The sequence below is a fragment of the Cryptotermes secundus genome, unplaced genomic scaffold (assembly GCF_002891405.2).
Source record: "Cryptotermes secundus unplaced genomic scaffold, Csec_1.0 scaffold537, whole genome shotgun sequence".
Taxonomy (NCBI): domain Eukaryota; kingdom Metazoa; phylum Arthropoda; class Insecta; order Blattodea; family Kalotermitidae; genus Cryptotermes; species Cryptotermes secundus.
The window spans coordinates 1,053,865-1,125,953 of NW_019740661.1; the positions used below are offsets into that span (position 1 = coordinate 1,053,865).

The window sequence follows — 72,089 nt, forward strand, 5'->3', positions numbered from 1 at the left end:
GCCATTTGAGTTGTCTGTTATACATGAAAGTGACCGACTCAATTGAGGTTATGTTGTTACTTGAAAGGTCCAGAGAGTACAATTTCTTTAAGGACGAGAATGCTTGTGAATCGACATTGGTGATTTTGTTATGAGAGAGGTTCAAGTGGGTTAGCAATGGGATGTCTTTCAGAGAGTTCTTACTCAGCATAGTGATACTGTTGAAGGGTGCATTCAGTTTGGTAATATACTTGTTGAATTGTGACAGAGGAAGTTCGGTCAATGACGATTTGATGCAGTCTGTGCCATGCACAACTGAGCAAGAACACTGCTGGGGGCATTGTCCCAATACAGAGATTGTCATTATACAAAAATAAGTAGTTAGCAAGGCAACCAACAGAAAACCTGACATAATGGTATATTCAGTTGTCACATATCCTTGACCACTTTGATTCGATCTTGGAGAAACCAGAAGAGTGTTGTTATATATTTGGTACTTTTAGAATAAGACTGAAGACTTTGCAATGTCGAAACAGACCCTTATGTTTTACATTGAAGTTCCACCCCTTTATTCTGCAGATGCCTGAAAGAGTAGGGAACTATGTGGCTCTAGATACGAGACTGAAATTCTGAAAATTCTGACCGTAAGACAGTGCCCCACATTGTAGTATCATTTTGCTTTTGGTTACACCATTTTATTTTGTTGTTTGCATTGATATTACATTTAACTTTTCTGATAACTTCTACGATTCCTTCAAGTTTCGTTGGTTACTTAACGACATTTTTCAGTATCGAGAATATGCAGAGTAATGTATCCTTCAAATTAAATACTCTGCATTGTACTCCTGCACAACAGTTTTCGCTTCTCTTCAAAAATAACGCACACTGAGTTTGTTGCTGTCTAAGTTAATATACGTTTCAGGAACATGCATTTAAAGACATGAGTTTTACTGAGATGGTAAAGCAAACTGTTTTGTGATTAATTATATGATAATAAGATGGCGTTACAATTTTGACTTCTGAAATCACTGGAAATAACACACTAATATGTCCTATACAAATCAAATACGTGTATGTTGATCGTTAAGATGGTTTATAGTAGTTCAAATATCTGAAAAGACTTCAATTGCTATAAGAACACGGGATATATGCTTCTTGTTGAAGTCTTCTGGATAATCTTTCTTCTTATTGCTCTGATCCATCATTCTTATTTCTTAACGTTGAATGCTTGGATGTTTGTCACTAAATGCAAAAGTTAACAATCCGCTTTGGTGCTCGAAACTTGTGTAACCTTACACGTCACCGACCGAGGCTCGACTGAAACGAAAGCTACTATCCAGATAAGTACAAATTAAACAAGGGTGTGTGAGTCTATACTGTCACTCATCCATTTGCTTCCATTTACGTGTATAATGCAACACAACTTTTTTATTTTCAAAATGTGGATATATACAACCACCCCCCATACACCTTCATGACGTAGTGCTTAATTAGTTAAACACAAGGGCAACTTTACTTTTGCCATTTACAATCACATCTAAAATTCGTAAAATATCATTAAAATCACATCTTTACTTAACTGTTGCAACAGGTTTCGGCCCTACAAGTCCATCTTCAGGCAACTGTTGATTGATTGAAATCGCTGCACTGCATCAGCTCATGCGTCAATATATTTACATGCTGAAGAAAGCAGTTTTCTGTGATTTGGCACCGTGTATATGTGGTGTTAACCGACGTTTCGGAGGAACGTATCGCCTCCATCTTCAGGGTAGAAGAAAAAAATATAAGAAATCCGCAAGCGAAGAGACCGTGAGAACCGCCGGTTCTTTCTTCATAGTCACCGCCATGAAAGCCTCAAATCTTACATATTTACATGCTGTTATTGCACAAAGTCGTTATTCCAGAATATATGCCCACACTTCACTCACGCTATGTTCATGTTGCGGCTTCCACGCTGTGTTCCTTTGTGCGTAGTTTACCTTAATGGGGCGTGTATCCTTTGTATTGTTTGAATCAATTTCCATAAAACTTGACCCGTCGAGAAGGCCGTTTTTCCTTCATCGTCGGGTGTAGAATCACCTACCAATAGCCCCTCTTCAGACCCAGAGCGGACAACCATTTGGCTCAGGCAAGAGTGTCCACTATGTCGCCAGTCCTAGTTAGTGAGAAAGAGTATTTTTTGTAACGTTATTCAGCTTCCTGTAATTACGCAAAACGGCAGTCTTCGTTATTATTCCGGAGGAGAACAACAGGAGATGACCAGGGGCTGTTTTTCTCTTCGATAAACCTGCGTCATTATATATCTTCAAGTATTTTACTCACTTCTGCCTTTTTCACTATGGAGAGCCCTCTCAGGGGTTGTCGAATAAGTTGGGCCTCTCCAGCATCGACACGATGGTACACTCTATCGTTTTGCCTGTAGTCACTGTTCTCCGGTGCGAAGACATCATTGTACCTATCAATCAGTTCTTCCCATTCTTTGACTCCTTCATCGCTTAAGTCTGCTCTGTAGGTACGTTCGCAGACGACACAGCAATTTTCGCTACGTCAGAAGGCCCGGTAATTGCTTCATCTAATTTACAAGAACATCTGAATCTAACGGAGAAATGGCTACACCGATGGAAAATCAAAGCGAATGAAAGCAAATCGGCGCATGTGACTTTTACTCTCAGGAAAGGCAACTGCCCCTCAGTACATTTAAATCATGTAAACATTCAACAACAGGATGTAGTAAAATACTTAGAACTACGAGTACACCTGGACTCAACATTAAACTGGAAACACCATATAGCGAAGAAGAGAAAACAAATCGAAATTAAGTTCAAGGAAATAAATTGGCTAATAGGTCGGAAATCTCACCTAACAATAGATAATAAACTACTGATCTACAAAACAATAATTAAACCCATATGGACATACGGCATTGAGCTCTGGGGATGCGCCAGCGGGTCAATCATCCAGCGAAGTCAATCCAAAATACTTAGAGCCATAGTTGACGCACCTTGGTACGTGTCAAACCAAACTCTTCACACCGACCTCAAGATCCCATATGTAAGAACCGTAATCACAGACAGAATCCAAAAACATTATCAGAAACTGGAATCTCAGCCCAACAACGCAATAGAAGTTCTCCTTCAACCTACACAATACAGAAGACTAAGACGAACTTGGTCAAACGATCTCCAGGAAAACTGAGGCGTAATCGATGGATTACAGCTCTTCAAGCCAACTTAGTACAATAGAATAATTATTGTACATGACAGCAAATTAGCTTATAGAATGTAAATTCAGATTGCTAATAAATGATAAATAAAAAAAAAGTCTGCTTTGGCGGTAGCAACCATGTCTTGTAACTGTGGGACGGTCTCTTGGGTCTAAGGCTCCGCTGCATCTGATGGGGTCACCAGCGTGGCTGGTCCACAGAGCGCCAGGAGGGATCCTTTCTTTAGTGACTGGTCTCGACAGGTAGCCTTCTGGATTCTGACGTCTACCTTCTGTATATTCCTTCTTCTGAACTTCTGCCGAAGTACACGGCGATACATATCAAAATATAGTACCCTTTATTCCAATGAAGATTCAGGATTCCTGTGTGCAGACCCATGATTGTTGGGAGTTTTGATTTAACCAGAAAACGATCATTAGAAGAATAGTTGTGAATGACGGATTGGAAAGGGGTACTGAAAGAGGCCCCGCCCTCTTTTAAGGGACCATGCCACGATCACAGCTTCAGCTCTGAAGAGACTCAGGATAACCATAAATAACCTCAATCATTTTAGCCTGTATGCAGATTCAGCTTCGAACATGGGACCCACCTAAGTATACAGCAGAAGCACTGAAGGTACTTTCAGTTATGAATTATATTTCGCGGAACCAATTTTAACAATATCCTCCTAAGTAGACTCCGTCCTTTTGTTGGTCCCTTCCCTTGACAATTTCTTACTAGATTGCCGTATCTATGATCGTCCGCCTATGGGATTGGGAAAATCACGGATAGCGACAAAATAAACTTTTGGAATGAGACGTCCATGGCCTATTCGCAGTGTTATTAGAGTATTCGCCTCAAGAGAATGAAAAACCCATGAAAGCTCCCTGTCAGGGCAGACTATATCCCCGCCAAAATTGGAGACGTGTATCTCCACAAAACACGTGTGCAACGTTGAAGCCAGACCGAGCTGTTCGATGTCTCCAGGAAACACCGTGTTGCTGAAAGTTTGAACGAAATCTCGCCCTAAACGTTTAGTGCTTTGTTGAAATTACGGCTCTAAAATTTTTGTAGCTGTAGCGTGATTTTAGCGTGATTCTCACTCCTCTGTATCTTGCGTCTTAGCTGTTACTCGCCGTAATAAAAATGAAGTTTGCCTTTATCCAAGAAGCATATTTTTACGGTTATTTACATATATGTATTATATTAACCATTAATAAAGTTTCTTAAAGTCTTAAAAATTTTAACAACTTCTATGTTTTGTGAATATCATTATGTAAAACAACACATTTCTGTTAGTAGAAATTCGATTATTGTGCAGTACTATTGAGAAGTTTAGTGCTTACAATGCAAGAGAGTTTTTGTGTAGGGAAATTTTTGTGTGACTGAATTAATTCTTATTTTCGATACTTCAAGTTTCATTACTGAGCCGACCGTCAAGTTCAAACAGCTCGACGTGATCCAGAGCTCGAGAAAATACACTGCAAATTATTTAGTTAGCTTATGTTATAAATGTACCGGTTACTGTTGAGTTCGAAACATTTTTGTGTTTTCTCTGTTATCAACGCTCCTTATCTGACCAGTTGATAAATAGAGACCCATGAACTTTCCTGTGAAATGTTAGACATTTTAGCGCTAGTTGCTACCCAGAGAAGAGAGTGTCCTTTGCAGCATATTATTATGTTACGTTTCATGGAGTTATTTGTACTTCTGGTGGCCGTCATCTTAAGGGTCAGAGGGCAGTGTCCGACTCTTTGCACGTGCCCTAGTTCCTACGTGGCAAACTGTGCTTCTGCAGCCCTCACAAAGATTCCAACTGACAGGTTCGTATAATGACAAACAGGAGGTGTTTCGATGATTAGTTAAGCCAGGGGCACATGCCCTTTCTGTCGACAAACATATAAATACGCTCTCATCCATACTCAGCCATGTGAGTTTCTAAGTTAGTACAAGTGAACAGAGAATGCTGCCAGCCATCACATATTGTACAGATAAGAACATTTTTCTAAAGTATATGGGGTAAATAATGTGCTCAAGATAAGGCACTTGAGTCATGAGTTTCCTAATGTCAAATTCCCGGGTCAACAAACCACGCCTATTGATTACGCAGACCTATTCTGGGTTCGCCCTCTTTTCTTATGCCACAATCATGCCACATCTGTATTATTACAGCCTATCTCAGGGGCCGCGCCGTCTAACGCATTAACTGTCTTCGATCGCTCGAACGCTGGGATAGTGTGTTCGAATCCTACTCACGGAATGGATGTCTGTGTACGTTTCTTTCTGTGTTTATGTTGTTCTGTGTGCAGGTAGCTACCTTGCGACGGTCTGATCCTCCGTCCAAGGAGTCATACCGACTGTGTATAAGATTAAGAAACTGAAAAAAAAAAAGCGGTCTAGTTCAAACGAAAGGACTATAGAGACATAGATAGATAGGCAGTATATTATTATAGTCCAAATATTATTTCGCGGTACCCTGTTCCACAACACTTATTATTCAAGTCACTAATTCAACCGTCTTTCACTCGCCCAAGGAGTCCTAACATATGTGTAAGATCTAGAAAAACCGAAGTGAACGGAGTTCATGGAGGTAGGCCTAGGTCCACTGAGGCTGTAGTGCCAAGGAAAAAAAAAATTCAACCGTCTTAACGTGCAACACGTCTTCCTCAAAACTTATTTAAAGGTTTATCCACAACACAATACATGTTTCAACCGACATTGATCAACAGGCGTTTAAAATTGTTGATGAAAACTGTTCTGCTTCTGTTTTATAGTTTCAATGTATCTGTAACATGTATACATATTTTATGTTAGTATTTTTGTGTATAATGTGTGTTAATGTTCCATATAATTATTTGTTTATATACTTACCCCATGTGTTTATTTTTTGAAATGTTATTTTTAGTTCCGTTTCACTAAAGAGTTTTGTAATTTTCCTTGTTGCTTTCACACTGTATATAAAAATGGCACATTTATTTGTCTGGTCTTGTCGGTCTCTGTTTTATGTTGTTTGCATTGATTTGGATGTCTTGTGCTTAAGTTTCTATTATATTTATTGTAATATAATATGTCTAGTATAGTATTTATTTTCTTTTAATTTGGGTCTTCTGTTATTGGATATGTGTGCATTCTGTTCGTTAGGCAATTAATACTTGATCCTATATGTTCATATGAGTGGCAGGAATCGTTCTCAATATGATATCTGTTAAGTTTTCTATATATCGCTAACTCTAATTTTGTTCTCTTACGGTGTATTGTGACCGCCTCTGTGGGCTAGTGGTCAGAGATCCTGGCTACAGAGCCAGAGGTCCCGGGCTCCATTTCCGGCGCTACCAGATTTTCTGAGAAGTAGTGGGTCTGGAACGTGGTCCCCTCAGCCTTATGAGGATAATTGAAGAGCTATTTCAAAGAAATAATATCTCCGGTCTAGAAAACTGAGATTAACGCCCGTGGGGATCCATTACGCTGACCACGCGACACTTTCTATCCGCAGAAGTTGGCACTAACTTCGCTGACAAACGGCGATCACTCGGTCGGTCAGTATAGTTCGCTTGCAGAATACAGGCCACGGAGTTTGTTTTTGTTTGTTTTTACGGCGTATTGTAAGATTCAGAAAATTAATTGACTTACGTTGTTTCTCGATAGCGAATTTTATATTTGTCTTTTTTATTGAATTCGGCTAAAATTTTATCTATATTTGTTTTCGTTTGATTATAGATTGTGAAAGTGTGTCGTCATATCTAAAATATCCCATTATTTGATATTTCGTTAAAATTGAAAGCAGTTGTTTATGTTCCACATATTGAATGTACACTTCGGCCAGTATTGCTGATGTAGGAGCACCCATTGCTAATCCCTCAGTTTACTTGTAATACTGTTGGTCAAACTGGAAATACAGTAAAACTTGGTTATAGCAACATCGGTTTCTGCGACACCTTGTCTATTGCGTCAAATATTCAATGGTACGAACTAATTCCTCATAAAGCAACTGTTTTTATACCTTGCTTAGTACGACATGCACAAATGCATCAACCTCGTATGTAACGTCATTTTCATTCCTGAATTTCTCTGATATCGTGGGAAAGTTCAATGTGTCTGCCCACCCTCACTTTCTCTACTTGCTGACGTGACTGTCCTGGAAGAATACGACCGCGGGCTGCAAGAGGAGCGTGGGTTTTATGCGAAAACAAGGGTGTGGGGTGGGACTGCGTGAATAGTGCAAGAGGACGCGGCAGGTTGTTAACTGCATTCCTTTCCTAGAATCTCGTCTAACAGGACCTCACATTGTCTACTTACCCTATAGTGTTCCTGCCTAAACCCAGAGAAGTGCAGTAGCGAAAACATGGCAATGAAAAGGAAAGTTTTAAGCATTGAAGAGAAAGTTAAAGTGATTCGTGAAATATTGTGTGTATTGTCAGTGAAAAGCGCTGTAATATGTCTTTGATATTACACATTTGGGCAATTCCACGTTAATGTTACGTTAGTCTGTACTTAACTACGTATTTCACTAAAAAATGCAACATTTTAACTCGGTTTTTGGTAGATTTTTACGTGACTAACATAAGGCTACTGTGGAAGTGCCCATTTCGGTTACAACGACATTCGTTTATAACGACACTATTTTTAGGTCCCTTTGATGACGTTATAACCAAGTTCTACTGTAGTTTTATTCCATCACTCTTTTAATATGTTTATTATTTCTCTTTGATTAGTTTTTATAATTTTTTAGGTATTTTCTATTATATATATGAACTCTAATTTAGTATTGTAATGTGTATAGCTAGGCAACGGCGCGATAAACATTTCCTCGCGTAAGAGCACTCACCAATAGGAAGAATGTTTATAGCTCGTTGCTAGGAAACAGTCAGCGCGCCAATGGGCTGACGAATAGCGATCACGTGACTAGATTTCTTTTGGGTCCGTGCCGCGGCCGTTGCTATGCAACGACAAGGTAAACACGCCTCTACGACAATAGAGGCTGTCTTCTGCGTGGTCGGTGCGGAGGCTGTATGACGACAGTTACAGATATAACAGGTTTCAAACCCAGGTGAAGGCGAGGTCGAATACTTCCACCGTGACCCTGCGAGTAGTAGGAGGCGACAAAAAGAGAAGTCTCAAATCTGAAACAGTAAAATATGGTCACAAGTCCCAAGGGACTCGAACCAGAGAAAGACTGCACAGGCAAGAGCCAGCAGCATATAAAAAAGACAGACCCGCCCTCTCTTCAGAGAGTGCGCCCCACAGAAACAAAACCGCAACTGTCAAACAGTAAAAAATATCTGGTCACGAGCCCCAGATGGAGCTCGACACCAAGACTTACTGACTGAATGACTGACTGACCGTCAGTCGCAATGTTACTTTGACTTAACAGGTTTCGGTTTTTTTGTCCTCTCCTCAGAAATGACAGTGACAAAGTGAAGAGTCCAGAAGGATTTGAGAGGAGCAGTTGAGAATGGAGAGCGAAGTGGAACCAGGAGTACAGAAGAATACAGGAGGTCGGCCTGTGAGGTATTAGAGTGTGATTTGAAGACTTTGTTTTTGTGTAATACTTGGAGTGTATAATCTAGTGAGACTGTTATAGGTTATCTGTTGAAATCCGTTTCAAGAAGAAGATTTATGAAGGTTGAGGATCCTAGTGCGTGTGTAACGGTGAACTGTAATTTGTGGAAATCAGCAATAGAACTGTATTTAAATGTAATTAAAGGAACTTGTAACCTAAGTGTCAATAAATCCAATCATCCGAACTAGAACCCGTCATTCTCGTCACGCGTACCATACTATACACGACACACATATTCTTTATGTCGAACACATTCTCATATCTTCATTAATTTCCTTGGACTTAAAGTCTGTAGTTAGATGTATGGAGTTCTGAATGTTGTATACGTTTGGCAGGTGTAAGTGATTGCGTAAATTTTTTGTTAAATATTTCTCTAGTTCATATGCGGGCGCGTACTTCCAGTTAATTATTGATCTGATATGCGTGTTTTGTTTATTTATTTTTATTGTGACGTGGAGATTTGGGGTCGTGAGATTCATATTTATGAAATTCGAATTGTCTTGTTTTGGCATTATGTTTTTACATTGTGCTAACATTACTTTTATAGTTTTTTTTTCATATTTTTGAGTGAGATTGTTATTAAACATTGTGGGCTGGTTCTCTTGTATAAAGTTGTTCACTTCTGTTTGTAGTTTTCTCTTGTGGGTATAACTATACGTACTTCTCCCTTTATCTTCTTTTTTTTTCATTTTCTGCTAATCTCTTTTTATATTGGTTATTAATTTCTATTCTTTTTTGCTTTTTGTATTGTTTTATTGTCTTCCTGGTTAATGTTTTTAAACTATGTGTCTGTAATAGTGTTGTTCTATTGTGTCGAGTTGACTTTTTGCGCTTTCCACTTCTAATGCTAATGTTTGTAGCCAGTCTTTCTGCTTACATTGTAATTATACATCGAAAAGCACCTGAAGATGGCACTTTAGTGCTGAAACATGTAGTGCAAGAGAGAAGAGTAAGATGAATAAATGTATGCACTGTAAGACGGTCAGAATAAATCATGGACATAAATCAGTGCAACAGGACGCTAAAATATAACATTATTAAAATATAACACTGTAAGTTGTATTTCAATCCTTTACATAGCAATTAAATATTTTCTTGTGCAGATTGTGTGTCTATGGTGTTCAATACACTAGGGTAATTCTTGTTTCTTGAAATACTAACTTCAGACAGGGGATCACTCGGCATAAGACTTCTAGCGGTGGAACTTCTGGTCCTAAATTTCCCAAAACAGCACTGTTCACTTGTATTCTCATCTAGTTATTTAAACATTCAAGAATTTACAAAAGGGGGTCATATACGAGTCCCTATATTCCTTCATGGCCTGAGACTTCTTCACTAGGCTGAATTTACCTTCTAACTGATCTTATAATTTTCTAATATTTGTACCCGAAGATTATGAACTTTTAACAGCATCAGGTAACAAGTTCATGAACCAGTTCAATCAAATTCACATCCTTATCCTAGTTCCATAATATCCACCATGTTCATATTACTTTTCCATTTTCTTTTATATTTACTCATTTACAACTACCCAGAATTTCCCCTTATCAATATTCTTTAAACTACTCACATTTCCTACGCTCCTGCTCCAACATTCATTACGGTATTAAATTGCATTTGAAACTTTCACCTTGTAGTCGTATAAAGTTTAAGCTTTCACGGCCAAGAAATGAGCTAAAATCTTCTGGGTCTGTCAGCTTTATCAATCTTGAGCTAACAATCGACTTTTCCGAGATGGGAGAGGGAGAATTTCTCTAAAATGTTGGTTTTCAACATTGACAAAGCGGATCGCCTTAGAAATTTTAGCTCATTCTTATGGTACTTCCTGAATAAAACCACTTTATCTTTTCTGCTTTTAACATATATTTGTAGGGATAAAAACTTATCCTATAAATATGACTAGATGAATTTGATTTGTTTCATTCTGTTTCGTCACACTATTATTATGAAAAAGCTAAATAGTCCCGTTCAGTGTGATTGGTTAAGATTGGAATAAGAAAATCTTAACAAATCACACTGAACGGAATTATTTAGCCTTTTCATTTTATCACTACATGGTTTAATTATCCATTCCACATTCTGCGTGCGACAGAATATGATTTACTTGTCTTCACATCATAACACGCGGACGTTTCAAACGTAACACGGAGACGTAGTTAGCTGCCAGTTTTGTTTCCACTTTTCCCACCGTAATGTCAAATAATGGTTAAGAAAATGGAAACAAAAAGCTAGCGATGTTACGACACCGACTTAATTAAAAGCGTTCAAGATGCCATATAACCAGCCAACTACAAAACGAAGTAATAACTACCCATTGACCATCTTATTGAAGAAAAGCCACCAATGGAAACTGTCCTAAGCCAGTTGAATTCAGTCCACATCCCCATAAATTATTTCTTTGAAGCTTATTTAACTATACGTGTATATCCCCATAAAGCGTAGTCTGTTGCGTGGTCTATTCCCTAGAGATTTACCAACCATTACGTTCCGTACATCCTAAATTACGTCTTAATTACTTACTCACTCATGGAGCTGAGCCCTTCTTGAGGAGCCGCCAAATCTGCAGCTACTCAAGCATTTCCCAGAATTTTATGGAACTCAAGGTTAATTTCCGTGTCCACAAGATCCCTCCACTGGTCCCTATCCTGAACCAGACCAATCCAATCCATACCATCTCATCTTATCACTCTAAGATCCATTTTAATATTATCCACCCACCTACGCCTTAGTCGTCCCAGTGGTCTCTTTCCTTCTGACTTTCCCACCAATAACCTAGACGCAATCTTCTTCTCCCCCATTAGTGCTTAACTTGACTTGATAATTCTAATTTTACTTGGAGAAGAGTACAAGTTATGAATGACATCGCTTACTAAAATTGGTTCATCCCTTGTAAGTGGCGTCCGAAGATGAAGTGAAGATTTGCAAACGAAGCGAAGTGCATACAACCAGTTCTACCATTAGTTACTGTAGTTAGCTATATATGGAAATATTGAAATGTCAATTGCAGATTTGACCTCTACATGGAGAACCTGGATGTTTCCGACAACAGTCTGGCGTCCTTAAATAAGACGTCGCTGAGTGGCATACTAGTGATCTCGCTTATACAACTCAACGTTTCGAGGAACCACATCAGAGACATCCACGAAGAAACTTTCGTGGGACAGAGCAGGCTGCAGACCGTGGACCTCTCCAGTAACAATATCACCTACATAGAACCCAAGACCTTCACATACAATCCTTCCCTTGAGATGCTATCAGTTTCCAGTAACAAGTTTCTCGTACTTCCTGAAGAAGGCCCATTCATTCACTCTGGTTCTCTCAGAGTTCTTTATCTCTCAGCTTGTGATCTCAGCCACATTCCACCACAAACTTTCAAGAGCGTACCAAACCTTGAAGAACTATACATTTCTCATAATAGAATCGAAACTCTACGTCCTTTACAAGGCAATGGGCGCTTAACCTTGATAGATGTAAGTAATAATTATTTGATATCTTTGGATCCTGGCGTCTTCACCGTTTTCCCAAAATTACATCGTCTAAATCTGAGCTACAATAGGCTCACTGATTTGGACATCATACCACAACTGCCCAACAAAACTTGCTCCGAGGAGTTAAATGGCAATCCTTGGGTGTGCAATTGCAGTACGTTTCACACGGCTTACTCCTGGTGTCATGATAAAGGTGTGGACCTCAGGCTTTTATGCTCAAGTCCTCCGAAATATAAAGGTGTGCAGTGGACAGTTTATGGTAAAGAGTTCTGTGGTGATGATAATGAATATGTGGAGCAAATGGAAGGATTTGTGATTAGCGCTGACCGATTGCAATCAATTAGAATGTATGAAAATTATGAAATTCAGCAGGCGTCTATGTACATTCCCACTGAAATTCAAGAACTAGACACAAACGTTAGTCATAATTATTATTTATATTTCTTTCTTGTCATTATCATTTTATGTCTGTGTTGTATAGCAGTGATTGGGGGAATGGCGGTTTTCTTGAGCTGCGTTCCATCAGTACGTAGGGTTCCTGTCCACAGTGATGTGCAGGAGAGCCACATATGAAGCGTGAGCACCTGAACTCTATCTGCTCGTACAACTGTGAAACTGATCCCGCACCTGGCATGCCAATGGTGACAATGAAGATGGATCCTCCCACAAAAGTTTCCCATTTGTGATCTAGCTTATTGTGTGGTGCAGAGTGTTCAATAATGTTCGTACGTCCCAAACACTGGATACAGCTCTTCACCAAATTCTCCAACGCTTTATAGAACTACATTGTAAAGAGCATAGCCGAATAACCAATTCAGACCCATCAAATGAGAAATTTATCTTAAAAAGTTGTCATAATGTTTCATTAAAATGGCGATCTAGTTCGGAATATGATATTATATGCATATTACTTATAAGCGATAGTAGCTATTATAAAAGATTTAGAATGGACGCGCCATAGCTCAAGCGGTCAGTTGCTGGTTTCCCACCGCGTCGGCCGGGGTTCGATCCCGGGTCTGGTCAAGTGGGATTTGTGGTGGAAAAAGTGGCGGTGGGGCGGGTTTTCTCCGAATACTTTGGTTTCCCCTGCAAATCTTCATTCCACCAAATTCTCCATCATCATAATCACCCGGGGCAGGCTACAGTAGGCCAATCAGTGGCCGCCGTGCCGAGTGGACACAGTTGGACTCCACCCCCCCCCACCCACTAAGCGAAAGTTCACGTCCTATGAAATATTCTGATATAAATCTTGCCCTTCATAAGCTACTATTTTCCTTAGCCAGGCTGCATCCCAAATTCATTTTACTACAGAATTATGCGCAAAAATTTCACATGCCTTTTCACTTTATGAAGGATAGTGGTGCACTAACGGGTGTCATTCAGTCTTCTTTTCCTTCTTCTTCTTCTTCTTCTTCTTCTCCTCCTTTCTCGGCGGATTAAGCCCTCCTATCTATTCCCATTCACGATTAATCAAATCTGTAATGTGAATATTGTAAATAATTCGTAGGACTTCTTGAACGGGGGATCAGCCTGTTGCAAGGCCTGTACCCACACAGGACAACTCAACACAGAATAAACGCAGACGTCCGTACCTCGAGTAGGATTCGAACCCCCGATCCCAGTGTTCGAGCATAAGAAAACCTTTCATGCGTTAGGCAGCACGGCCATTGTGATCGAATTTCGCTCTCAGAATAAATAGCTTTAGTTTACCTGACTAATATTGACTGAATGACAGTTACATTGGAGACGCACGTATATTGCTGAAGACTTGAATTGAACTTGTGAAAATGATTTGGATGAATTCCGCACTCTAAAAGTTGCAAAGAAAATGCGAATTCCGTTACTAGATACAGAAAAAAAGAATGAATATATAGAAATAAATAGAAAAATTATCTAGAAGTGTAACAAAAATGAAGGGAAGGGTTCATAGAGGACATTAATTTGGGCATAACACGTCTACTTGTATGCTGTAGTACACGGTTCGAAACCCTGAAAATGCCTATCGTTTCGTAGTAATTTTTCCGTGCTTTGAAACGAATGCTGATATGATATCTTCGAACTTGACGGCATTGCTTCCTCTTTAATCTTTAGTAATTCTGACTGACTAACATTAGTTATAAGAAACGCCATGGAAAATACGTGGTGCGTTCCGTATATAATGCCTCCTATTTTTTGTGTTAATATGTAACGTCTGAGCTGGATGTTGGTGGTGCTGTAGTAAAGGTTGAACCTTCCCGCCAATGTGCTGTTAATTTGGTTGTCGTGCGACAGATAGCGACAGCAGAGCAGTCTACTAAAATGGCGTCTGACATAGAAGTGCGTATGAAAGAGAAATGTGTTATTGAATTTCTCACTGCCGAACAAATTGTACCCATTGACATCCATCGACACTTGCTAAAGGTGTACGGAGACAATACAGTGGATGTCAGCACAGTGATTCGGTGGGTAGTGCGTTTCAACAGTGGCGAAAGTGAAGTGCACGACAAGCCACGCCATGGGCGTCCCTGCTCAGCTGCCACTCCTCACAATGAACAGCGCCTCATCCGAACAGATCAGCAGAAAACGACCAAGAATTGTCAATTCTGAACGCTACAAGACGACGCTGACTAAGCTGAAAGCCCGTATTTCCCGAGTCAGGTGAGAGAAGCAGACAACCTTTCGCCTGCAACACGATAACGCTAAACCCCATACCAGTTTGGCGACCACCGCGCACATTGCAAAGTTTTGCTGGACTGTCATACCACATCCACCTTATAGCCCCGATTTAGCACCTTCAGACTTCCATCTCTTTGGGCCTATGAAAGATGGACTACGTGGGCAACATTTTCCAGACAACGATGCTGTCATTGCAGCTGTAAGAAAGTGGCTAGCCTCTGCTGACGCAGACTTTTACGGGCGCGGCATACAGGCTCTTGTTCATCGATGACAAAAGTGCATAAAGAATGGTGGTGATTATGTGGAAAAATAGCTGTAAGTAGCTGAAATCTTGCTCTATTTAACTGCGTTATTATGGTTTCTGTATCTGTTGTAGTTTTCTTTAAAAAAATGGGAGGCATTATATACGGAACGCCCTTAGTACATAATTGCGAATCACTTCTACCCATTTCCAAATTTCAGCAATTATTTCCATACGATAGATGCTAATATTACAATCTTTCAACTCAATATGACCTCTTGCTTGGGTGGCGCTAGCTGAGGTGTGGATGGCTGACTCGGATTAATATTTCAGGGTAGATTATTCTGCTCGTGAGACTGGCTAGGTTAGGTAACTGAGCTATTAAATATTTAACTCTGTCTCGAAGGTCACATTAACGGGGAAACACCGGTCATGCACCACACGGTGATGCACGGTGTGCCTCGCAGTCTGAGGCATGAAATATGTACCTACGCTCGCTCCAACGCTGGGATCGTGGGTTCGAATCCCACTCAATGCATCGACGTTTGTCTTCGTTTATTCTGTTTAATCAAAGTGGGAGCAACAGGAATGGAAGGAGAACATATCCCAGAAGCTAAAGCTATTAAGTGAAATGTTTATTGAATTAAAAGTTAGAGAAACACCAGATGTTTGCGATAAAATTCCTTCTTAATTTGTGTTAAATTCGGATTAAAATAAAATTGGTGATATAAGGAATTTGTTCCTCTTAGATTATATGAGATCCGAGTGATATGTATTGAAATGTCATCTCTTTCTTCGCGAAACTATCTGACATTATAATCCCCCCCACGCACAAACGCACAAACACGCACACATCATGTGCACTGGTTATATGATAGGAAATTGGTTTTTATTGTCTGCCTAGCAGATAAAGAATTTCACAGCAGAATGACGATAATACGTAGGTCGTACCGAAAGTCATGAGCAACTCTTTTTGCATGCAACCTGGGAACAGCAGATGAAAGAGAATACGGTGGTAGGTGGAACCAGCTGTTGTGTTAACCTTGAGTGTCTTGTGACGTCAATAGCTTGCGTCACGTGACCAGTATCACTCCTAACAAAATTGCCGAAAACCATATGTCGTTTCGCCAGCATGCTGTCATTGAATTTCTTGTGAAAGAGGAAATCCCTGCTGCAGAAATTCACCAGAGATTTCAGCGTGCTTATGGAAGTGTGTGCATGGGTGCGAGCAGTGTTCGAAGATGGGTGAAACATTTTAAAGATGGGAACACCAGCATCGAAGATGAGCCTCGGAGCGGTCGTCCTCGAACAGCCTTAACTGAACGCAACAAGGAAAGAGTGGATGAGATCATTCAAGAAGACAGGCGTGTGACTGTGGACACAATAGCCCGAAAACTTGGAACAGGTCACACTGCAGTACAGGAGATGATTGAAAGCTTGACCTATAGGAAAGTTTGTGCTCGTTGGATCCCGCGGTTATTGACCGAAGACCACAAAGGTCAGCGAAAAGCCATCACCTCAGAACTGCTGCAGAGATATCGACACGAAAGCGATGATTTTTTTCTCTGTATTGTGACAGGTGACGAAAGCTGGTTTCACTATTTCGGGCCTGAAACGAAACGGCAGAGTATGGAATGGCACCATTTGCATTCTCAATCAAAAAAGAAGGCAAAGACAGTGCCATCAGCAGCGAAGGTGATGGGCACAGTCTTCTTAGATTGCATTGCGCGATAAACGTCCGGGACGAAACATCATCATCCTGCATGACAACGCTCGACCCCACGCCGCTCGCCTCACATTGGAAGCATTTGCAAAGATGGGGTGGAAGGTTCTTCCACGCCCCTCCCATAGCCCTGATCTGGCACCCTCCGACTACCATATTTTCAGATTTGTGAAGGATCAGTTTTGTGGACAACGTTTTGAGACAAGGGAGGCAGTTCAGAAAGCAGTGCGTCAGTGTCTTCGGATGGCTGGAACGGAATTTTACAGAAGGAGAATTTTCAAACTCCCAGAGGTAGAAATGCGTACAGAGAAGTGGCGATTATGTGGAAAAATAAAGAAAGGTCTGTAGATTGATGTGGTATATTTGGTTTGTCAATAATAAAGCATGTTACTTTAAAAAAACTGTTGCTCATGACTTTCAGTACGACACTCAGTATTGGGATTTTGTATGATTTCATATAATCTATATCTTGTAGCAAGAATTTGCTCTGCCAAAGTTCATGAAAATCATTTCGACATTATTACATACTCGTACGTACATGGACAAAATCAGTGAAGCTTCCAAGAGCTAAGACGTAAATATTAAAGGATCAAAAATATGTTTCATATTTCAGCCGAACAGAAGGATAATGTGGTACAGCTATATACATATCATCCCCACATTCCATAATATGCAAATTACGAATACATTACACGTGTAATACATATAAGGATGTAGTAACTTATGAAAGCATTAATTGTAAATATATTTATTTACTATTATATATATATTTCAATAATAAATATATGATCATTTCATTAAGCTTATTTTATAGAGGAACACAATGAACATGTGCGTGACTCTTTAGTCCCCTATAATCACCATCCAACTGACAGCCTTCATGAAGTGTCCTATGGTTCCTTCTAACCGTTCTCCTGACTGACTGCATGCTTCCCACGGGGAAGCCCCTTTCCGTGAGGTTCACGAATTGTGGTGCGAAGGTACGTAACGGTGATGCAAGGTATGCCTTTTATTTTATCGTTCTTCTGATCGTCAAGAAATGATCTCCAAATATTGCAATTATTGCGTTTCTGGACATCATCCATCATCCTGTTTATATAACTGAAGAAAGGCTGAAGAATACGGCCTACTTATTTGTTACGTTTGTTATGGTAAAAATGGATCCGCTTAATGTAGCTTCACATACACGTGTACGGGTACATCTCGGGATACGAGTTCATATGCACGACGTGAGAACTTACCGTGTATTTTGCGATATCGTCATGTTCTTATTTACTTTGGACATTGATCTATTCGTGTCAAGAGGGTCATCAACTTTCCTTCTTTTATCGATTTTTGCACACGGTACCTCCCACTAATCTTATCAGTCTGTTCAGAGTTTCAGTGATACCAACTGGAATTACTGATTACATGAAAATTGAGATCAGCCGGTCGTAAACGACACATGGGAGGAGATGAGAAATTCATTCAAGCCTTTCGTTGCAGATCCTGAAGTGAAGAGAAAACGCAGAAGACCTCAAACAAACAAACAAACAAACAAACAAAAAAAACTCCCTGGACTGTAGCCCGCAAGCGAACTATAGCGACCGAGCGACTGCCACTTGTCCGCGAAGTTAGTGTCAACTCTTGCAGATAGAGAATGTCACTTGGTCAGGGCAACGGATCCCTACGGCCGTTAATCTCGGTTTTCTACACCGGAGCAGCTGTTTCCTTGAAATAGCTCCTCAGTTATCATCACGAGGCTGAGTGGACCCCGTTCCTGACCCACTACTTCTCAGAGAATCTGACAGTGCCGAGAATCAAACCCGGGACCTCTGAATCTGTAGCCAGGAACTCTGACGACTAGATCACACCTAAGGATGGATAATAAAATTTTCACAATAAAATGGGTGACATAGGGCGCAGAGTTGTGGGCTGAAATGGTCTGCCTCATGATAGGGCTCAGTGACGGCCTTTTGTCGCTATGATCTTGAAATTTATCATCAAATAAATAACTACGAGTAGATAGGGCCGGAGGCTCTCACAGCGGTTATGAAGAGTTCTGTCTTGTGGGTTATTCAGGCCGTGGAAAGTCAACCAACGCTTCGGAGGAAAATAAACAAAGCTTGCTAACCGCTTCATGCTGGTTTCCTGATCGTCTTATTCTTCGACACTGAAGATGGAGGCGACGTTTTCCTCCGAATCGTCGGTTGATTGTCAACATGCTACACGGCGTTATATCCCAGAAGATATAACTTCCACAATAATTATCAGTTATCAAATGCTCTTAAGGCTCCCACACACAGACGCGATACGATTCGGGACGATATAGCACTCGGGACGAAAGCGGTTGTTTACCGAGTGGGCCGCGCACACCGCCGCGACACTCGGGAACCTCGGGAATCTTTGACACCCGATAACCAGTTGGCCATGACTCACACTCAATCAGTATCTATACGTACGTGAAACGACATGGGTAGCCAAATGGAATAAATAATAGAGTTCGTCAAAGAAAATGCTTTATTGTACGATACTCATCATCCGATGTACAAGGATTCACGTGCTAAGGATAGAAAGTGGAAGGAATTAGCTGTTACAATGAACAGAGACAGCAAGTAGAAAAATCTGTGTATATTTTATAGGGTTAAGTATACAGTAACTGTGGACATTCTTAATGAGTGCGCTCGGTAGACCGAAATACCGAGGCGATATACCGACTGCGATAATATCGCGTTCCTCGGAGTACCGCGCCAGTGCGCGGGCCTCCATTTACCGCAATGTAATTAGATATCGTCCCGTACCGTACCGAGCTGAGTATCGCGTCTGTGTGTGGGAGCCTTTAAGGTCTGTTCCGCTGAATTCAACAATGCAGGTTTCAGGAACTGAAACGCATATTCCTGTTGGTGTACGTAGAAATTGTGTTCAGGTATCTCATGGAGCTTTCTTTCATTTCTTCGATAACTGCCTCAGACAAACGTTAATTTTTCTATGATATGAAATTAATCGAAGTCCATTAACCGAGAGCTGACATATTTTGTGCTGACGCGTGAACGCGCGATCGAGAGAGCAAACCAAACATAATATGAAGAAAGCAGTCTTCTGGGATGTGGCACCGTGTAGATGTGGTGTTAACCGACGTTCCTCCGAAACGACGGAGGAACGTCGGTTAACACCACATCTACACGGTGCCACATCCCAGAAGACTGCTTTCTTCGTAGTCACCGCCGTGAAAACCTCAAATCTTACAAAGATAACATGCTTTGACATATGTTTGAAAACGATCGTAGAAATGTCAACGTAAGCTGCAGTTAGATTCATTTATTTATAGAAGTTGTTAGAAAAATATCTTAATTATCTGTTAAATTTTATCTCATTAAAGCCTGTCATATCGCCTTCCAGAAACCATTTGCCTTATCAATTTTAAAATTTGGCAATGCTGTGAATTTCAGTTTACCTGGATGGGTGCAGAGAGGAGCTTTAGGAGAGCAATAAAAATAGGCTGTATATGTTTTGCAAAATTTATCTTAAAATAGCGCTGCCTCCATGGGATATTTTGTTTCCATTTGTTGTCTTTTTTTGGCGTGACATTTCTTCTGCATGGAGGCAGTTAGACCAATGCATAGTTTTAGTGTTCGGATTGAAAGTTCAAACTTGTTTCGATAAGCGAATGATAATAACGGCACTTTATGACCAGCAATCCGTTACGGATGTCTGCGCATGTTCATGAAGTATTTTATGGCAAAAGGGCGAAGGAAGGAAGCAAATGACACTGATCTTTCTCCATCAAATGTTTAGTTGGCATGAATCAGCGTGGAAAACGTCCTAATTTCTAATGTAAGGTATGTCTGATTACCTCATTAGATAAAAAATTCTAGAAACATAAAAATTTCTGTATTTTCTCCATATTTGATTCATTTGCTTCAAGTTCATGCACACGCAACAAAGCAGATCATCACAATTTTGTGACAACGGAGGAAGACGCAAATAATACCGCGCCTTTAGGGAAATGGCTACACCATTTGTTAGAAACCTCAGATTAAAAAGATCCAGCATCCCCGAGTGAGTCAGTGTTTAAGATATTGTGGCATGTAGGCCCGTTGCTAGGCAACGGCCGAAATATAAGCAACTATACAACAGCCGTTGTTAAGTAATGGCCCGTAAACAGCAAACGATGAATGGTGTCTTATGTGCGGTCCGTGCGGATGAATGCGAAATCAGCAATGGAATAAGTATGCCACCCTCTAAGCAATAATCACACTATAGCAGCGGAACGGTGTTTTCTACGCCGTCCATACTGGTCTGTTATAAACGTCACTCACCAGCAACTGCCTCCACTCCATTGACTGACTCACTCATTCCTCAATTGGGGTTCAGTTGTTGTGATTTGTTGCTGTGAGAAACTGGTAGCTGAGGCCGGGAACAGTTCTGGAACCCAGAGGAAGGGGAACGTCTGCCGTTTGAAACCGCTACTGAGCAACAGCTGGTGAAGACACAGCAGGCTGAGAAGACTTGAGTGTGTGCTCTAGTGAGCTGTGAAGTGTGTGAATTAGTGAAAGGGTTATAATTACTTAGAGTCACGGATCTGTAAATTTCAATAAATCTAATTACCAATCCCAACGCTGTCTATAGTCACTAAAATCGAGACAACTATTTAATGCAAGTTACACTGCTCAGTGTTAATGGTAAAGTAGTTGATGTTTTTCCACATGTCACAGAAGTCTTCACTCCAACTAGAAATAAAAAGAAAATATTCGAATTAGCACCTGGACACAAAGATAAATAAATATTTTCAGATTAACTTATGGACACTACACATGGCCCGACTAGCACCAGTGATGCGTGGGCCACAAACAGCACATACACGTACGTGTGGTGATTACGAGGAGCGTGCAATAGATCCCAGAACTTCATTTCGCATTATACGTTCTACGAGATCTAACAACCCTGTCTCATTAGAAATCACTATCGAATTCTGCACATTTCCAATCGCTGTATCAGCTCCATAGAACCGAGCTGTAAACAAAATTCTCGAACCTTCTGCAGCAAGTGACGGACATAAGGTTCCACTTATAGTCAATCTTCGAATTTTGGTTTCCCGGTGTCCCGAGGGAGACTGTAACCGTAGGGATGTAAGTGGACTATATGAAGGATGTTTAAACACCAAAGAGCTTTAATTGTTACAGATCTAAATGCTGCAAACGTCTTCATCTATGAGATTAATGTGTAACTCACCTCACCTGAAAAATGTGAGAAAGGATTTCTAGCATTCTCAAAATAGCCGAAATGTTCACGCAACGTGGATCGCCGTGGATGATGACGAAAATTTTCCCCTTAATCGTTGCAGGCAGCTGCTAGTGAATTTTAGAACCGGATACTCACTCAGCAACAAGAAACTTCATGACGTAGCGTTATCAAATAATAACATAAATATTTTCAGTGTGATAGGTCTCGCTTTCGCTCGAAGCGCAACAGTACAAAAACAGGCAGTTATGGAATATATTCTACGCTCCCCGTAGAGCAGACTCACGGCTGAGCGTAAGCTCAGGTCCAGGTCAGCGATGATATCGTCAGGATCTTCCAGCCCCACGGAAAGCCTCACAAGGTTGTCTGTGATTCCCATCCGCACCCTCTCCTCAGCCGGATAGGTGGCGTGACTCAGCACCGACCTGAAACGGTCCACAGTGAATGCCACGACGTGGTGAGCCTAGATTACACAGATGTGACGCTGGAAACAAAATAACTTTACATCTGGGAGAAGGACGTCGTACTGCTTAACTACAGAAGACAAAGCAATGGCAGTGGGATTCCCCGGAGACCACACGTAGCACTAATAGTTGCATTGTCACGACTCTATTGCAAGGGCGTTGCTTCTTCGTTCTGATGCACCACATCACGGTAAGGGCAGCATTCAGACAGAGAAGGTTTATGTCGTGCTTTGTATTACTTCATATCTCTGTGTGCTACATTCAAACAACCTTCAGAGTTAATGGGTTTTTGGACTTTTCCCATCGTCCGGAATTCTAGGAAATATAAAACACGACGTTTCGGAAACTGGATTTGTTTCCGTCTTCAGGTGAGGAAGGAAGACACATACTCAGTTTGGCCCCTTAGAAAGAGTTAATCCGAAACGTCGTCTTTTCTATCTCCTAGAATTCCGGACGATGGAAAACGTCCAAAAACACAGTAATTCTCTGTGTTATCCACCATCGTCAGAACCCTTTAGAATCTAGTCAAACAACCTTCTTAGCACACATCTACTGCGTTGCCGTTGCCAGTTTTTTTAGGTGTGCCCTCGCCCTAAATCAGCATCCTTCGAGGGGGATAATATTAATATAATATAATAATATTATCAGACTGAGTTGAACACATGTTACTGAATGGAGCAGCGCAAATTGAGGAAACTGCTTTGCCGTAACATATGTTCAACTCAGGCTGATAAAATTCTCGGAAATTGCGTTTGCGTTGAGGCTGCCAGTTTTTTTTTTTTTGTGCCCTCGCCCTAAATCAGCATCCTTCGAGGGGGAAAATATTAAATGGGAAGCAAGGAACATTAAGATTAAAGTCCTGTAAACTTACTTCAGAGAAGGGCTTTAACATGCGACACTTGAGAGCTAGACCATATGGTTCAACAGAGAATGAAACTTATTGTGTGTCTGCTGGATAGTTCGTGCAAACCATATGAAGATGGGAAAGAGTTTCTCAAGATCCACCTTTGGGAACGACTAAATAATACGAAGTGTGTAACACTTACGGAATCTCCGCCAGGCTCTCGACACCGCCAAGACTACCGGCCATGTTGATAACGCGGAACTTCTTAAGCAGCGCGCTGGTTTCCTGTAGGCCGCCCTTGACGTAGAAGGAAATCATGCTCGTATATCCTGAGGTCTGGCGCTTAGCGAGTTCGTGCTGAGGATGGCTCGGGAGCCACGGACACAGAACCTTCGTAACCAAAGGGTGGGACTCCAGGAACTGCGCCACCTTGAGGCCACTCTTCATGTGGCGTCTGAGGCGGACTGGCAGCGTCTTGAGGCTACGATGAACCAGGTAGCAGTCGAACGGCGAGGAGCCAATACCGGCATCTAAGACGGGTGGAGCGTTACGCTATTAAGATTCTATGGGCTGTTAAAGTATGTGGTCAGTTTGAGGCTCCAGAGGAAAGACCACTGTTCCTGGTAAAGAGTATTTGCCAGAATAGGTATGGGTGTGGTTGCGCTGGCGTGGAGGACATCACTGTCCTGAAGCGTACGATCTTCTGGGTTGTTAAATTCGTGTAGTCCGGCAAAAGTGTACCAACTTTTCGGATGAGTATAGCGCCTTCATCATCAGGGTCAAACAGTAAGCCAAGCATGCTGCTTGCTTATGGCTTACCTTGAAGATGGAGATGATACGCTCCTCCGAAATGTCGGTTGGCGTCTACGGAAATACACTGCGTTACGACTCAGAAGGTCAGTGACTCACAGTCACCGCTGCGGCAACATCAAATCCGACTTACATACAATAGAGTCTTATACCAGGATTCGAACACGAAAAGGCATGGGACATCCTCACAAACATCCATATAATAATATTATTAAACTGAAGCGGGTGACGACGACGACCAGCAACCGTCGTGGTTACTGGCTACGCATGCTTCGTAATCAGGGTGTCTTGGATTCTATTTCTGGGCCGGATGTTGGCACTGTTACCTCGGTTTTTTGTTGGTTTCTTCAATCCTTCTAGGAAACTGCATGCAATAAAGTAAACCCCATCTTTCACATTCGGCCTCGCATTCGACTATATATATATATATATATATATATATAGAGAGAGAGAGAGAGAGAGAGAGAGAGAGAGACAGGATAGCGCAGGCGGTATAGCGAATGAGTGGTCGGAGTTCGAGTCCCGGTAGGGTCAAGAATTTTCTCTTCTCCACGTCGCCCAAGACCAGCTCTGGGACCCACTCGGTCTCCTATCCAATGGATACTGTTAGCCCTTCCCCGGAGATAGAGCGGCTGTGTAGGTTATAAATCGTCCTTAAATAGAGGTGCAAGCAAAGAAGGAACACGGACCGTATTTAAAAAAGATGGACGGTATTGGAGTTGCACTCAATGACTATGAACTGTAAATTTCATCATCGCAGTATTTGGTGCCACGGAGCTGCAAAATTCAATTAAACGAACAGGAGTTAGAGAACAGGGTTCAGTTAATTTTCTTCTTGTAGGATTTCGGGTTCTCACAGCTGTGGTTATGAACAATACTGTCTTGTGGGATATATGACTCTATAGTCCGTTGAAAGTCAACCGACGTTTCGGAGGAACATGCTAGCGTGAAATCAGGTGGCAAACAGAGTTCTGATGGCCATCTACTTTCACGCTACTTATTCTTCGACCCTGTAAATGGAGGCGATATGTTCCCGAAACGTCGGTTGCCTCTCAACTGACTGCACGCCGTTCTATCCCAGAAGATAGTACTCGTTTTTTATCTCTTGTTGTTGTGATTTTAAGATCGCTGAACCGAATCCGCTAGAATACAAAAAAGGATTACCACACGACAGTAACGCACCCTCAATACCAGATGCTATCTACAACACGTATTATGCCCTCCTTCACACAAGTAGGCGATGGGTGAATATGGACGGAACGGGAAAGTGACTATGCGCATGAGCACAGTGTTATTCCACCATACTGTCTCGCACACATAGATGCATTTATGGAGGACGTTATAGATAACTTCGTAATTAACGTGGCGACACTAATAGCAGTGGTGGTGGCAAAGAGCGTGGTATTGATACTGAAGGCGTGAAAACTCATTTTGTTACGCTAGAGTGCAGGTAAGTGGACTGATGTTTTCAGGCTAGCGTGTAGCGTCAACAAGTTCAGACCGCTCAATCTATACATATTTCTTAAGTCTCTTACTTACTCACAAAATTGCAGCGGCCTTCGTAGTCTAGGGGTAACGTTCCCACCTCATGACTCAAGGTACGCGGGTTCAAACCCGGCAGAGGTCGTGGAATTTTTAAGGGCGGAAAAATTCAGGGAACAAGTCCTCCGGGAGGGATTTTAAGCCGTGTGTTCAGTGTCGTAGATTTACGGCACGTAAAAGAACCTCATGTCTCTAGGAGACCTCTGAGCTAAATTACAGGCCCTTTCCAGCCGAAGTAGTCTCCAATGCCTCTGGTGGATGGGGGAAGCATCAAGGTACCGGGGGCCGACCTCGTTGGCTCTACGGGGGGCTGATGGCACGCGCCATTACCGGTAGGGTATGGTGACAGTAGAAATTAAAGGGGGACGCACAATGGACCAATAACTGGTCTCAGTCATGGGGAAACCCACCCCCTCTCATAATACATACATACAATACATACTCACAAAATTACTTGGTTTTTGGACTTTTTCCATCGTCCGGAATTCTAAGTAATAGAGGACACTCTAGGTAATAAAGGACATGACGTTTCGGAAACTGGATCTCTTTCCGTCTTCAGGTGAGAAAGGAAGACACCTTCTCAGTTGGGCCCCTTAGAAAGGGCTAATCTCAATCAGTGATTGATTCTAAGGGGCCCAACTCAGTAGGTGTCTTCCTTCCTCACTTGAAGACGGAAACAGATCCAGTCTCCGAAACGTCGTGTCCTCTATTACCTAGAATTCCAGACGATGAAAAATGTCCGAAAACCCAGTAATTCTGTGTCATCCATCAACGGCAGAACCCTTTAGAATCTACTCTTACTTACTGTTCTACGAGTCCCATCACATCTCCTGCGAAATAAAAAAGCTAATAGCACAAAAGAGAAGAGCACGATCAATCTGGCAGAGAACTCACACCCCAAATAGCAAAATAAGATACAACCAACTAAGTAACGAGCTAAAATCAAAACTAAGAGAAACAAGATAAATTCATTTACACAATATGTTTCAAACCTCTCCAGATATGACAACTCCATATGGTAACCGATAAAAAGCAGAAATAAACCAACAACATCCACACCTCCACTGAGAAAAAACACAAACCCTCCTGGACCCTGGGCAAAAAATGACCAAGAAAAAGCCGAACTGTTTGCAGAACATCTAACTGAAGTTTTCACACCACTAAATAATAACAGAGACGTAAACGTTGACCAGATTCTCAACTCACCCATCCAGGACCAAGAACACCCAAAACGTCTCAACCCGAAAGAAATAAGGGAAGAAATTCACAGGCTAAATACAAAAAAGACGCCAGGAGTTGATCTCATCACAGCCACACTACTAAAGGAACTTCCAAAAAAGGGAATACTCAAACTCATGTACATATTCAACTCCATCTTAAGGAATGGCTACTGGCCCAAACCATTAAAAATCGCACAAATAATAATGATTCCAAAGCCTGGGAAAAATCACACTGACGTAACAAGCTACCGTCCAATTAGCTTGTTACCCATAATATCGAAACTTCTTGAAAAGCTTATCCTCAATAGAATTAATCACGACGCCAATCCAAATGACTGGATCCCTAATCACCAATTTGGCTTTCGACAGGCACACTCCACAGTACAACAATGCCACCGAATAGCTAATATAATCAACCAAGCTATGGAAAACAAACAATACTGCACTGCTGCCTTCCTCGACGTAAGCCAGGCATTTGACAAAGTTTGGCATCCAGGCCTGCTTTATAAAATCAGAAGAATTCTACCGGCCAAATATTTCGCAATACTGCAGTCGTACCTAACAGACAGAGAATTCGAAATAAAAATCAACGCTGAAGTATCCAACCGAAGAAACATACAATCAGGAGTTCCTCAGGGCAGTATCTTGGGTCCACTCCTCTACGTGCTATACACCTCAGATATACCGACCACCGAATTAACAAAAATAGGTACGTTCGCAGACGACACAGCAATTTTCGCTACGTCAGAAGACCCGGTAATTGCTTCATCTAATTTACAAGAACATCTGAATCTAATGGAGAAATGGCTACACCGATGGAAAATCAAAGTGAATGAAAGCAAATCGGCGCATGTGACTTTTACTCTCAGGAAAGGAAACTGCCCCTCAGTACACCTAAATCATGTTAACATTCAACAGCAGGATGTAGTAAAATACTTAGGACTACACCTGGACTCAACATTAAACTGGAAACACCATATAGCGAAGAAGAGAAAACAAATCGAAATTAAGTTCAAGGAAATAAATTGGCTAATAGGTCGGAAATCTCACCTAACAATAGATAATAAACTACTGATCTACAAAACAATAATTAAACCCATATGGACATACGGCATTGAGCTCTGGGGATGCGCCAGCAAATCCAACATATCAAACATCCAGCGAAGTCAATCCAAAATACTTAGAGCCATAGTTGACGCACCTTGGTACGTGTCAAACCAAACTCTTCACACCGACCTCAAGATCCCATATGTAAGAACCGTAATCACAGACAGAATCCAAAAACATTATCAGAAACTGGAATCTCACCCCAACAACGCAATAGAAGCTCTCCTTCAACCTACACAATACAGAAGACTAAGACGAACTTGGCCAAACGATCTCCAGGAAAACTGAGGTGTAATCGATGGATTACAGCTCTTCAAGCCAACTTAGTACAATAGAATAATTATTGTACATGACAGCAAATTAGCTCATAGAATGTAAATTCAGATTGCTAATAAATTATTAAAAAAAAAACTTACTGTTCTGCAGATATCGCAGTCGAGGGTAGAGTGAGTCGTCGTTGAAGCACATGGCGCCCATGCAGACATCTGTGTGTCCGTTCAGATACTTGGTCACCGAGTACACCGAGATGTCAGCGCCCAGTTCAAGCGGCCTCTATAAACGATGAAACGTATAGAACCATTTTCCTAAGCGACGGTCTGTCTTATGTAATATTATGGTTTGTAGGTTATTTAAACATTGTCACGGTTACTGAACATAAAGTCGTCCTGGCCACAAAGCCGCCAGCAAAAAGTGCAATAAAACTCAGTTACCACGTCATCCAAGGGACCGGAGATAGTACGTCGTTATAAATGGGAGTCGTATTACCCGACGGAGAGATCAAAGCAGACTCCAAAGAGAAATCTATAGTATTATTTTGTACAGCTCAACACCTATTTCCGTATACCGTATTGAGGGGGTGGGTTTTCCCATGCACTTAGACCGATTAGTGGTCCATTGTGCGTTCCCCTTTAATTTCTACTGTCTCCATATCCTACCGGTACTGGTGCTTACTACCAGCCCCTGTCTGCCAGCAAGGTTCCAACCTCCTCTGGCAGTGGTATCTAATAGTTAGTCCCTTTCTGTCAGAGAGGTCCCCCCTTCCTCTGGCTGTGGTACCTAATACTTCCCCCATCTACCGGAGGAATTGGAAACTACTTGGGCGGGAAATGTTGCCTAATTTTGCTCAGAGGTCTCCTAGAGACATGAGGTTCTTTTACGTGCCGTAAATCTACGACACGGGACCCACGGCTTAAAGTCCCTCCAGCTCAACACCTAAGTCAAGGTCATGTTTGTTATAATACGGGTGATCAAGGTTTTAGCTCTGAAATTCTAAAATTGCACCTAAGTGTTTTTCATGAAGGTAAATATAAGGCAGTTCAAGGTAATCGTTAATTGAGACTGTAATTTATTCTGACGAAAGAAGGACGAGGATAGTCGTAAATAACATTAGCTTTAAAGACAAAAAATAAGAAAGGGGATCACCAAATTAGAAGATTAAGAACTACTCTTCTAGCCACAAATCCAATAAGAATGACAGTAAAATGTACCTAATAATATAGAACACAAACAAAATCCGTGGCCTGTAGTCCGCAAGCGAACTATACTGACCGAGCGACCGCCGCTTGTCGGCGAAGTTAGTGCCAAATTTAGCGGATAGAGTTCATTGCGTGGTCAGCGCAATGGATTCCCACGGCCGTTAATCTCGGTTTACTAGACCGGAGCCGCTATTTCCTTGAAATAGCTCCTCAATTATCTCTAATAATATAGGCGATGAAAATGTTATTCCCACGCCATACCCACAGGGTGAAGGAGTACCTGTCTCCACATTCAAGTTACCTGAAAGTAGGGAGTGAGGAATGTATTGTCCACAGCAAACAAAATGTCTTTCCTCCTGTGCACGATTTCTGCAATCTTGGCAATGTCGCACAGACTCAACAGAGGGTTGGATGGAGTTTCCAGGAACACGAGGCGCGTGTTGTCCTGCAACGCACGTTCCACGTTCTTCGGATCCGTGGCATCTACGTATGTGGTGCTGATGCCCACTCTTCCGGCTATCTGTAAGCATCACGAGTTAGTACAGAGAACTAGCGTATAGTGATTGAATGGTAGTGTCATAACATCTGCTTGCAAGGCCTGATGAAAAGTGTAGCACCAGCCAGTATTACTGCTTATTGCTTGTACGAATAATGGGGATGGACCAATCACCAAAATGGCTGGCTGCATGGCGATGGTTCGGTTTCCGGCACTCAGCACCAATGCGCCCAGACCGTATCCGACATGTATCGAGGGTTCTCTTCGTAGAATGAAAGCAGTCGGAGAACGAACCTGCCCGCTGTCTTCCTTTATTTTAATGCGTTCGTGAGGCGGGGCTTGAGCACTTGAATAGCTGCACTTGTCACAAACTTTTAGACCTTATTTGTCCTTGTACTGCTTATTGTTTTAGTCGCTTTCGTACACATTGGAATTCGGAGTGACTTCCGAAATCGGTTCTTGTTTATTTTTTTCTTTCGCTCGTCGACATATATCACTGCCGATAAAATTCATTATTCATTCATTAGAATATGTAGTATATAGTATTTCATATGGGTGTGATCTATTCCAGTGATTTGTTAATTATGTGCAATTGCATGAACGTGTAAACAAATAAGTAAATAAGTAGGATTTTTAATCATATAGATGACAGCTGAGTTCGACATGTCGTGCGGGTTGCCACATAACCTTAATTATTGGGTTTTCGGACTTTATCCATCGTCCTGGTTTTTTAAGATAACTAAGAAAGTGTTTTTCTTAGTTATCTTAAAAAACCAGGACGATGGATAAAGTCCGAAAACTCAATATCTCTGTGTGTTATAATCCTATAGTAAAACCTTAATTAGGTTTACGGCAATTTCCCTGGGAGCTTCTTGTACTGTGCAGTGACTGGACGGAGTTTCAGTAACAGCCTACTACTTTCGGAAGCAAATACTTCATCCCTGGGCAAAACTTTTCCATTTAGCAGTCATTTGAGCTGCAGTTTGGCTTCGCTTCGGAAACAGTTCTTTTCGAATTTGCAATTCAGTTGAAGATGTTTTTGACAACTTGTGGTTACAAACACGAAATCTTGAGTATGACATTATGAAATGAAAAGTTTGGTTGGGGAAGCCTAAGGGCGAGTCACTTTTAACAGTTATAAACCCAAAATTTGTTTTTTTTTTTACCTTCCGCTTGGTGCAGGATCATAAACATAAAAGACAGGACATTCCGCTGCTTTGTCGAGTCCAGGAGAAAACTTAAACAGTGTACAAAGTGAGGTTAAAACCAAGAGGTTCGAGTTAATGGTTTTGTAATCCCTCGAAGGGTAATGGGAATATTATGCAGCTTTTCGTAATACTTTAGGAAATAATAGAAAATCTCACAAGGTTAATCCTGTATTTAAGCATCCTGTTGCATTACTATATCTAAACCGACTTATTTACTAAACAGTCCGTCAACAATGCAACAAATTGTATCTTCTTTCTTTCATTTTCACTTTCGATACAAGTTTGGGCCCTAAATGGCCATCTTCAGGTGTCTTACTATGCCAAAACTGTTGCACTGCACTAATATTATCCATTAATCGCATATGCAACTGCACTCTTCTCACAAGGTTAGCTTTACTACCTAATGCTTGAATTGTAATCAGTAAGATATACAAGAAGCACTTCTTGGATTCTACGGGGAGAAGAGGGGCAGATGCGAGGTAATAAATGAATAATAGCTGGCACACAACGTCCCCTAGCAGTTACTAAGAGTACCACATAAATTCTATGCGTTTATTTTTTTTTTCCCTTGGCACTACAGCCCCAGCTGGCCTAGACATACCTCCATGAACTCCGTTCACTTCGGTTTTTCTAGATCTTACACATTCGGTAGGACTCCTTGGGCGGGTGATTAGCTCGTCGCAAGGCCTCTACCTGTACACAAACACAGAAAATCGCACGCACACAAACTAAACATCCATGCCCTGAGTGGGATTCGAACCCATGATCCCGGTTTCCAAGCGAACGAAGACAGTACATGCCTTAGACCGCTCGGATACCGTGACCGGCATGCGTTTATTAGTGCTGCATATTAACTACACAATGCAGGCAAGGAGACACGGGCCGGAAAATGTTTGCCTGCCGAAGTAATTTCAAATTTCTAACCTTACCCGGCGTTGCTGTTTGGACTGCGCAAAACTGGGCTTCCAACCATGATAAATGAAAACTGAACACATCAAATATTCCTCGGCTTTCCTAAGCCAGTTTCTGGCTGTCTGAAAACAGACTCAGAATCGAAAGATTTTAAACCGATATCGTATTGAGCCCAATCTGAATATTGAGAACATCAGTGGGAAGGGAAAGCTGACGCGCGCTCAGCAGACAGTGATGGCCTCTCCACCGGTGTTGTCCGCATTGTCCATATTGCACAGAGGGCTGTAATGTGGCACCCGAATGCAGAAGCAATGCTTTACTGGATCTCAGCTCCCAATTTAAACAATATATATATATTTTTAGAGCTGTAGTTTGTGTTGTACTTATTTGTAAACCATGAATTTTTAGCGGCGGCACTTTCAATCTTTAATGAAGTGTGGAATAATTTTCTGGGGTAATTCATCTGACAGTAAAAAGATATCTACATTGTAAATGAAAATTGTTAGAATCATGATGGGTGTCAAAGCCCGTAATTCCTGTAGAGATCTATTTAAGAGACTACAGATTTTAACATTTCTTTGCGAATATACATATTCATTAATAAACTTAATTTTGAAATAACGAAAAACATTTTTAGACGAATGCGGATGCACCCGGTTTTAACACAAGACACAAACACTGTCTTCATAAACCAACTGCCAACCTCTCATGCTTTCAGAAAAGCGCATATTATGCTGGGATCAACATTTTTAATAACCTGCCACTTGATCTCAAAGGTCTTATGAATGAGAAGGCACGATTTAAAATAGCACTGAAACGATACTTAAATACACACACTCATTCTACTCTGTTGATGAATGCCTATTGTCTAGAAATTACTTATATGTCTTTAAATAGCCTTGTGTGTAGTCACTGTGTATTCTTGGTTTCTCTTGTGTGAGAACTCCATTGGGACTGTACGTATATTTTGTATTTATATGACATATTCCAAGTAAGTAAGGCTGACCTTAAGCGGCCTCCGTAGTCTAGCGGTAACGTTCCCACTTCATGGCTCGTGGTACGCGGGTTCAAACCCGGCGGAGGTCGTGGAATTTTTAAGGGCGGAAAAATTCATGGAACAAGTCCTCCGGGAGGGACTTTAAGCCATGGGTCCCGTGTCGTAGCTTTACGGCACGTAAAAGTACCTCATATCTCCTAAGGAGGTCACTGAGCCAAAGTCAAGGACATTTCCCGCCAAACAGTAGTCTCTAACACCTCTGATAGATGGGGGAAGCATAGATACCGCCATCTGTGAGCCAACTGTCTAGAGAAAATGTGGGAGCCTCGACGTCTCAGAACCCTATGGGCCGACACGGCCAGTTACAGGGATATATTTATTAGTAGGTTTCACGAAAAGACGCACCCTGTCAAAGTAGCGGTATGTACCCCCGAAAATGATCTCAGACGACACGATGTGCTCTCCGGTGTTCAACAGCTGCACAACGGCGCTGATGGCGCTGGTGCCCGAGGAGAAGCAGAGGCCGTATTTGGCGTCCTCCAGCAAGGCAAAGCCCTTCTCAAGTATCTGCCGCGAAGGATTATTTTGGCGCACGTACAGGAACCCCTGTAACACAGTAAAGTGGTAGTAACTGCGTACACACATCAGCCAATAATTCTTATCCTAAGCCAGACGGATCCAATTCACAAACACGAATCAATTCTTCAGACGTTCATTCTAATATCATCTTATCTTAATGCCGGATGCCTAAGTGGTTGCTTTTTAAAAAGTTCTCCTTCACGATTTTGCATACACACACACACACACACAAAACGAATGTCATCCGGAAAGTAAAAATACAAAGTCCAGAAAATATTTCTAAAGCATTTGTTTTCTCTTTTGGAGGGATTCACTTGTAGCACTTTTACAAACACCTTTATTTACTTTTCAACATAGCGGCCTCCGTAGTCTAGAGGTAACGTTCCCACCCCATGACTCGGTGTACGCGGGTTCAAACCCGGCGGAGGTCGTGGAATTTTTAAAGGCGGAAAAATTTAGGGAACAAGTCCTCCGGGAGGGACTTTAAGCCGTGGGTCCCGTGTCGTAGCTTTACGGCACGTAAAAGAACCTCATATTTCCAAAGGAGGTCACTGAGCCAAATTCAAGGTCATTTCCCGCCCAACAGTAGTCTCTAACGCCTCTGATAGATGGGGGAAGCATTATAGATACCGCCAAGCCAGTAGAGGCCGAACTCGCTGGCTCGGTCGGGACTGAAGGTACGCACCAATATCGGTAGGGTATAGAGACTGGTAGAATATCATAGAGGGAAGCACAATGGACCAATACTGGTCTAAGTGCAAGGGGAAACCCACCCTCTCCAATAACTAACTAACTATCTAACTACTTTTCAACATAGTCACTATGGATCGCAATGCACTTAGAGAGCCTGGGATTGTTTTCTTTATTTCAGCGTCGTAGAAACCTTCCGTCTGCTCTCTTAGATACAGAAAACAATTCTTGACACTTCTGGACATTGTTGGTGAAGTTCATCGATGGTTAAACGTCTGTCAGCACGAATGTTTTCATCAGTTTTTTTAATGATTTCATTAGTGACAATGGCTGGCCTTCCACTTCTTATTTCATCATTAACGTCACTTCTTCCCGCTTCAAATTCAGGTCACAGTTTTGCCACGTTCTGCCTGTTCATGACATCTTCGCCGTAAACAGAAACAAGTTGGCGATGAATTTCAGCAGCAGTTTCTCCTTTCACGTGAAGAAATCGAATTACTGCACGAACCTCACATTTTGTGGGATTTTGAAATGACACGGACATTTTAAACACACACTGCGATTATAACGTTGCCGTGACTGTGGCCGTCGAACTCAGCCCTGTCATGCGGTTCATGTCTCACACGACAGCACTGCCACTTCTGAAGAAAAAAATATCCCTTTCATATTTACTGGATCAGTATCTTTACTTTCCGGATATTCCTCTACATTTTTCCGGCTTAGTTAAATACCTGAATTGAGGATTATAAATTGAAAAATTCCCTTAATGCATATATCGTAGTTCTGTATGGACTTTGTGGTATGGCAGGAGAATATCTCCCCCTGAAGATGTTCCTTACCGCTCGCCTACGCTCATGGCATTGATGTAGCATCATTGGGCTAAAAGAAGCCTTTCATAATTCCCCTGTAAACAGAAGTGTTACGAATAATTTCCCTAGACGAGTACCTCCTTCATCTGATAGCTCTTTGACCCGAATAACAACGACATTAATACGAATCTGAAGACAGTATTCTTTCCTCCGTCATGTGAGATTGGTAAGAAAACTGACCCTGTGTGAAGATGGGTCGTCCTGCTCGAAGGTAGTGGACAGACCAATGGGAGGCACCAGGCTGTAGTCGTTAGACACTTCCGGTTTGTATCCTAACTTGACTGCCTTGGTGTCGAACCCCAACTTCCGCCACTCTTCAGACATTTTCTCAGCTGAAACAAACAGGCTATGTCTTACAAAACTTTACGGATTAGTCTTCTTTACAAGCTAAAAGTCTCTTAACTGGTCAAGGAAATCCTCGATTTGTATGGAAACTAAACGTTCATTAGCGTGTTCACGAAAGATCGCCAATGGTTCCTCTCCTGACTACTACGAGTACATCGCTGTTGGCCCTCACCAGCACAGTGATCCTTGGTTTTGAGTCCCACGGGACTCATGATCATATTTTACTATCTGACGGCTCCCTTCAGACCACCCACCTCCCGCCTTCCATTTAGCTGTCGGGTCGGATCTCCCATCTTGAGCATGTATTTCGGTTGTTTCATAAAGACCTGTAGAGACCTGACTAATTTCAAGTATTTCTATCCCTGAACATAATTTGACGTTCACCCAATACTGTTAAAAGACAAGCTTAAATAAAACATGAAATTCAGAACTCATGAACTCTGCTTTCCTACTGTACGCAGTTCCACTCCTACAAATCTTGTGTTGTTCATTTCGTATATTTTGCAACGTCATTTAATAATCCAACAAAGAAAATTATATTTAGCTGCTGGGTTGGAATACTAAGCTTGTGACTATCGAATTGTGTGTGTGTTACATGCAGAGTAATGAGTACATTGTCGGTATTATTATGTTTGTTAAATAAAAAATATTGCGATAGGCTCGACAATAAGATCGGATTGTGAAAACATTGTGAATGTGGCATAGGTCACATTTTGGGAAGTCATCACTTAGGGCTATAGAGTCTGCTAAAATTGAAATACGTTAAAAGGTATATTGTAGAAAGAAATTTCAAGATAAATTATGAAGATAGTATTAAAACAAATCTTTTTTTAATGCTAGTGGGGTGGAACTAAGTCCATTGTACTGCGGCCACTTCTGGCCTATTGTACCAGCTCCAGATGATAGGTGAGGGTGGGTGACTGTGGAGCAATTGATGGAATGAAGATTGGCAGAGGAAACCGAAGTACTCGGAGAAAACCTGCCCCAGCGCCACTTTGTCAACCATAAATCCCACTTGACCAGAACCTGGATCGAACCCGGGCCGCCGAGGTGGGAAGCCAGCGACTAACCGCTTGAGCTATCGCGCGGCCCCCAAAACAGATCTTAATGTGCTTCTATCGAGAACGTTGGTTCAATCGGGATAACAATAATTTCCCCCAGTCTCTCCAGAAAATTCCGGGATAAAACCTCAAATTAGGCCACGTGTGCTTCCTTCCACATAATTTCTAAGGAACTATTCTTTAATCATCTCGTCATTCGATGTCATACGAATGCTCGAAGCTACTAGCAGTGTCGATAAATAAACCGTAGAAGGTAAAGTTGTCCCTGTGCTTAACTAATTAAGCATTACGCCATGAAATGTATGGGGGAGTTGATGTATGGTTCCACATTTTTTTGACCTCGGCACTAGCTCGAGGTGAGTGGTCATTTCCACTCCCCGGCCACTTTACAAGCAGGGAAATAACCGGTACCATTGGATAGGAGATTAGGTGAACCCCAGAGCCGGTGTGGACGACATGGAGAAGAGAGAATTTTTTATTCTACCAGGACTCCAACTCAGACCTCTCGATCGTCCAGTCCGTAGCCTGTCTCAGTACCGACCAAGCTAAATAAATAAATTAATATGTATATTATTAATATCGCTCAGGATAGGTTTTAGATATGTGCTTTGGCCTACGGGGTGTTACACAAAGGTCTTGTGTAAAGGGAGTTTAGGACTTTTAAGGTCAGTGTCCAGAAATGCATAAAAGCATATGCAAAAGATGCCTTTCTTCTGACAAAATTTAGTTAGAAGATGAGCATTTTTTCTTGAAGAGACTAACTGAATATGGCCATAAAGCACAGTCCTCACGTTGATTATAGAAGTTGTCGTCTTTATGAAACGCGAACTTTCACATACGTATTCACAAGAGCAAGCCATTCGTTCTAAAATCTTATTTTTTTAGGGTAACGTTAATCTGATCTCTCCTTATGCGCCTAAGTCTCTCAGTGTAGTTCATCCCTTCATTCTTTTCCAAAGGAATTTCCCATTTCTTCCACGCAATAAATGTTCTTCCCTTGTCATTTCCGTAGATCTGATTATTCTTATAAAATTTGGTGAAGAAGTAAAGTTATGAAGCTTTTCATTATGCAAATTTCTTAAATTCCTTCTTCAATTTCTCTATCTTGTTGTGTGTTCGTATTAGCAGGGAATTAAAGTAGCCATCAACACAACATTTATATACATAGGTTACTTCAACATAGAGTGTGTATTGTTTCCTCTCATTGAAGTCAAAACATTTGCCTCAGTATTAAACTAAACTCCGTGGCTTGAGTCCGCAAGCGAACTATACCGACCGAGCGACCGCCGCTTTTCGGCGAAGTTAGTGCCAAATTTAGCGGGTAGAGGGTGTCGCGTGGTCAGCGCAACGAATCCCCACGATAGTTAATTTCTTTTTTCTAGACCGGAGCCGTTATTTAGTTTCAAGTAGCTTTTCAATTATAATCAAGAGGCTGAGTGGACCCCGTTCCACACCCATTACTTCTCAGAAAAACTGGTAACGGCGGGAATCGAACCCGGGATCTCTGGATCTGTAGCCAGGAACTCTGACCACTAGACCACAGAGGCTGCCCAAATAAACCACCGCGGACAGCTAAGCACATGTCGCTGAAGGACTCTTATGGTTGATTTGTGTATGTGATACAATGAGGTTCCTTTTAACTGTTTTAGAGAGAAATATCTTAAATAAGATCCTGTATCCTCTAATGTGCATAAGCTTTGGATATGCCTACAAGGTAGATTTCTCTGACCTAAGCCCTACCTTGCCGGTCACGGTAGCCGAGCGGTCTAAGGCATGCACTGTCTTCGCTCGCTCGGAAGCCGGGATCGTGGGTTCGAATCCCACTCAGGGCATGGATGTTTGTGTGCGTTTTTCTGTGTTTGTCTACAGATAGAGGCCTTGCGACGAGCTGATCAGCCGCCCAAGGAGTTTTACCGTATGTGTAAGATCTAGAAAACCGAAGTGAACGGAGTTCATGGAGGTAGGCCTAGGCCCACTGGGGCTGTAGTGCCAAGAAAAAGAAAAAGCCCTACCTTGCTTATTGCTGGTTGCAGAGTCGTTCTTATGTGTCACTGCTTGTGTTTGCAGCAGGATGATAACTGCTTCATTATCTGTTCCTCAGTCTGTAGATGTTACTGTAAATGACCTTGAATCGTCTACCGCCATAATAAAAATCATACAAGTCACATATTAGAATTATATAATAAACATCGAAAGCCCGATTCAGGGTCAGGAACTATAAACGAGTTCAAATTCGTCAAAAGAGCTTCATGCGTTCTTTGCTTCCAGTGCGCGAGACTTATGTAACGGTCTTGCTCATTCGCCGAGCTGCATGTTTTACTCAGAAACTATTTGGCGAAATTTGATTGGAATTCGCATAATATGTTGTTTAGCGTATTTGAGTTCCATTGGTCCATTATGTATATAACGTCACAGGAAGTTCAAAACGAAATTTTATCTGATTCTTTTAAAAAGTCTCATAAATTGTACAGAATATACTGCCCATTAAGGTTCAGAACTTTCCTTCACAACTTTTCTTCATATGTCGAAAACAACCCGCCCACTGGTGCAAGGTTATGGGTGGTGGCTTGATGATGAATTGTGTTAGTAGAAAGTCTGAGTTTGATTTATGGCGGAAAGTTCAATTACTTCTGCTCAGGTACGACCAAGAATTAATGAAAGCGGTTTGCTGGGCTCCAGCAGGGATTCCTGAATGGAATAACCCTACAGATATTTGGGAACTATTTCTCCTTATCAGTTGGGTTTGATGTGACTTAGCTGAGGGAGATTAGTGAGTCGTCTCAGATCGTGATTCGGTGATCAGAGTTGCTCAAGCACGCTGAGTCATGTACTTCTTCACAACAGGTTAGAGTACGGATATTTGTCCATACTGTTTCATTCATTTACTCAGGTTCAACATTTAGCATTATGTAGAAAAATACCTCCTGAGACCCTGAGAGCTATGCCGGCGGTAGCTAGCTACTGGTAGGGTCACCCATGCCGGACAGGTCAAGGGGTAGGAGCCAGACGAAGATAGATAACTTGGTCCTCCAGGCTGGGGGTTGTGCGTGAGGCTAACAACCTCACACCGTAAAAACTAAATTGTTTAGAAACCAGTAAATCAGCCTTGGATGGATGGATGGAGGATAGAGAAAAATGGAGGCAGATTGTTCAGGAGGCGAAAGCTTACCCCGAACTGTAGCGCCGAGGGGAAGAAAGGAACAATAATAACTAATAATTTACGCTTTCTATATTAATGACCTCAGATGTGTCTACACATTTAGTTTGTTTATATTTCCAAATAATTGGCTTCTGCAGCTCTGATCAGAAAAAATATGCACTGATTGTATAAATTTTTATATGGAAATGATTTAGGATTTTACCCAAACGGCAATAGGGTATATCCGGCCTCGATAAACATATTACAGAGTCTCATCAAAGAGTCTTCACCCCCATCACAAAAATCTCTGTTCATTTTTTTCAAGTTTCTGAATGGAAGACGCCCCTTTTCCGATTCTAATTGACTATTTTTGAAAGATTTGAAATGTTATTAAAATCTGTATCCTCCAATTAAGAAGGAAGAGCAAATAATTCTAGTGTCAAAATTCCTAATTGAAAGTCCTTGCCTTGCAGATTGGGGGGAGGGGGGAAATTGCTAGCATCTGCTTAGGAAACTTCCACTGAATAAATTATATTCTCGGCTAACTTCAGATAATGATATTCTATGAGGAGCCGACATGGCACCAAGAGTCTGCTCTTTTCCATTTAATTGGGACCTGTTTTTCTGTCCTACAACTTACTGCAAGACTTCGCATAAGGCTCCTCTTTAAATAAAGAATGGGACGAGCTCCCTCACTACTCCAACTGATTGCTATCATAACGTAATTTATTTAAAAGAATCTTACCACTTAATTAAGCCATACCCTAATTTAAGCCGCTACAAAAATTTCAACAAAAGAAAGGCTAAATATTTTGTGACTCGTGACGCTACATATCTGTACGTGAAATAAATGAACATCGTGGCCAGCGAGGTATGCAATAATACAAAGAACGCATTCCATGTAGCCAAATTATTGCATTTCTGGCCCTGAGGGGTATGCTAAGTATGTGGTGGCATCAGGCAAGCTTAACAGAAATATAAATTTGTGATTATTGTGGTGTAATTAATTCATTATCTCAGAGAACATGCGGCAAATGTTTTTGCGTTTAATTCAACAGTGCCCCACTTCCACACAATTCTAGTCAGAATTTAGCTTATCTACCCTCTCCGAGATAGCGTAGTCAGTATAGTGACTAGCTATTAGATGGAAGACCGAGGGGTCCGAGTTCAAGTCCCGGTAGGGTCAAGAATTTTCTTTTCTCCAAGTCGTTCAGACTGGCTCTGGCCTCCACCCAGTCTCCTATCCATTGGTTACCGGGGGCTCTTTCTCCAGGGGTAAAGCGGCCGAGACTTGAATCTGACCACTCACCTCTAGCTAGTGCCGAGGTCAAGAAAATATGGATCAATACATCCACTCCCCCATGCACCTTCATGGTGTAGTGCTTAATTAGTTAAGCACAGGGACAACTTTACCTTTACCCCTTCCCTCCTTTTCCCAACTCGTACAGGCGGAGAAATAATAAGCAGACAGTGTACGTCCATGTGTACTCCAGATTAGAGTACACGTCCCAACGACTGCAGACCCGTGTCTGATCCAAAGTGGTGTTTTGCTGTATAGATTAACAAACTAACAAAGTTAAGATTATTGTAACGTGTTTACGTTACTGAAGACGCCGTAGAGATGGTTAATTGGTTTATTTAACAATCTGCAAATAACGGCTACAATTACTTATTACACAGTTGCGGGGTTTCACACTTTATAACCCTAATCGCATTAATCTGTCGACACTGTTGCGGGGTTTCACGACTTATAACCCTATGCGCAAATCAGTTCACTCTGTCTTCAGTAGTCTACACGTTGACAGTAGGGGAGCTTTGTATCACTGTATCACACGCTCCCAATTACACAATCGCACTCACGTCCGGATCTTCTTTCCGCGACGGCTGCTATACTCCAACTTGTAGTCGGCTGGCTGTTACTTTATAACTCGGCGGCTGTCACCGTACAACTGTATTCGGCGGCTGCTACAGTAGAACTCTTGGTACCCACATTAGAACTCACTAGTCCAACTCAGTACAACTCTGCGGTAGCCACACTAGAACTCGAACTCGAACTCGAACTCGAACTCGAACTCGAACTGCTCGATACGCACTGTGCATCCACTTATATAGCTGCAGTGCTTGCCTGTGGCGTAATGAGTGCCACGTCACAGTAGGACGTTGATTACGGTTACGTTAGCGTTGCGCGTTACGTCACCGCGNGAGAAATGAAGAAGTGTTAATTAGAGTCAGTGAGCAGAGGAATATCCTACATGAAATAATAAAATGGAAGGCTAATTGGATTGGTCATGTTTTACGCAGAAACTGCCGTCTAAAAGAATTTATTGAAGGAAAGATAGAGGGGCGGATAGAAGTGACAAGAAGACGAGGAAGAAGACGTAAGAAGATTCTGGATGACCTTGGGGAGAGAAGAGGATACTGTCATTTGAAGGAGAAAGCTCTAGATCGCATTAAGTGGAGGAATTGTTTTGGAAGAGACTGTGGACCTGTCGTCTGACAGATTACTGACGATGATGATGATGATGATGATGATGATAGTAACGAGAAACATATTTTTGGGTTTCTCCCGTATTCTAATAGCAGAAGATGTTTTATGGTTTCTCCCGTATCCAAACAGCAGAAGATGTTTTGTGGTTTCTCCCTTATCCGAACAGCAGAAGATGTGGTTTCTCCCTTATCCGAACAGCAGAAGATATTTTGGGGTTTCTCCCTTATCCGAACAGCAGAAGATATTTTGGGGTTTCCCCCTTTTCAGAACAGCAGAAGATATTTTGTGGTTTCTCCCTTACCCGAACAGCAGAAGAAATTTTGGGGTTTCTCCCTTATCAGAACAGCAGAAAATATTTGGGGTTTCTCCCGTATCCGAACAGCAGGAGGAGACAATTTGAGGGTCCCCCCCCCCTTATCCTGTCAATAAGAGAAGGTAATATTGTTTTTCCACAATATCCTAGCAACGATCCTATTGCTCTCTTGCCCCAAACGCGCCTCTTAGAGAGAAAAATAATGGGGGGAAATTATCTTGCACTCGAACCCATGCACGTTTTCAACTCTCTAAAATTTACCCATGGAAGTCCTCTTCCATGCTGCAAAATCTGTTATTAATATATGTAAAGATGTGGAAATGCATAAACATGTTTTCGTCTTGTTTTTTAATGCATGTAAGGTATAAGAGATATTTCAGTCAATGGTAACTTTGAAGACAATTTTTATACACAATATTAATGCCGTTTAAGTCCCATTCATAGTATTTCCATGCATCGTGTTGGTTGATTTTGTATCATCACTCGACATCGCAAGAAGGCCTTCACTCGGCTGTGGAGAATAATCTTGATGCCCGCACGTGTCGACCCGAAGGTCATGCGGGAAGTGATCATGTCCAAGGTGGCAAGCAGAAATCGATTATGCCAGATATCGCTGCCCGCTCATGGCGACAGACTCACATTATGTTATTAATAGCAGCTAGCAGCAGCTTTTATGTAGGAAACATTAACAAGTTTAAGCCTCTTTGTCTTTATTTAATATTGTTATGTAAACCCGTTAGTAGGCTACGGACCGTATACAGTAACAGAGGAATAGTGTTTTTGCGCGGTCCGTGCCGATGATTGCTCACGCAACAGTGGATACAACAACCAGGGAACAATGTCTTCTACGCTGTCCATGCCGAGATGTTATAAGCAGGACAATTAATAAGAGTTAGTAGGGTGGAGTGAGTTGGTTAGTGAGTGAGTTAGTTCGAGAACTGCTGTGGTTCAGTCCTTGAGAGCTGTTGCTGTTAGAAACTGGTAGCTGAGGCACGGGGACAGTTCGGGAGTCCAGAGGAAGGGGAACATCCGCCGTTGGAAGCCATTACCAGAAGACTGGTGAAGACAAAACAGGCTGAGAAGACTTAAGTGTGTGCTGTACTGAATTGCAATGTGTGAATTAGCAAAGCGCTACAGTTATTTGAAGTTACGAGCTGTGTGCATAAGAGTTCAATAAACTCAATTAACAATCAAAACTTCGTCTATGTTCACACTCATACACGCGACAATATCAAAACGGAAACTTACACGATAAAATGATCACTTTGAGCATTACGGATAGAGTAACCAAGTTGTGACCATAAGCGATATTTGTAACCGATTACATTTAATTTTCATGGAGCACAGAGGCTTGGGCGTACATTAAGTAATAGGAAATATCTGAAAGATCAAATGTCCGTAAGTGAATCACGCGCACAATCAGGACATAATATTTAAATTCCAGTATAATAAGGTCTGTCTTAGGAGGAATATAACAGTTACGCTGAGTGGAGAACTAAAATTTGGAGCAGAATGTGTGGATCGCTTGAATATGACAAATAAATTCATAAATGTGTAGTGAATAGCAAGAAAAAACATAAGTCATTATCTACGGAGTGTCAGGAACATGGTAAATATAGGTTGTAAGACTGTGCCTGTGACCTTATGATTTCTATAGGCAGGTTTCGAAAAGTGTTTACGATGGACCAACCTTGAATTAATCCGTTCCATATTTTACTTATACTGAATATTTCTTTTAAATATTGTAACGTTTGAGTCAATTTATATATTCGAAACGCTTATTTCTTTGTTTCTTTATTATATCTATATTATCACCCAGTAGATTCATATCATCGGCGTAGACCAACAGCTAATGTGTCCCGTTTAATTTCAGTCCCACTAGGGTTTCCTGGACATTCCTAATGGCGTAATGTAATGCAAAGTTGAAAAGAAGTGGCGATAAAGCATGTCCTTGTTTTAGACCATTCTGGATAGGAAATTTATCAGACAAATATTGACCTATACAGACTTTACTATAAGTTTCGTTTAAACACATTTAAATCAGCCTAACTAGTTTCATGGGCACCCCAAACTCTATCAGAATATTGTACAATACTTCCCTCCTAACTGAATCATAGGCTTTCTTCAAGTCTACAAATAGCTGATGTACTGTATTTTTGCCTGTGGTTTTGTATGGGAGCGAAACTTGGCCTCTGACATTAAGGGAGGAACATAGACTGAGGGTGTTTGAGAACAGGGTGTTGAGAATATTTGGACCGAAGAGAGATGAAGTGACGGGAGGTTGGAGAAAACTGCATAATGAGGAGCTTCATAACTTGTACTCTTCTCCAAGTACTCCTATAATTAGAATGATCAAGTCAAAGAGAATGAAGTGGGCAGGGCGTGTAGCACGAATGGGACAGAAGAGAACTGCATATAGGACATTGGTGGGAAAGCCAGAAGGAAACAGACCACTGGGAACCCCAAGGCGTAGATGGATGGACAGTGTTAAAATGGATCTTAGAGAGACAGGCTGGGATGGTATGGATTGGATTGGTCTGGGTCAGAATAGAGACCAGTGGAGGGCTCTTGTGAACACGGTAATGGACCTCTAGGTTTCATAAAATGCTGGAAGTTCTTGAGTAGCTGCACAATTGGCGTGTTCTCAAGAAGGGCTCACCTCCATGAGTAAGTAAGTAAGTATTTGTTTGTTAGTTTTGTTTCCGCCCTGCATACGCATTCATTCCTTTTATAACAAAACAAAACTAGAAATAGAAAATTTGAAGCTCCGCATCAGGCTTTAAGATTTCTGCATTTGCATGCTACAGTACATGTAGCATGTACAGTGCTAGTACTTAGAGCTGACAGTCCAGGAAAAGCTGCGCAGTGGATGGGTAGGTCCTTTCGTGAAAGTTGAGGGGTGTTGTGATTAGTCATTCGTCTCCATTCAGTGCGAGCAGACGTCCCAAGAGCCTTCTTCATTGTACAGTCAAGTTAAAAAGGTTTTGACTCTTGGAGTCTTATTTGAGTGTATTATTCTCTAATTACTGTATTAATATTGTGACGCGTTACCTTACGTCCATCGCCGCGAAACAGATACAATGGAAATTGTTGAGTTCCAACAGCGACAAATCGCATACAAACAGACCGTTGCGAAGGAGTGTTCCCGAACACGTGAGTTTGGAATAGGCACTTCCATGGTGACGCAAAGAACAGGGAGCCGTTGCGTAGACAATGCAGAAGCAACGAACGCGTCTCCCCAGAAATGGATGGATGACATCATTAAACTGGCAGACCAAAAATTGGCTTCCATAACTGCAGAAGAATGGCAACGTAAGTGCCAACATGTAAGGAACATTGAGCAATAATTAATTGCACGGGAAGGCCTTTTGAATGCAGGACGGGAGTTCGTCTTCCATGTTGGCGGTGATAGTGATGACAGTTCTGATGGTAGCTCCGATTCATCTGGTTGTGACGAGGAAGGACAGACATGTGGAGATGATATCTATGCGGACATTGCCGGTGTTGCCCCTTTAGAATAGACCCGTGTAATATGTAAATAAACTCTTCATGTATATAACAGTGAAAAGTGTATAATAGTGTATAGTGCATAATAGTCTGGGATTCGGCACTTAAAACTTAACATCGGATGTGTGAACATCAACGAGAATAAACCATCACTATGCAACACAATGAGGTAAGAAGTCATTTCCTTTTGAGAACGCATGTACTGCATTCCCCGCCACACTTGTCGGCATGCTGGTGCTCCCCCCACCACTACCAATACTTCTCCTACTCCGCGTCGGAGGACTGTCAGCTCTAAGTACTAGAGCTGTACTTCCCCTGTTTGAGTTCTAAGTATCATCCCCAATATTCCATCGCTTGGGACGGCATTTATGCTTGTGCCGGGCGTGCGCCTTGAAGAATAGAGTATGCATTCCTCTTGGCGTCAAAAGTATCGACGACGTATTTAACCATTTCTGAATACTGAAACAATTGTGATAGGGTATACACCACAGGGCCAGTTGCGTAACTCGTTAAGGCCCAAATTCGGTCACATTTAACACCTCTACCTGGGATCAGGATGGCGCAGGTATCTAAAATTTCGTTACTTTTCAATAAGAAATTACTTATGATTAGTTCTGCAATTATAATATCCGTTGCAACTTATTTTAGGAGAGGATTTTACGAGCAATGTTATTGGCATCCAAATAATCCATCCATTGTTATTATACTGTATTTCAGGAAGATCCATCTGCATATTGAGAATCCCGGGATCCCAAGTATTATCTCGGCTAATACTTAGTTCTATATTCATCATTATCACATGCATAATTATGATGCGCCATGTATCAAGTTTAGCATATACAGGGGTTGGACAGTATAACGTGAAATGACACAGTATATGTATAAAGAATGTCCCAGGAGGAATGTGCCAAACTTTGGGAGGGTGTTCCTTATGCTAAAGTATGCCGATATAACCCAAAACACCTATGTCCAAAGTTGAACGGTTACGGAGATAATGGCCAGAGGAGTGTGAAAATTTGACAGGTGTTACACACTTGTTGATTACCAAATAAATATTACAACTGGCAGGAATGTGTGGTTTATGTAATGTTAATAATGTACGTAACATCAAACTAACTTGTGAATGACATGAAGCCATTAAATTGAACTACAAAAAACTCGCACGCCATGTCAAAGTTGTCCTTATGGTTCCAAGCACTATACATGACACATGAATGGCATGCACTCACGTAACATGGCTGACTGCGTATTCTGGTATAAGCCGAGTACATAACTGTACTAAAATACAGTACCTGCTTTATAGTAATTGTTCAAAGTGTCCTCCGCAAGCTGCAATGCAATTTTCGGCACGCATCATGAGGGAATGGGTGCATCATGAGGGATTGGGTAGCAGAAGCACTGTTGCCTGGGTGGTGACGTATGTGTTCTGCCGCTGCAGAAATACAATCCCGCAGTGCTTCTCGTGTGCTAGTGTGAGCCGTCATCTCCACACTCAAGGACAAACATCGATAAGACTTGTCAGCTGGTAGGTACAGTGCGTGGACCCGCCAGAAGACCACACTTTTCTCTGGTCATTATCTCCGTAACCGATCAACTTTGGTCATAGGTGTTTTGGGTTATATCGGCATACTTTAACATAAGGAACACCCTCCCTAAGTCTGGCACATTCCTCCTGGGACACTCTGTATACTGTGACACTATCCGTGACGCATGTGCAGACATTACTCCAGTTATATTGTGACGTGTGCGCACTAGTATAAGGCACCGTACTTCCATGTGTGAACAACATGGAAACCAGTCTGAACATTTACCGTAGCGAATATATACACAATTGTGCCATGTGTAGTTCTGTGAACTCACAACGATTTGCCACAATGCCAGCATGTAACGTTGTTTCAGCACGAGTACATTAAAATACACTGGTTTCACTCACTATTTCTGTTTCATATTATACCTGTCTCCTTCACTACCGCTTTTCCCTACTCTGGAAACACTTCCCCTTTCGCCATCTTGTCACCTTCAACATCTCTCTAAAATTTTACTGCTGATGTATAAAAAAAGTAGAAACGCAACGGCAAATCGTATGTAAACATATTCCAACATTCCTCACTGGAAGTACGTGGTTTACAATAACTTCCTTCTTTGCGATTTTCTGTATTGTGCCAAATTGAAGTTGCTTACGGCACGCGACTTCTGGGATGTTCCTTATATAAGGAATTTAGATGTTAATGTAATATACTATCACAATCAGTCAGCTGTGTCTTGATGAATTCATCAATCCCTTTCTCCGATAATAGAGACAGTGACAGTTTCCGAAACGTTGGGAATCCATTCCCATCTTGACGCGGATGACTTTCCGTGAAAGCTCCGAAAATCTTAGAAATTACTTGACTTTAGTGATTCCACTGTCAAGAGATCCCTCTTATTTAGTAAAATACGCACTTGTACGGGGAAAACATATGTTAAAATCTCCATATTAATTTAAAGAAAATATTCGAAAGGGAAAATTTAAAAATAATTTTATTAATGCTTTTACATACAATGGAATCACAAGAATTTCGATCTTTGGAAGTCTGCCCTTTTCGTAAGTTATATGTCGTTTCATTTTGTATTTAAAATGAAATGTCAATAAATTACGAGAACAACCTAATACCATTTATTCCCGGTTTTTCAGTCTAGAAATGGGTGCGATACAAGACCGCACTGGTCTTCTTAGTTCTATGTCTACACCCCTGGGTGGCTCTGCAGTGCACAAAAAATATAATGCTGTTTTTACCTTCCATGCGTGTTAGTTCTATGCTCAAGATAGAAACGTGTACCAACATTTGAAATGCAACCAGGGCAATAGCAGTTCAAGTAGTCGTAGAATGACTAATCGTTCGTTGTATTGGTCACATGTAACATTTCTTTCCTGTATATAAGGGCGAAGGTCAATCGAAGCCGGTCTATAAATGCAGCAGGTTAGCGCTGTTCGTAGCGTGCAGAGTGTTGTGTCACGTGTCAAGAGGTTGTTTTTCACGTCCCATTTAAGAATGGTTATTCAGGTAAGAAGTGAAATATTTGTGATATAAATATTCGTCTTTTACGTAGTTTTTGCTCAAGGCCATTTCAAATATATATAGATACGTGTGTATCATGTTTCAGAAGATTGTTTCTGTGGTGTGATCTTAACCTTCGGAGATGTCAATTTGAAATGGTCGAGTTATGCAGTCTTAAATGGATGATACATACATAGGGAACATTGCGAGTAATTTTGTTTCTTGCAGGGAAGTGTGTCATGAGACGAAGTTAATCAGGCCTTCAGTATCTGGGTTAACTGCGACAGGTTATGTTGAATGGAGCCCAAACAAAACCATAAATTTACCGGTTGGTTTTGCATGTGTTGGGTTAGATTTAGTGGTGGGGACCGAAGTCTGGCCCCTATCGCGGAAGCTAATTCAGCACTTGTAGGCTAGTACACTGCTACTAATACTGTGTCTCAAGTAATTTTGTACGTGAGTCAAACTTCGCCAGTAGTGCAGACATGTAATTACATATAATAGAAAGTGGAAGTTGTAAATGCAGTAATCAGTGTCATCAGTATCATCAAAATCCCTGTATTTCAATGTTTCCTTTATCTTCAGGAGCAGTAAAAAGTCACTGGTGGCTAGATCCGGTGAATAGGGAGGGTGTTCCAGCAAAGTTATTTGTTTACTAGCTAATAACTCCCTCACAGACAGTGCTCTAATTCAAGCTTCAACATATTCTCAAGAGGCACACCAACATACAGTCAGACAATAATAGACACCATTCAGAGACTGCCATAGATCAGCAACACCGCTGTGAAAAGCTAATATGCCAGCATCATAAAACCACACTGAGGTTTCTGTCCAATACTGCCTCGGCAAGCACACGGTGGCCAGTTTGCGAACTTTATTGTCAGACCTTGTACACTCCTAATATAAAAGCAGGTGGTTGGCAAACCTAATTGTACTCTTTGACTCTCTGTCTCCTCCCATGATTTAGTTTTGCAGAAAATAAAATAGTTTAAGCGTGTCTTTTCATGGGGAATATTGTCCTGTATACGAGTGACTATAAATGGGGTTTGGATTGGTAATTGCATTTATTGAGCACTTTAACACATGGCTGGTGACTAGACTCTACAGTTCACTGTTACACACACACACACACACACACACACAGACTAATGAACTCAGTCTCTTACAGTCTTCAGTAATCGCTGCCTGGTAATGGATCCTACCAATGGAGATTCTTCATCTTCTGTGCTCATGTACTCACTAGCTGGGAAATGCCCCACAATTGACTTATTGCTTGAACTGATTAATTTCCAGGCCGGTGGCCATCTCACACCGACCTCCTGGTCTTCTCTTCAGAGGCTGAGTAACTGAACTCTCAACAGACTGTCCTCGTCATAACAGCTTGGCAGAGACCAACTGAAAGCACTGTTCCTCTGTTGTTGCATGCATTTTGTGGGCATTACCTAGCAACTCTGCTATTTATAGTCACCGCTTAGTAACGGGTCCATACGCCACAATATTTATATTGCAGCCAAGCTGCAAAATGTGGAGTTTTACCTTTACTTCTGCACACCTTCATGGCTTGGTGTTAAGGGAAGGTAAAGTGTGTACAGCTGCAGAGGTGACCACTGATTTCCATCTTTACCTCCATTTTCTCTATATAACTCTATGCTGTGGTGCTAAGCACACTTTTGACAACATTATTTCTGTGCATGAAATGTGTCTGTTGCAGGCTGGTGACAAGCTTCCGAGCGTGGAGCTGTATGAGAACAATCCCACCATCAAGGTTAACCTTTCAGACATTACTAAGGGAAAGAAGGTTGTGATTTTTGCAGTGCCTGGGGCCTTCACACCTGGCTGCTCCAAGGTGAGTGGCTTTAGTTCCTGTTGCATTTCCTGGTTTCTTGCTGTTCCATAGTTGTATGAAGATGTGGGATGTGTTTACCAGTGTTTTGGAGAAAACTGCTGCCTCCATCTTCAGGGTAGAATCTTCCAAAACATTGGTACCTATCTACCAAAGTTCATAGTCACACCCTATAAGACTGTAGGTCTTAATACTTAACCAGCATGGGAATCTAAATCTCATAAAGTAAACAGTCAAGCAAAAAATACTGAAATTCCAGTGCACTGATATACTTACTGGGGGTCAAGAAAATAATGGAAACACTAAGGAATTGAGGAATGGAATTTGTGTTGGCTAATTTGAAAGAACTTCATTTGGCAAAACTGAATGTTCTTCCATTTGTTTACGATCTGTAGTACTTGTATCAGTGCATTAATGGTTGTGTTGAGTGACAGTCTGTGTGAAAGAATCGGAAAATGGGAGACTTGTCCAGTTTTGAAAGAGGACAGATTGTTAGTGCATGTTTAGCTGGAGCATCTGCAACAAAAACTGTCACATTATTAGGTATATCAAGAGCAACAGTTTCTAAGGTTATGTCAGCATACACGTATCATGGGAAGATGACGTCTGCAAAGAGGAACAGTGGGTGAAAATGAACATTGACAGAAATAAGTTTTCATAAATTGAGAAGGATTGTGTAAAAAAATCACACAACTACTGCAGCACAGATGACAGGACAGCAGAACTGAATACTGATCTTCAAGACCCTGTTTCCACAAAAACTGTCCAGTGTGAGCTTCATAAATCCAACATCCATGGTAGGGCTGAAACTGTTTAACCTCTGATTACTGAAATTAATGCACAGATGCGTAAACGATGGTGTCACAACTATAAACCCTGATATAAGAAAACTGGAAATGTGTGATACAATCAGGTGAGTTGTCCTTCACGCTGTTCCCTACACCAGGAAGGGTTTACGTTTGGAGAACCCTCAAAGAAGCCTACAATCCAGAATGCCTGGTTGCAACAGTGAAACATGGGGAACAGTCTGTGATGGTTTGGGCAGTGATGTCATGGTATTTTGTTGGTCCCATTATTACCCTCCATGGCCGAATTACTACAAGGGAATATGTGGACAGGTTGGGTAATCAGGTATATCCCATAATCCAGATGTTGCTTCCAAACAATGTTGCAGTTTTCCAAGATTATAGTGTCCCCATTCACACAGCTGGAACTGTTCAGCCATGGTTTGAAGAACATGAAGGTGAACTTCAGCATCTTCCCTGGCCAACACAGTCACCAGATTTGAACATCATTGAACCATTCTGGTCGGTTTTGGAGACTAGAATGAGGAACAGATTGCTGTCTCCAACATCTCTAAAGCAACGTGAAGATGTTCTTCAAGAAGAGTTGTATAAAATTCTGCTAAGGACTGTTCAAAACTTGTACGAGTCCATTCAAAGGACTGCTGCTGTATTGAAGGCAGAAGGTGGTCTAACACCATAGTAATAAAGAAATGTGCACAGTATCTGTAGTGTTTCCATTATTTTGTTCAACCGCTGTGTATTTGCAACTAATTTTTATGGTTCCTTAGATGTGGAATCCCATGTAACCATGAATTATGACCCTCCTTACATTTCTGATGTGTCTTGCCACTACATCAGATACCCATTAGTACTTATTTTAGTGTTATAATGTGCTATTGGGGACACACAGCAGTGTAGTTCATTGAGGCACTATTCTACAAGCTGGAAGGTCGCGGTTCCAATTCCTGATGAGGACATTGGATTTTTCAGTTGACTTAATCCTTACAGCTGCACTATGGTCCCGGGGTCAACTCAGTCTCTAACACAAATGAGTACCATGACTGGAGGCAAAGGGCACTCTGTGCATAAGCCTGACACCCTTACCATTATCAGTGTGCAGACTGCCTAGAAAATGTTGAAACCTTGATGTCTCACAATCGTATGGGTCTCCATGATCTGTTAACAATGATATCTTTTTCTTATGTCTGTGTCTTATTTGGTGTGTTTCATTCCTTTTTGTAGACTCACCTCCCAGGTTATGTAAGCAAGGCGGATGAACTGAAACAAAAAGGCGTGAAAGAAATCATCTGTATTTCTGTCAATGATCCATTTGTTATGGAAGCCTGGGGTAAAGAACATAAAGTGGAAGGGAAAGTAAGTCTATGTAAAATTTATTGCAGGATTACAGAAGAATGCATGATTTTGCTGTGGCCTGTAACTAATTTTCCTTCATTCCTGGGTGCACGTTGATCATCCATGAGGTTATTGGTATCATTCTACACCACAGCTTCAGCAGAGATAGTGGACATGAGCTTAGTCCAGCCTCAAAGACATTAATACAGATATAAAAGTAGCAGAATTATGCTATGAGACACCACTGATTCAGGAAAAAAATGGCTTTGATATAGCTTCTTTCACTGTCTTAACATGTCTTATTACCCCATAAAAAAATAAAACAGTTCTGTCCAATGTGACTGGTTTTCTTATTTCAATTCTTCATGCCCTTACATGTTTTGGTCCTTAGAGACCATCATCAGAGGGACATCAATACAGTTTTGGAAACCACTATTACAATAGGTGTTTTGGGTGTTAAGATATACAGGGTGTCCCAGGAGGAATGTGCCAAACTTCGGGAGGGTGTTCCTTATGTTAAAGTATGCCGATATAACCCAAAACACCTATGTCCAAAGTTGAACGGTTACGGAGATAATGGCCAGAGAAGTGTCAAACTTTGACCGGGGTTACACACTTGTTGATTACAAAATAGATATTAAAACTGGCAGGAATATGTGGATTCTGTAATGTTAATAATGTACGTAACATCAAACCAACTTGTGAGTGACGGAAAGCCATAAAATTGAAGTACAAAATACTCGCTCGCCATGTCATAATTGTCCTTAGGTTTCCAAGCAGTATACATAACACATGACTGGCGAGCGATGACGTAACGTGCTGACTGCGCGTTCTGGTATGAGCCAACTACATAAGCACGGCTAGGGAGTATCATCGCACTCAAGGACAAACATAGATAAGGGCTCTCAGCTGAGAGGTACAGCGAGGTACAGTGCTTGGACCTGCCAGAAGACCACACTTTTCTTGGGCCATTATCTCCGTAACCGTTCAACTTTGGACATAGGTGTTTTGGGTTATATCGGCATACTTTAACATAAGGAACGCCCTCCCGAAGTTTGGCACATTCCTCCTGGGACACCCTGTATATATATCTTAACACTCGGAACACATATTGTAATAGTGGTTTCCAAACTGTATCGATGTCCCTCTGATGATGGTCTCTAAGGGCCGAAACATGTAAGGGCATGAAGAATTGAAATAAGAAAACCAGTCACACTGGACAGAACTGTTTTATCTTTTTATGATATTGTTAGTGTGACAGACCAGAATGAAACAAATCAAATTCTTATTACCTCCCTTCAGAATAAAACTGAGAAAGAAACTAAGAGGTATCTACCATATTGAGCCATGTCCATCACCAAGAGAGTGTAAGTTCCTTTGCCTTGTAACCTGCAACTATAAATATTCGTGTCAGGCCACTGTATAGTCACATGACTTCAAAGATGCAGGCTGACAGTTCTTTGGAACAGAAAACTAGGTCACCAGAACATGCTATCATCTTACATGAATTAAAATATGATTTTAGGTTTCTCTGAATCTGCACTGTACTATTATGCCTTGTCATGAGGAAGTTTGAAATTCTGTCTCCCTCCTGTCTGTAACAGACTGTCATGAGGAGTACTATCTTCTGAGATATGATGCTATGTAATCTAATAATCTACCTGTCATTTTGGAGGAATATGCTGCCTCCAGCTTCAGGTTGAAGGGTAAGCCAAGCCAGCTGCAAGCAGAGTGCTCGCTTGCTTTCTTGTTACCTTCCTGAATACAGTACTCTTCAGTCACTGCTATGAGAACCTCAAGTCTCATATAATTGTACTGTTTTAGGTATCTGCTACTTGGAAATTGTTAGACATAACTTAAGAGTGAACACAGTTCCCCTTATTTGTAATCTTCAAGGCACAGAAAAAGTATCATGCAAAAAATAGTTGTACACTACATGTTTCAACAAAAACGGAGCTATTTTTATTACATATGTACACACCTATTGATGTCAACCACAGCTGAAACATATAGTGTTTAATATACTAAACTGGTTGATATATTGAGACGTGTATATTCAATTCAGTTGCTTATTATATGTAACAGAATCGTTTTGCTGTGTGATGGCATCAAAAGCCCTAAATGTGGAGTATATGAGAGAGAAATTCATATAAATGTGTTCATTATTTCAGGTTCGGATGCTTGCTGATCCCAATGCTGCATTCACAAAGGCTGTGGACCTGTCAACTGATTTGCCACCACTTGGTGGAACTCGATCAAAGCGATACTCAATGGTTGTTGAAGATGGTGTTGTTAAGTCCATCAACGTGGAACCTGACGGCACAGGACTAACATGTTCATTGGCTGATAAAATTAATTTGAATGTCTAAATGCATTCAAACAGTTGTGATTGCCTTTGTATGCTCTGCTCAAGAAGATGAAATGCATCACAGTAGCAAGACCTACCTTAATGAAAGTCATCAGCAAATGTAAAATGTTACCTCCCAGAGTTCATTCGTAACTTCTGTGTAGTGCTGTAAAGGAAGAATCCAAGCAGTATACTTCCAAGAAAAATGGCAGTGCTTTGCATGTGAAACATTGCACAGATGTGTGTGTTTATCATAGTCTGTTACATTTACTGCTTTCATATAATACACCATAAGAATGGGATAGAAATTTCAGTACCATCTGGGGAATTTTTTGATCTTAAATTGAAATTCTGTATACCGCTTAACACTCATTATCTGATACAACTGCCACTTTGGATTCCAGCTTACAGTTATCTTCTCATGGCACAGTGAAATCCCATTGTAATGTTCCTGCATTTAGTGAAATTTTGTATAAATTTTTGGCTCCAGCCAATGCCACTGTAAAGAATGTTTCATTTTCCCATATTTACTGAATTTTAGTTCTGTAAATAATCCATGTTTAGTGCGAGAAATGTTTGACCTTTCAGAATTCATGCCACTTCACTGAGATTCTGGTCTAGACAACAATCAATATTCATGTTTTCTCTCTGCCAGAAATTGCAACTACACAAACATAATCTTTGGTGAGTGATGTCACATACTGAATATGGATGAAAGCCACATCACTCTTGGCATCATAATTACTGTGATTCTCAGCTGAGATTCTTTCATTATTCACTTCATATGTCATTAATTATTGTATAAATTAATTTTATGGCATTGGGTATAACTGTATTAATTTGTGTATAAATACAATTTTATCAACTACTTCTGTCAAGAATTTTTTTTTTAAGCTTTATGAGGAGAAGAAAATTGTCTTGATGTAATTTTACATTTTACATAACCCACAGTTAGTTAAGACCTTGAGTCACTGAAGAAAGCCAGTACCCCCAAAGATTCATAAAATGAGATTTCACAGTATTAGCCAAAAATTGTGCTGTTGGTGGTAAAATATATAAATCGTTCATAAACTGTTCCATTTAAACAAAAGCGTTCCAAATAGAAGTCATTAAGCCTACTTTCTTATTTCACTGACTTCTAGTTCTACAAATCTCTTGTTATGAATATTATATTTCCGTAATGTAAATTTGTAATCAAAATGAAGTGAAAGTTAGTGTATGAGCCAGGCTGCTGGACACATGTATGAATGGTCATACAGTCATATTCTGGTAACATATAATGGTTGCAGTTGTACCATTACAGAAGGTGATTATGATGATTAATAATAAATAAATTTGTTTCATTTTCTGGAAAAACTTGTGATTTTGTCTACATAAAATTTAATGGATGTAACCTCAAAGTTCTGCCCCATCACCATGTTTGTAATGCTTGTGTAAGTATGTGTATAGTCTATCTGTGTACATAATTTCATGATACATGCTCCAGTGGTTCATTGTCTTATCACCTTCAAACTGAATGCTAAATATAGATATCACACAGCTTCCAGTTTGTTGTTTTACATTCCAAAAGAAAAGTTTCATAATTTCTCAAGATGTTACCATCCTTGGAGACTGGCAGTGAGTAAACAAACAATGCACAGATGAAAGACGCTGAAAATTATCAGATCAAAGAAAACAAGCCAAATTGCATTGGTTATAGGACCCAAGCAAAACAAATTGTGATAATCTGAACAATATAAGATGTGAAGCCAACAGGCATTTCAGGAATGAAAAGAGGGAATATCTGAAAGACAAAATTAATGAGCTTGCAATGAACAGTAAGAAGAAGAAGAAGATGATGATGATGATGATGATAGACCCGTATATAGGAATAAATGACTTAAGAGGGGTTACAAACCTAAAATTAACATTGTGAAGGATGAGAATGGTGATCTGCTTGCAGATTCCCAGATTATTTTGAATAGGTGGAAGTATTATTTCTCTGTTATTGAATGTGCATAGGCTCAGTGATTAACCATCAAAAATGCTATAGCAACTGAACCTGGAGAAGTTAATTATATTCAGTGCCTTGTAACTTTAGCCGCGTGGAAAAGTAAACGCTGTTGTGGAGCACGCAAAGCTTTACGCTTCCTGTGGTGATGTTCAGAGGTACTCCCTGAGCGGAAAACATTGCCTACAGAGTAGATACCGCAGAATCGATACAGTGCGGTGGGGTGAAAGCACTACCTTATCCCACTTCCGGCTAGCATGACACCATATCACAATTGCAATATGTACAGTGCCTGACATAATAAGAAACACAGTAACTGTACACTAGGCAATACACTGTACACTATTATAAAACAAACACTACAGAACAATACCTTACAATCCTCGACAGAGCATGTCAAATCCACAGTGTACTGGCTCAGTGCACTCAGTCTGAATTGCCAGACTATGAACCACTACAAGCACTGTCTGTGTCATCCTCACCATCAGTATCATCCTGCAGATTGATGATTATTTTGTCTATCACATCCGGCACAATACCATCTTCCTTCCAGAACAGTTTTCCTTGTGATTCCACATGGTGACAGAAACTGGTCCAGTTGTCTGCCATAACCTCTTGTATGGCTTCATTTGTCACTTCCAGTAATTTTGCAAGTGACAAATCCGCTGTTACATTGTGCTCTCTGACCATCCATTTTATTTTAGCCCATGCGAGCTCAATCAGATTGAGATCACACAAATACAGCAGCAAATGGACCACAGAATCCCCATGTCCAGAAAGAATGGAATCGATCTTAAACACTTTCTCCTTTAGGGAAAGTATTTGTTTGTAGAGGTCATTCTTCTGTATACTCTCATTACTGTCGACACCCTTGTTGCATGGCCACGATATCATATCCTTTTTTAGCGAGTAAGGTGTTGGCAGCTTGTCTGTTTGGATACAGTGGTATGGGGCATTGTCTAGAACAATGATGGACTGTGGAGGAATACGGGGAAGAAATTTTTCCGTCAGCCATTTCTGAAAGGTCTGGCTCTTCGAGGTCCCTGCATGTAGTATTATGAGTCTGTTGGCAGAGTTAACATTTTCCTGGATTCCCATGATGTCATTACTCTGCCAGCACTTTTGAAATGTCAGGTTGCTGTCTACCCATATCTTGTCAATGTACACGTTTGATCATCCTACCGCTTTATTTTAACCAAGTATTTACTTCGCCAGTTCACAATGTCCTGTCCTTCGATCAAAATTTTGCGCTTTGACTGACATTGCCGCCATCTAAACTCCATCCTTTTAATAACTGCACAAAGACGTTTTTCCTGAAGGAAAATTTTATTTTGCTTTTAATTATTGGCAAAAGCTTGGGAATGGTGGTCACTTGTTTCTCCTGTATATAGAAATTGTGAATTTCATTACTAGTAACGCACTTATGAAAGTTGTCTACACACACAATGCTGCGAAAAATGCATCTTCTCTTCTTCCCTGATGACTGCAGCTGTCTGTTGGCGTCATTTTCCTTCTGTTTCTTCTCCTTTCTGATGTTTTTTAGTGGCATAAGATACCCCAGCATATACAGCAGCAGTTCCATAGCTTTTGGGAGCAGCAATAACAAATGTTTATTCAGCTTTTCCTCATTGCACTTCTCTACAATATTAGCTATTACTTCCCTGACCTCACTATGAATTGTTCCGAGCAATTGTCGGTGTGCCATGATGGTGACACGAACACCACATAATACAATCGCTATGACTGGTACCAACTAACAAGCAACACAGTGTGCTATACACCTGACGACACTCAAGACGCTACATTCCAAACTGGTGGTATCCACGCTGATGTAAGATGATAAGACTTCTCCCCCAGCTCTGTGAGAGATGGTATAAACCCTCTACCATGACTAGAGTTCCAAGGAACTAACAGTGTAAGTAACCATGAACAAATGAACACCAAAAAGTGTTCTGCAAATTGAAGTGCAGAATTTTCTGCATAGGCATGATAGTTATATTATAAAAGAGAGGAAATAACAGGAAGATGGAGAAAGTGGTGCTGTGTCTTTTTGTGTGTGTCACTGATCATGAGGCAATTATATCTTTTCTAGTTGGATGAAAATGAAGGTGATGATGCAATAAAGAGACCGTGCAGGGAAGAACAAATCACCTTTGACCATGTTTCAGACGTCCCACAAGTTCAGGGCGACATCAAAGCTGTGTATGTATTGTGTGTCATTGCTAATTATGATATTCTGAATGGCAGCAAATTTCCATTATTAGACTTAATTATATAGGACTTTATCATACTGATCTGTGTCATATCTATGTAAGATTTGAGGCTTTCACGGCGGTGACTATGAAGAAAGCAGTCTTCTGGGATTTGGCACCGTGTATATGTGGTGTTAACTGACGTTTCTGAGGAACGTATCGCCCCCTTCTTCAGGGTAGAAGAAAAAATCGAAGAAATCCGCAAGCGAAGAGACTGTGAGAACCGGTTTACCGGTTCTGAGAGCTTCCTTCCACATCCTTTCCAATTCATCATGCACTGTTATACAGTCATTTGATGCTATAGCCTTGAAAATACAGACAGCCAAGTCAAAAACTGCAAAGTATATGGTGTGACTTGCCAGAAGGCCATGATAATAACTTTCACTAAAGTAAGAACCCCATGTCTGATATTTTTGCTAATGACTGTGTTGGGAGAGGCAAGTGAAAAAGAGAGGAGTCTCCTGGCCAAAGTGAGGCAAGCTGTTGGGCCCCATAAGCAGAAGAAGACACAAATTCACAACAATGAGATCTTGAGTTCATTCAGTTCAAGTGGAAAACTCTTGAACCATACGAAGACCAGCACAAAGAGGAAATCCTCCGCAAATGGTAAGAAACAAAAAGTATTCTGATGCCTTTGTAAATTTACAAACGCAAATATAAGATATTTCTTTTTTCTGTCACAGAACATTTAAAGGTCTCAAGTGCTGTTTTAAATTCACATGGAATATGTTAATTATCTGGAGTCAGTATATTTCCATTGTGCTAGGATATCTCAGTCAGTATAATGTCCAAGTTATTGGCTGAATGAACAAGGAAACAGAATTCACTTTCTGGTGAGTGATAGAAGTTCTTCTCCTCTTCATGTTGTCCAGAGTGGTTCTTGAACCATCCAGTCTCCTGCCCAATGGCAACGGGGACTATTTTCTTGGTGATAAAGCAGCCAGGGCACGAAACTGACCTGTCACTTCCATCTGTTATGTTACAAATGCATTGAGCTATATTTCCATGCCCTTTACATCTTCATGGCATGTTTCTTAATTTAGTACTGGGACAATTTTATCTTCACCTTTAACATTTATTAGGTTGCTGTAAGAATGAAGCTATGTCTTTTTATTGTTGTATATTCAAATGATTAACATCGTACATTTCTTACAATCAGATTGGTCATGTAGTAGTACTCCTGTCTTGGGCAACCCACCAAAACAATCTCGTGAAAGCCTTGGGGATGCAGCTCACATTTTGAAGACAAGTGAAACTGTGGCAACTACATCATCCAGTCATACCCTATCACGAGTGCCACTACCACAACACTGTCCTCTTGTGGGGCAGAGGACAGATCAACTGACAAGTCTGAGACTGTCAAGCCAGGTGAGTTTCTGTCCAAATTTTCTGCTGTTCTGGACAAGAGAACAGATTCTGTGTTGAACACTGTGGTGGTATTAAAGGCAACGCAAGCCTAGGACAGACAGACTCGTCTGAGATCTATGCATGCTATTATAGCTGGGTGATGGCCATCATCAGGTGCTTCTGATATGTCAAAATTGTTTCACTGTATGAAAATATCCACCTTTTTATATCAGTGTGTGAATGCAATATTTAATGATTTAAATAAAATGGATTTTCAATAAAAATTTTCCAGTTTCAAAATTCCACTTGGGGCATCTTCATCCATGCAAACAATATAGTTTCAACCTCTCTGTTTGGATATAATGCATAGCGGCATTGGTGTTAGTCTTTTGTTTTGTAGATCACAGGTATGTTGATGTAGTTATTGTCTGCAATGTGCAAAGAAACATATTATTTGTTATCTATTGTGTTTCATTACATTAGTTTTCTTTTTTATATACTCACTTTTGCCCCTTTGCCTGTTATGTCCTTCACCCCTCCTGCATAATAATATTGATTGTCATTCCTTGTCTGTGGACCTTATGAATAGTTGGTGTGCCTACTCCCGCATTTATAGTAGAATGGGAAGGAGGAGGTAGTTGTGTACTGTTTTCTTATGTAAATCTCATGTAATATCTCAAATATGGGGTTGTGTGTATCATTATAGATGTGTCATTTTTATGTAGATTTTCCCTCTGATTTTATAAATGTGATACCTTTCTAAGGTATTTAATGTTTTCCCTTCCTTCCCATTGTTATAACTACCATGGTATCTACTATTGTTCCATATGTGTGTCCAGTATTGAATATATGGTTTGAATATCCAGAGGTACTGTTGTTGCTTCTAATGTCATGAATATGCTCTTTATATCTGATATTAAAAGTTCTTTACATTTGCCTTATGTTTTTTAGTGGACTATCTAGGCATTTCATTTGGCAAATGCCACTTCTATACTTATCTGTTTGTGGTTGTAGCTTTAGTATATTTTGGTTTTGTGTGTGTGGAAGGCTATTTTTATTCGCGTGTCCTGAAAAAGTTGTGATTCTTCTCCTTTGTTGCTATATGTGAAGGTAACCCACTTTTTTTTTGGTGCTGAGGATCAGCATGTGAATTTTGTTTTTGTTTTTACTGGGGAGGTGTATTTCTGATCAGGTTTGTGTTATACTCATTACCTCGTATTGTATAGTATGTTTCTGATGGTGTTCCTTTCTGTGTCTTTTGCTTTTTCAGTCACTGGATGTGTGTGTAGTTGATTTAATAAGTCAATACCTGGCAGTTTACGCTCATATGGATGGCATGAATTATTAGGTATTATAATGTCTGTCTGTTTCCTATAAACTGACAATTGCAAATTTTTGTCTTTACAATGTATTGTTAGGTCTGGGAAGTTAATGGATTCTTGCTGTTCTTTTTCTATAGTGAATTTTATGGTTGCTTATTTAGTGAACTGAATGACAATTGGATGCAGTTCAGCAGCTTAAAAGCCGAACACTATACGCCTGATGAGGGGCCAAAACATGTTGCATCCATAAAAGCCTTAATAAAACAAATGTTGATATAGTAGTGTTTTCTTTGTTTTAAAATACAGAGTGTTGGTGTAGACGGTATATTCTTGTCTGCTTTATATCTTATGAGTAAATACTGTATGAACCTATTTAAGAGGGGGAGGGGGTTTGCATCTTAAGATTAAATATCAAAACTTTTTGTTTCAAAAAAATATTTTGTGGAAATTACCTCAACAAAAAAATCCCACTAAAGAATCATTTTGTACAAAATGACATCCTTTTTTTCCCTTTAACAAAGCTGTTAAATGTGTCTATACTATAGCATCAATGACAGATGATTAATGGATATGGAGTAGTTGGTGGAATGAGAACTAGCAGGGGAAGCAGAAGCACTGGGAGGAAACCTACCCCAGTGCCACTTTGTCCATCACAAACACCACATGACCTGACATGGAATTGAAACCAGGCTGCTGCAGTGTGAATCTGGTAACTAACCACATAAGCTATGGTACAGCCCAAAAATGACACTATTGTTTATGTCTGAATCGTTCAAAGGACGTCATATCTTGCCATTTCTTCCACCAGCATAAAATCACAATAATTCAGTGAATGGCAATACCCAGATAGTCGTCAAGAAGAGAATCTTAAAGTCTTAATATTTTATTTTCACTTTTAACTTGATTCATGTTTGAAGATAGCTCAGTGAGTCACAAAGTAGATTAATATATACACAAAAAAGAAATAGTTTATCCTCAAAGGAGCCCCTCACAGAATGAATGGAGCATTTAATTCTGGTAATAACTTTCCACGATCAGAACATTAAAACTTTCTCAAACTAGAAAATCATTAACTTCATAGTGTGAAAATCATGTTTTGAAATCATCACTGAACAATTCATAAATTACAAATACTTTTAAACTTGCATGCACCCAAAAGGAGGTGATATGTTTGCATACCTTCTTACCATTTGTGTTCTTGGCTCTGGCTGAAATTTTATAGTTAGTGGCAAATGCGTAGAGATGAGAGGAGCATGGCACCATGGTGTCATGGCGGTCACATTGGTCACATTGCCCACCAATAATGAGAGTTTCGTGGGGTTGTTACGATAATGACTGGTAAATACTGTAGTTACACATGTTTCTTCTTCTCTAATGACTGTTTACAACCCCTGGCCATGAAGTCACAAAAGCTGTGTTAATGTTTACTTCTGCAATCTCTATGTAGAAATAATGGCTGCCAGGAGTGAAAAAGGCACACTAGGCCAGAATGTGAGTGGCATAATAATTAATCCTTATTATTATGGATAAACTGTGAATGGCATGTTAATTAATCATTCGTATTATTATATGTTATTGTCTATAAAGCATGGAAATAAAAGTCCGTAATATATATATATATATGTATACACATTGTCAAGTGTTAGTGAATAGACAGGTGTTTGACATTTACATTTATTCAACATTAATGACATAACTATAAATATATATTTATCTTTCACTGATTAACTCATATGATAGCATATTGAAATCTGAGGTATGACATAGATTATTTACATATTACCAGAATTAATGCAGTTGTTAGCCGATCTTGAAACGTTTTGTGCCGACTGCATGGTGGCTAGCTTCATTAGTTCCAACAACAAGGGTCGTGGGAGCTATCTTCCTTCCAACATTAACAGGAACTTCCTCTTTAAAAGACAGATCCCAGTTACAGGGCCCCAGTTGGATGAATTCACTCAAATTGGACTGATTGTTATTGTATGTTTCTCCCATTACTGCAATAGGAGTGTCCCCTGTCTCCAGAGCCACTTTGTGCTCAATAATGAAGAATATATATTCATCATATAGTAGACAGATCACATGAAGGGAGCCAAAGCTTGCTGTACTTCTGAGTGATGTGTCTATGATAACCAGTGAACTGTAAAATGACCATTTGAGTAGGAACTGTCTTGCAGCCTTTGCAAAGTCGGGTGTTCTTTCATATGGTTTCAGCACCTGTAAAATGACAGCCTCCAACCAGGCTGACCATTGCTCTAATGAACTCTGCTCATGCAGTATCTTTTTGAAGACAACTTCCAGTTGTACCGTACTATCATCACACTGATGTACCCATGATGCTTGGGCTTGTATTTTGTGAAAGCCAACTTGATTGAGGTCAACCAGCATCTGGTGTATCAGTGAAGACTTCTGAAGAACACGATGTTCAGCTTGAGCCAAATGGTTTAGTAAGCTGTAGCGCCACAATGTCTGTGCCAGGACACTCACAGCAGACACTTTGATGTGCACCATTTCCTCAGGATAGTTTGTCATGACTCTTTTTAGACACAATTCCAGTCCATTTGCAAAGTTTTGAATTGATTGTGTTATTGAACTTGGAATTGGCACAAGAATATTAGGAATGAGAGTGTTGACTGCAATCTGATGGAACAGGCAACCCATACGCCAGAAAAACTGTTGAACTGGCACACACTTGCATAAGAGATACAGCTTCCTTTTGGACAAATATTTCTCCTGGTCACATTCGTCACCATTGTTATTATCTTCACTTCGCCAGAATTCTCTCCACAAACTCTCAACAGTCTGGAATTTAAAGTTCACAATGTTGTATTTTAGCATCCTGTTACACTCCCCCAACCAAACAGGGAACACACAACATGAGACACGATATACACTGAGAGTAAGAGGAACGACTCCCATAGTGGTGGAACTATGCATGGTGTTAGAATTTGGACAGATAAGATAAATAATTTTAACATGTTTTTAGTATATAAATATTTATTATAATTGGCGAACATTTTTAAATACTTTTAAATTTTACAATTACATAATGGCAAGCAATGAAATAGATTAACGTAAATGGAGCACTTGATGATGGCACTATAGTGCCAAAACATGTTGTGAAATAACAAGTGAAATTGAGTGCACTAAAAGATGGACACTGCATACATATCATGGATTAAAGTTCACAATTGAATCCACAAAGGCCACACAGTGTTCTATGTAGATAATGACGAAATGTGTCCAGATCTCCCATGTGCAGTCCTCAGGTAGGTCTAGAGGAAATTCTGTATCTGGAAAGTCAGGTATTGCTTCTGGTAGGTCGCCTGGATACAGGTGTGGGTGAGGATCCTGTTGTAATGAAGTGAAGTGACACAAGCCGACTGAACTGTTTGCATTTTGCTCATGTTTGTTTCCTGATTTCAGAATGCCAGTCCCACTGACACCTCAGTGGGATCAGAAATTACGGCGTCTCACTGGTTTTTGCTGGCAATCAACTAAGTCCTCTTCTTCTGCCAGTTTACTCACTGCTGATCCAGGAATTAGGCAGATTCCACAATAGTGGGACTTGTTATTACCCCTTTTACCAAGTCTTCTCATTTTCACATGAGAAAAAAACACTTCTGATGACCTTCCCTAGCGATGTTAGACTAAGAGGTTTTAATTTGTCTTTGTTACAGTGATGCAGGTAAAGTTTGTACATTGTAGAACGAGGAAGGGTCATATTTGGAGAAAATTCAAAGTTCTGCAACAACCATTCATCAATGGACAACAAAGTGTTAGTGGTGACTGAGTGTGTTGCAGTGACGGCATGGACTGTATCTGGATCGACATCTTCCTGTTTAAGGTAGGCACCACTCTCCTTAGCAAGCAACTGGTCTGTAGTGGTTCTGTGCGTTAAATCACTTTCTGTTGCAGTGATGGCATGGACCATACCTGGATCAACATCTTCCTGTTTAAGGTAGGCACCACTCTCCTTAGCAAGCAACTGGTCTGTGATGGCATGGACCATATCTGGATCGACAGCTTCCTGTTTAAAGTAGGCACCACTCTCCTTAGCAAGCAACTGGTCTGTGATGGCATGGACCGTATCTGGATCGACAGCTTCCTGTTTAAGGTAGGCACCACTCTCCTTAGCAAGCAACTGGTCTGTGATGGCATGGACCATATCTGGATCGACAGCTTCCTGTTTAAAGTAGGCACCACTCTCCTTAGCAAGCAACTGGTCTGTGATGGCATGGACCGTATCTGGATCGACAGCTTCCTGTTTAAGGTAGGCACCACTCTCCTTAGCAAGCAACTGGTCTGTGATGGCATGGACCATATCTGGATCGACAGCTTCCTGTTTAAAGTAGGCACCACTCTCCTTAGCAAGCAACTGGTCTGTGATGGCATGGACCGTATCTGGATCGACAGCTTCCTGTTTAAGGTAGGCACCACTCTCCTTAGCAAGCAACTGGTCTGTGATGGCATGGACCATATCTGGATCGACAGCTTCCTGTTTAAAGTAGGCACCACTCTCCTTAGCAAGCAACTGGTCTGTGATGGCATGGACCGTATCTGGATCGACAGCTTCCTGTTTAAGGTAGGCACCACTCTCCTTAGCAAGCAACTGGTCTGTAGTGGTTCCGTGCATTAAATCACTTTCCATCTGATTACATGTAACTGCACTAGTGTTTTTGGAGTAGTGTTGGGCAGATACTGAGAAGTATATTTCAGTTGGTTCTTCCTCCATGTCCATTGGCTGCAACTTGAGTAAGTCAGAATAGATGGCCTGGTATGTTTCCCCTAAGTACTCACCCTCCTGGCTCATGAGTTGCTCCCACTCTTCAGTCTCCATGTTTGACAGTTACCTTGTGGCTGCAACAGTGTATTTACTCCTGCTGATCTGTTCAAAATGTCCGAGATTCACTTCCGCGCTCTTACAAGTTCCATCCACAACTGTCTGTCTAGACCATTATATAATCGCGGCTGCAACAGTGTATTTACATCTGAGCTGTTTGAAACATCCGGCTTTCACTTCCGCACTCTTACAAGTTCAGTCCTCGACTGAATATCTAGATCGGTTGAACTGGCACACACTTGCATAAGAGATACAGCTTCCTTTAGGACAAATATTTCTCCTGGTCACATTCGTCGCCATTGTTATTATTTTGACTTCACCAGAATTCTCTCCACAAACTCTCAACAGTCTGGAATTTAAAGTTCACAATTGAATCCACAAAGGCCGCACAGTGTTCTATGTAGATACGATGAAAGGTGTCCAGATCTCCCATGTGCAGTTCTCAGGTAGGACTAGAATGAATTCTATATCTGGAAAGTCAGGTACTGCTTCTGGTAGGTCACCTGGATACAGGTGTGGGTGAGGATCCTGTTGTAATGGAGGGAAGTGACACAAGCCGACTGAACTGTTTGCATTTTCCTCATGTTTGTTTCCTGTTTTCAGAATGCCAGTCCCACTGACACCTGAGCGGGACCAGAATTTATGGCGTCTCACTGGTTTTTTCTGGCAATCAACTAAGTCCTCTTCTTCTGCCAGTTTACTCACTGCTGATCCAGGAATTAGGCAGATTCCACAATAGTGGGACTTCTTATTACCCCTTTTACCAAGTCTTCTCTTTTTCACATGAGAAAAAACACTTCTGATCACCTTCCCTAGCAATGATCGACTAAGAGGTTTTAATTTGTCTTTGTTACAATGATGCAGGTAAAGTTTGTACATTGTAGAACAAGGAAGTCTCAAATTTGGAGAAAATTCAAAGTTCTGCAACAACCATTCATTACTGGACAAAAAAGTGTTCGTGGTGACTGAGTGTGTTGCAGTGACAGTATGGACTGTATCTGGATTGACAGCTTCCTGTTTAAGGTAGGCACCACTCCCCTTAGCAAGCAACTGGTCTGTAGTGGTTCTGTGCGTTAAATGACTTTCTGTTGCAGTGATGGCATGGACCATATCTGGATCGACAGCTTCCTGTTTAAGGTAGGCACCACTCTCCTTAGCATGCAACTGGTCTGTAGCGGTTCCGTGCTTTAAATCACTTTCCATCTGATATGGAGCTAGTTCAAAGTTCTGCAGATACCATTCAGCATCGGACATTGAGGTGTTAGTGGTGAGTGAGTGTGTTGCAGTGACGGTATGAACGGTATCTGGATCGACATCTTGTTGTTTAAGGTAGGCACCAATCTCCTTAGCAAGCAACTGGTCTGCAGTGGTTCCGTCCATTAAATCACTTTCCGTCTGATTACATGTAACTGCACTAGTGTTTTTGGAGTAGTGTTGGCCAGATACTGAGAAGTATATTTCAGTTGGTTCTTCCTCCATGTCCATTGGCTGCAACTTGAGTAAGTCAGAATAGATGGCCTGGTATGTTTCCCCTAAGTACTCACCCTCCTGGCTCATGAGTTGCTCCCACTCTTCAGTCTCCATGTTTGACAGTTACCTTGTGGCTGCAACAGTGTATTTACTCCTGCTGATCTGTTCAAAATGTCCGAGATTCACTTCCGCGCTCTTACAAGTTCCGTCCACGACTGTCTGTCTAGACCGTTATATAATCGCGGCTGCAACAGTGTATTTACACCTGAGCGGTTTGAAACGTCCAGCTTCCACTTCCGCACTCTTACAAGTTTCGTCCTCGACTGAAAGTCTAGATCGGTGGAGAACCTTATATACTCGCCGTGTATGCCTGTTACGTCATCGCCGCCAGCTCATCAGCGCATGTTACGTTAACGTCGCGTGCGCTTGTTACGTAATAGCCGTCTGCGCTTCTGCGCTTTCCACGTCATCGCCGCCTGCGCCTGTAACAGAGCCTCTGTGTTTAGCAACGCTGCGCTTGTTAGGACCCACAATATCTTTTGCTCGTATGATGTTTTGACGTAGTCCGAGTATATACACATGTGCAACATTAAAATAAGTAATTTTTCCTTGTACTTGGACCTAGTTCCATATTTCTTCCAACAGATACAGTTTTGGTGTCAGGTAGTGTTAGTTGAGTTGTATCTGATTTAATTTAAATTAGATTTGTGTTGGATATAATAAACATAACCTCCGCATAGGGCGCATTTTGCTGGAGCATTTGGATTATTTTTACACAGGTTGTGTTGTGTTCGCCTCCGCATTGAACAAAAGTATACGGTCTTGCGCAATATGTTTTTGTATGCCCTTAGCACTGACATCTTGTTCATTGTACAATGTCGTTTCTCTCCCTAAGGGCTTCGACTGTTATTTTCATATTGCATAAGTATTTAATTTCATATATGCTCATATTGTTTTCTTTAGGTTCTAGGTCTCATGATAAACAAAGGCAGTGGTTCTGTTGTTTGACGATGTCTAACATTTAGTATATTGCGGACAGCATGACCTTGTTTTTGTAGTTCCTGATTTATTTCGTCCGTGATTACTGAGTGATGTAGATTTGGTATTACTACCCTATAGGCCTTTTCTTCTCTGATCTGGTATGTATGATCTATTTTTTCTTGATGGAGCCGGGTGATTAATTTCCGATGGGATTATGATATGGTCACATTGATTTTTATTTTCTCTTTTGAGAGTGCTTTGCAGTAATACTGTTCTTCTAGCTACGTGTTTTACCAGTACACGGTAGTGTGTTACCCCTGCATATATATACACGGGGGTTTATATTTTCTTGGTGTAACTAGTAAGATGGCGGACCAAATAGGTAAATGTGAGCAATGTTGGGAAGAAAATAACTGCTATTCGCGATGTTCCCGTGATTGGAGTGTTGAAACAATAAATAGTTACCAGTATCAAAAGTGTGTAAATTGTAAAGTGACTGAAAACTTGAGAACTGACCTAGAAGAGTGTAATAAAATCTTAGGAATAGCAAATCGTCAAGCGGTGAAAGAAGCTATTCTGACGGAAATTAGTGTTCTATTAGGAAAGATAGAGAGTCTAAAAGGCCAGACTTATAATTGGCAGAAAAAAGAGGATAGTTGATGCAAGGTAACTAAGGGTTGTAAAAGACCGGTTTTAGTAAATAGCCAATCTATACCGGCATGAAATATTTTTCAACCCCTCAGTAACTTTAATGAAGGTGAATCTGTAGGAAGACTCGAAATGGATGAACAAAAATTTGAAAAATGTGATAAAGCTGTAGTAGTGGAAAGGACGACAAAGAAGAGAATTTTAATAGTGGGTGATAGCCACAGTAAAGGAATGACAATGGAAATGCAACATGCGGGTATCATGGCGGCTGCTGAAACTAGTTAGTTTTGGCGGTTACAGTTTTGACTGCTTCAACAGAGGCTAATAATGGAAGTTTTATGTAGTTGCTGTTATCAAATTAAATCGAAGTATGAAAAGTATTATTAGAACTTAGTTCGGCCAGATAAATTATAAAGCTACTGCAGGTAGAGAGAAATCCCAATGTAAACACACTCGCGAGTAATACAAATCAGGGTATTGACTATGATCAACACACCACCAAATTTGATAACTGGGTACAAGCATCTTATGGTAGAAGTAATAGGAGCAGAAAATTATATAAACAATGCGCCCAGTCAATACCAACGATTATAAATCGTTTCGCTCCACTACATAACTTACCTAACCTCAACAATGACAGTACAGTCGTAAACACTTTGGAATATGTGACCGAAATGAACGGTGTAAAGAAGCAGAAGTCATATTCGTCTAATCAAGTCAGTATGACTAAATCTTCCCAATTATCGAGTACCTTCGGGGCATATAAGAGCATGGTGAATGTATACAACAAAAAGGTTGGAAATAAGAGTAAGCGTAAAGTAGTAATTATAGGTGACAGCCACTCCAGAGGATTGGCGAAAGAAGTGAAGTTTCATCTGGACAAGAATTATGAAGTAATTGGTCTTGTTAAACCAGGAGCGGACACTGAGAAAATAGTGACTTCGGGAATGAGTGACACAGTGAATTTATCGAAAAGTGATGTGATCGTGTTCTGTGGTGGTTCCAATGCTGTGAGCAAGAACAAGGCCAGTGTTGCCTTAAAACATATCTCAGACTTTGTAAAGGCTAATAGCAGCACAAATATCCTACTAAGTGCACCACACAGATATGATTTGATGGATTTCTCCTGCGTTAATAATGAAATTAAAATATTCTATAGGAAGTTAAAGAAATATGTCAAAACCAATACACATACATCAGTTCTAGAAAATGATCTCAATAGAGAATTCTTTACAAAACATGGGCTGCATCTAAATGGGCAAGGGAAAGAAAAGATTGCCATTCAAATAGTAGCTCAAATTTCCACCATCTTAGGGAGAAAGTAGAAGGTTTAATTAGCTTAGGATGGAAAAATGATCAAATAAAGGGAGATACCACCATAGTATCTGAAAACAAACGAAATCTTCATAAATAGCGAGAATGAATTTAACCAACTGGCCACCTTAGATCCCGTAGAAACTTGTCCCAGAACATCAAACAGGCAAAAGAAAGTTCCAGTGACCAGGAAAAATGATTTTTTATGGTAAATGATATTCACAAAGTACCCAATATACTTCAGATCACTCCCCCAACTCATCCACTGCCACCCTACATATAAATACTCAATCTCAGATAGGTTGTGAGGCTGTAGAACACGTTCCTGCAGTTAACTCTTTCAAGATATACCATCAGAATTTCCGGGGACTGAATAAATCTCAGCCTAAGCTGTATTTCATCAAAATATAAGAGGGCTCCAG

General features: G+C 40.9%; 5 protein-coding genes across 8 annotated transcripts in view; 2 read left to right on the plus strand and 3 right to left on the minus strand.

Moving 5' to 3' along the window:
- The window catches only part of LOC117282956 (leucine-rich repeat-containing protein 4C-like), a 2,253-nt gene extending 982 nt beyond the window's left edge, over positions 1-1,271 (minus strand). The window contains exon 1 of the mRNA XM_033754737.1: positions 1-1,271. This exon is cut by the window's left edge and continues 982 nt beyond it. Within this exon, the coding sequence (XP_033610628.1) occupies positions 1-391 (391 nt within the window). The 5' untranslated portion in view covers positions 392-1,271.
- A 3,568-nt stretch (positions 1,272-4,839) lies between these two features.
- Positions 4,840-13,203, plus strand: LOC117282955 (phospholipase A2 inhibitor-like). Of its 2 annotated transcripts, none has more exons than XR_004513910.1 (2): positions 4,840-5,004; positions 8,580-8,842. XR_004513910.1 is itself a non-coding variant. In XM_033754722.1 (2 exons), exons 1-2 carry the CDS (start codon positions 4,862-4,864, stop codon positions 12,800-12,802), a joined length of 1,197 nt encoding a protein of 398 aa, XP_033610613.1. In that variant the 5' UTR covers positions 4,840-4,861; the 3' UTR covers positions 12,803-13,203. The 2 variants fall into 2 exon arrangements, 1 of the variants encoding a protein (XP_033610613.1); XM_033754722.1 differs by lacking the exon at positions 8,580-8,842 and adding an exon at positions 11,749-13,203.
- Positions 13,204-21,410: 8,207 nt separating this feature from the next.
- Positions 21,411-38,803, minus strand: LOC111872528 (cystathionine gamma-lyase). Its single transcript, XM_023866536.2, has 8 exons — positions 38,700-38,803; positions 35,462-35,613; positions 33,549-33,749; positions 29,832-30,050; positions 28,472-28,607; positions 23,579-23,906; positions 22,355-22,493; positions 21,411-21,557 (listed from the first exon to the last, which is right to left on the minus strand). Exons 2-8 carry the CDS (start codon positions 35,603-35,605, stop codon positions 21,549-21,551), a joined length of 1,176 nt encoding a protein of 391 aa, XP_023722304.1. The 5' UTR covers positions 35,606-35,613; positions 38,700-38,803; the 3' UTR covers positions 21,411-21,548.
- Positions 38,804-43,679: 4,876 nt separating this feature from the next.
- On the plus strand, positions 43,680-56,856 carry LOC111872515 (peroxiredoxin-5, mitochondrial). 3 transcript variants are annotated; one of them, XM_023866514.2, is made up of 4 exons: positions 43,680-44,236; positions 50,884-51,018; positions 53,043-53,174; positions 55,325-56,856. In XM_023866514.2, exons 1-4 carry the CDS (start codon positions 44,234-44,236, stop codon positions 55,520-55,522), a joined length of 468 nt encoding a protein of 155 aa, XP_023722282.1. In that variant the 5' UTR covers positions 43,680-44,233; the 3' UTR covers positions 55,523-56,856. The 3 variants fall into 3 exon arrangements, with proteins under 3 accessions (XP_023722282.1, XP_023722281.1, XP_023722280.1); XM_023866513.2 differs by lacking the exon at positions 43,680-44,236 and adding an exon at positions 46,265-46,303; XM_023866512.2 differs by lacking the exon at positions 43,680-44,236 and adding an exon at positions 48,948-49,178.
- Positions 56,857-67,650: 10,794 nt separating this feature from the next.
- LOC111872488 (transcription factor RFX3-like) lies at positions 67,651-68,838 on the minus strand. The gene has a single exon (XM_023866453.1). It carries the CDS (start codon positions 68,836-68,838, stop codon positions 67,651-67,653), a length of 1,188 nt encoding a protein of 395 aa, XP_023722221.1.
- Positions 68,839-72,089: the final 3,251 nt, after the last annotated feature.

Excerpts from the sequence above, each read along its gene's own strand:
- LOC111872515 (XM_023866512.2), top strand. The coding sequence starts at position 49,086 with ATGCAGCAGGTTAGCGCTGTTCGTAGCGTGCAGAGTGTTGTGTCACGT. Across the intron at positions 49,179-50,883 it reads ATTTAAGAATGGTTATTCAG|GCTGGTGACAAGCTTCCGAG; the intron begins GTAAGAAGTGAA and ends TGTCTGTTGCAG. Across the intron at positions 51,019-53,042 it reads TCACACCTGGCTGCTCCAAG|ACTCACCTCCCAGGTTATGT; the intron begins GTGAGTGGCTTT and ends TCCTTTTTGTAG.
- LOC117282955 (XM_033754722.1), top strand. The coding sequence starts at position 4,862 with ATGTTACGTTTCATGGAGTTATTTGTACTTCTGGTGGCCGTCATCTTA. Across the intron at positions 5,005-11,748 it reads ACAAAGATTCCAACTGACAG|ATTTGACCTCTACATGGAGA; the intron begins GTTCGTATAATG and ends TGTCAATTGCAG.
- LOC111872528 (XM_023866536.2), bottom strand. The coding sequence starts at position 35,605 with ATGTCTGAAGAGTGGCGGAAGTTGGGGTTCGACACCAAGGCAGTCAAG. Across the intron at positions 28,608-29,831 it reads TCCTCACTCCCTACTTTCAG|AGGCCGCTTGAACTGGGCGC; the intron begins GTAACTTGAATG and ends CATCGTTTATAG. Across the intron at positions 22,494-23,578 it reads GAGAGCCTGGCGGAGATTCC|GTCGGTGCTGAGTCACGCCA; the intron begins GTAAGTGTTACA and ends GGACCGTTTCAG.
- LOC111872488 (XM_023866453.1), bottom strand. The coding sequence starts at position 68,838 with ATGGAGACTGAAGAGTGGGAGCAACTCATGAGCCAGGAGGGTGAGTAC.